Source organism: Triturus cristatus, chromosome 1_1 (genome assembly GCF_964204655.1).
Source record: "Triturus cristatus chromosome 1_1, aTriCri1.1, whole genome shotgun sequence".
In the NCBI taxonomy this organism is placed as follows: domain Eukaryota; kingdom Metazoa; phylum Chordata; class Amphibia; order Caudata; family Salamandridae; genus Triturus; species Triturus cristatus.
The window spans coordinates 924,437,851-924,509,939 of record NC_140579.1 but is presented as its reverse complement, the minus strand read 5'-3'; positions in this window follow the sequence as shown (position 1 = coordinate 924,509,939).

Sequence of the window (72,089 nt, the reverse complement as noted above, 5' to 3'; positions counted from 1 at the left end):
CTGAAAAGAGGAGACCCGTGGAGGCACCGAGACACGTGGAGCCAGCCATCTTGGAACGACTACGACAAGCTGACAAGTGCAACAACCGAGGCTCCCTCCAAGTTGTGCTTTGGGATCTGAGAAGCCCCACCCCCGAGCAGCATCTGCACCAAAGGTGAGCCCTCCAGCATCTCCACGATCTGCGTGGGGCCCTTCTGCATTTTGCCACTCGACGCGCCTAACCGGTTGCTGGCCCGCTGGCTAGTAGCCATCTTGGCGACGAACTTCAAGAAATACACCGCTGGTCTGGTTGCTCCAGACTAGCCCTTGCTCCCCTCCAAAGGAGCAGTCCTTCTGACCTTGCTGGTCAGAACCATCAGCTTATTTCCTTTTCCTACAACAATTGCTTTTGCCAAGGCTTGTTTACTTCGATCAAGTCGCCGACACCGCCGACAGCGAGAGCCTGCGTGGGACAGCTCGTGACTCAACTCCTGGACGTCGTCGACCTCCAGGGACCACGTGGCTGCAGAGACAAGCTACACCTTTCTTCCTGTTTGCACCCGACATTGCCTGGTACCCACCTGGTGCCACACTGGTCACTGGCTAGTGACTGTGAACACTGTCCCCTCTGCTTACAGGTCTTCAACATCTCCGATCCACTCTTGGATCCACTGCATCTCTCCCGGACCGACCGCCTGCAGCATCTTTGTCTTCAAGCTCCACGGAACAGATAGAAGAAACCCGACGCACTTCGAGGCCTATGCACCCGCTTCCTGTGGGTGAGGTAAAGCTGGCACATCTGTGTCCAAGTGTAGTATTACATCTCTAGTGCCTGTGTTCCAAATCTTGAGTTCCTAGTCCATCCGGAAGATCCTCTTTGCAGTAACTTTGTACTTTTTACGCACCCATTGAAACCTATGGGAGCACGCGTGTGACTATTTGCTCTGCACACGCCACCCGTGGACCTCCTGGTCACTAACTGACGTTATCTCCTTGTAGGCCCAGCGATTCTAGAGGCCCTAGGCCTTTTCCCTTTTCTGTTCGTGGTACTTATACCACTATTTTAGTATATGGTTCGAGTGGCCACCAGGGCCTATCCATATAACGTGCAACTTCTGTGTATTCTGTGATAATCTTGTTTGACGATTTGTGCTCCTGTGCTCATAAAGAGACTAGGGGTTACTTTGAGAAATAAATACATATATATTTTGAATATATATCTGTGTGGTGTCCTTTCATTGGTATAAAAGGGGGTTGCATTTGGTAAAACAGCTGGCTTAACACGCTTCACGAGTTTAGCCTCAAAGACTGCTTAGCCTACGCTACCACTAGGGCAGCTAGTCCGAAAAGGTTGACTTACAACCACGCCATAAGGGTTGCTTGGCATGGTACAAGGTGATCACTTTAACTAGTGAGCATCATATACCAGGCCAACTTCTCACACTACCCCTCTTACGAAGAAATCACCGCCGCGACCCGCGTCGCGCTCTAAATCCCTTCCGGGCCGCTGCCCAGCGCGACCCGGAAGGCAGGCAAAGCTGTTCCTTTGTGGGCGGGGCTTCCGGGACGGAAGGGAAGCCCCACGAGAGCGGAGTTCAGCACCAGGAGTTCGGCGGAGCTCCCAAGAGCGAGGGAGAGCCCCGCGTTGCCGGCAGAAGGGAGGTGAAGAGAGGAGTGTTGATGGCAGGAGCCCACCCCGCGGTGAGAGGCCCGGTCCCGAGACGGGGACCGGGCGAAGCCAGCCTACGAGCAAGAGAGAGCCCGGTGAGTGGGATGGCTGAGGGGAGGTGAGATCGGTGCCGACCCTCTGAGCGGCCCCACCTGACAGCGGGCCGCTCCATCGGGAGCAGGTTTGTTTAAAGTGCCCCAGGGGTGCCCGCACCTTACCCTGACGGCCGTACGGAGTCAGAGCGGCCCCGACTGGCAGCGGGCCGCTCCAAGATTGGGCCTCACTATTCTTAGAGCCCCAGCTGGCTCTATCGTCGGGGGCATTATTTTCTCTGAGCCCACGAGGCTCCAACGTTACTTGGGGGCATTTGTCGTTAAGAGCCAGGAAAGGCTCCAACGCTAGGGGGCATGATTTGTTTATTAGAGCCTCTGTGGCTCCCACGCTATGGGGACATGTTGTCTTAGAGCCTAGGTGGCTCCAACGTTTTGACATTGGTTCCAGGGCCCTTGAGAGCCCAGGCCCCTAGTTGCCTTCCACAGCTGCACAGCACTTAGTGCCAGCTGCAGTGTTTAGGCCCTGCTTTGTCCCCAGCTGCCCAGCAAGTAGTGGGCAGCTGCTACGTTTAGGTTCTGGTGCGACCTGGGCCCTAATGTGATTGAGGTATTATTGCGACTCTCTGATGTGATTTTGGTGCTAGGAAATGTACGGTGTAGTATGTTTTGCACCCCCTGTCTTCATGCTTTTGGTGCTAGGAAATGTACTGTATATAGCATGTTTTGCGCACCCTGTGTCTTATACCTCTAAATGTGGTTATTTCTGCCTAGAAGGTTGTTTTACCTGCGTAGGTTGATGGTAGGGAGAATGTACTCCCCTGTGCGATGTGCGCCCCTAGTATAGTTATACTTAGGTGGTTAGGTCTAATGCGTTAGACCAATGAGAATTGCATAATGTGATTTATGCCCCTGTGATAGATGCAGGATAGGTTTGATACCTGATGCGAGTGTGATGACGCTGAGGTCATTATTGCGCCAGTAGAGACTGGTTGTGCTCTACAGTTACTTTGTGTTATGTTCTACGTTTACTATTGGTGATTTGTGCTATGTTCTAAGTGCTAATTCCTGACAGTGGTCCATGTGGCCCTGTCCCCTGTATATATAATCCCTTGTAAATTCTGCCCGTGCCTGTTGGCACATTGTAAAGTGTGTGTTTTTATCTAATGTGTTTGGTATAATACGAAGGCTATTTTCATATAATACCTTGTGTGGAGTTTCCTTTGTGGTGGGCCTTGGGTGTTGTTGCTGGGTGCGCGCGCAAACGCTTTACACATTGCCCCAGAGATAAGCCTGACTGCTCGTGCCAAGCTACCAAGGGGGGTGAGCAGGGGTTATCTTTGGCGTGTAACTCCCCAGCCCTGACTAGAGTGGTGGTTTCTGCCTGGCTTTGGCGCAAGCCTCAGCCAACCAGAAATCCCATTTCTAACACCCCACATTCCCAAAAGTCGTCAGAGAAAAATGGTACCTCACTTGCGTGGGTAGGCCAAGTACCCGTGACATGAAATGGCGCAAAATGCAACGTGGACACACCACAATTTCACACTGAAAAATGACCCTTTTTTGGCAAAGTGCCTAGCTGTAGTTTTTGAACCCTAGCTCTGCTGGCACATAGGGAAACCTAGCAAACCTATACATTTTTGAAAACTACACACCCAGGGGAATCTAGGATGGGGTGAGTTGATTTCCTCCCTCCAGGTTCTGTCACCCAGATTCCCTTGCAAACCAAAAAAATTGTACAAAAAAATAAAGTTTCCTCACATTTCTGTGGTGGAAAGTTCTGAAATCTGCGTGGATCCACAAATTTCCACTCACCCCACATTCCCAAAAGTCATCAGAGAAAAATGGTACCTCACTTGCGTGGGTAGGCCAAGTACCCGTGACATGAAATGGCGCAAAATGCAACGTGGACACACCACAATTTCGCACTGAAAAATGACCCTTTTTTGGCAAAGTGCCTAGCTGTAGTTTTTGAACCCTAGCTCTGCTGGCAACTAGGGAAACCTAGCAAACCTATACATTTTTGAAAACTAGACATCCAGGGGAATCCAGGATGGGGTGACTTGACTGCCTCCTTCCAGGTTCTGTTACCCAGAATCCCTTGCAAACCAAAATTGTCAAAAAAACCCACATTTTCTTCACATTTTTGTGGTGGAAAGTTCTGGAATCTGCGTGGATCCACAAATATCCACTCACCCCGCGTTCCCCAAAGTCATCAGAGAAAAATGGTACGTCACTTGCGTGGGTAGGCCAAGTACCCGTGACATGAAATGGCGCAAAATGCAACGTGGACACACCACAATTTCACACTGAAAAATGACCCTTTTTTGGCAAAGTGCCTAGCTGTAGTTTTTTAACCCTAGCTCTGCTGACATCTAGGGAAACCTAGCAAACCTATATATTTTTGAAAACTAGACACCCAGGGAAATCCAGGATGGGGTGAGTTGATTTCCTCCCTCCAGGGTCTGTTACCCAGATTCCCTTCCAAACCAAAAAAATTGTCCAAAAAAATAAATTTCTGGAATCTGGGTGGATCCATAAAATTCCACTCACCCCGCATTCCCCAAAGTCATCAGAGAAAAATGGTACCTCACTTGCGTGGGTAGGCCAAGTACCCGTGACATGAAATGGCGTAAAATTCAACGTGGACACACCACAATTTCACACTGAAAAATGACCCTTTTTTGGCAAAGTGCCTAGCTGTAGTTTTTGAACCCTAGCTCTGCTGGCAACTAGGGAAACCTAGCAAGCATATACATTTTTAAAACCTAGACATCCAGGGGAATCCAGGATGGGGTGACTTGACTGCCTTCCTCCAGGTTCTGTTACCCAGAATCCCTTGCAAACCAGAATTGTAAAAAAAAAACATTTTCCTCACATTTCTGTGGTGGAAAGTTCTGGAATCTGCGTGGATCCACAAATATCCACTCACCCCGCGTTCCCCAAAGTCATCAGAGAAAAATGGTACGTCACTTGCGTGGGTAGGCCAAGTACCCGTGACATGAAATGGCGCAAAATGCAACGTGGACACACCACAATTTCACACTGAAAAATGACCCTTTTTTGGCAAAGTGCCTAGCTGTAGTTTTTTAACCCTAGCTCTGCTGACATCTAGGGAAACCTAGCAAACCTATATATTTTTGAAAACTAGACACCCAGGGAAATCCAGGATGGGGTGAGTTGATTTCCTCCCTCCAGGGTCTGTTACCCAGATTCCCTTCCAAACCAAAAAAATTGTCCAAAAAAATAAATTTTCCTCACATTTCTGTGGTGGAAAGTTCTGAAATCTGCATGGAGCCACAAATTTCCACTCACCCCACATTCCCAAAAGTCATCAGAGAAAAATGGTACCTCACTTGCGTGGGTAGGTCAAGTACCCATGACATGAAATGGCGCAAAATGTAACGTGGACACACCACAATTTCACACTGAAAAATGACCCTTTTTTGGCAAAGTGTCTAGCTGTAGTTTTTGAACCCTAGCTCTGCTGACATCTAGGGAAACCTAGCAAACCTATACATTTTTGAAAACTAGACACCCAGGGAAATCCAGGATGGGGTGAGTTGATTTCCTCCCTCCAGGTTCTGTTACCCAGATTCCCTTGCAAACCAAAAAAATTGTCCAAAAAAACAAATTTTCCTTACATTTCTGTGGTGGAAAGTTCAGAAATCTGCGTGGATCCACAAATTTCCACTCACCCCACATTCCCAAAAGTCATCAGAGAAAAATGGTACCTCACTTGCGTGGGTAGGCCAAGTACCCGTGACATGAAATGGCGCATAATGTAACGTGGACACACCACAATTTCACACTGAAAAATGACCCTTTTTTGGCAAAGTGCCTAGCTGTAGTTTTTGAACCCTAGCTCTGCTGGCACCTAGGGAAAGCTAGCAAACCTATACATTTTTCAAAACTAGACACCCTGGGGAATCCATGAGAGGGTGTCTTGACTGTCTTCCTCCATGTACTGTTACCCAGAATCCCGTGCAAACCAAAAAAATAGTCAAAAAACCCATATTTTCCTCACATTTCTGTGGTGGAAAGTTCTGGAATCTGCGTGGATCCACCAATGTCCACTCACCCCGCTTTCCCCAAAGTCTTCAGAGAAAAACGGTACCTCACTTGCGTAGGTAGGTCTAGTGCCCGCAGGATGAAACGGCGCAAAATGCAACGTGGACACACCACAATTTCACAATGAAAAATGACCCTCTTTTTGCAAAGTGCCTAGCTGTAGTTTTTGAACCCTAGCTCTGCTGGCAACTATGGAAACCTAGCAAACCTATACATTTTTGAAAACTAGACATCCAGGGGAATCCAGGATGGGGTGACTTGACTGCCTCCTTCCAGGTTCTGTTACCCAGAATCCCTTGCAAACCAAAATTGTCAAAAAAACCCACATTTTCTTCACATTTCTGTGGTGGAAAGTTATGGAATCTGGGTGGATCCATAAAATTCCACTCACCCCGCATTCCCCAAAGTCTTCCGAGAAAAATGGTACCTCACTTGCATGGGTAGGCCAAGTACCCATGACATGAAATGGCGCAAAATGCAACGTGGATACACCACAATTTCACAGTGAAAAATGACCCTTTTTTGGCAAAGTGCCTAGCTGTAGTTTTTGAACCCTAGCTCTGCTGACATCTAGGGAAACCTAGCAAACCTATATATTTTTGAAAACTAGACACCCAGGGAAATCCAGGATGGGGTGAGTCGATTTCCTCCCTCCAGGTTCTGTTACCCAGATTCCCTTGCAAACCAAAAAAATTGTCCAAAAAAATAAATTTTCCTCACATTTCTGTGGTGGAAAGTTCTGAAATCTGCGTGGAGCCACAAATTTCCACTCACCCCACATTCCCAAAAGTCATCAGAGAAAAATGGTACCTCACTTGCGTGGGTAGGTCAAGTACCCGTGATATGAAATGGCGCAAAATGTAACGTGGACACACCACAATTTCACACTGCCAAAAAAGGGTCATTTTTCAAAGTGCCTAGCTGTAGGTTTTTTAACCCTAGCTCTGCTGGCAACTAGGGAAACCTAGCAAACCTATACATTTTTGAAAACTAGACATCCAGGGGAATCCAGGATGGGGTGACTTGACTGCCTCCCTCCAGGTTCTGTTACCCAGTATCCCTTGCAAATCAAAATTGTAAAAAAAAAACATTTTCCTCACATTTCTGTGGTGGAAAGTTCTGGAATCTGCATGGATCCACAAATTTCCACTCACTCCACGTTCCCAAAAGTCGTCAGAGAAAAATGGTACCTCACTTGCGTGGGTAGGCCAAGCACCCGTGACATGAAATGGCGCAAAATGCAACGTGGACACACCACAATTTCACACTGAAAAATGACCCTTTTTTGGCAAAGTGCCTAGCTGTAGTTTTTGAACCCTAGCTCTGCTGGCAACAAGGGAAACCTAGCAAACCTATACATTTTTGAAAACTAGACATCAAGGGGAATCCAGGATGGGGTGACTTGACTGCCTCCCTCCAGGTTCTGTTACCCAGAATCCCTTGCAAACCAAAATTGTCAAAAAAAACACATTTTCTTCACATTTCTGTGGTGGAAAGTTCAGGAATCTGCGTGGATCCACAAATTTCCACTCACTCCGCGTTCCCCAAAGTCTTCCGAGAAAAATGGTACCTCACTTGCATGGGTAGGCCAAGTACCCGTGACATGAAATGGCGCAAAATGCAACGTGGACACACCACAATTTCACACTGAAAAATGACCCTTTTTTGGCAAAGTGCCTAGCTGTAGTTTTTGAACCCTAGCTCTGCTGACATCTAGGGAAACCTAGCAAACCTATACATTTTTGAAAACTAGACACCCAGGGAAATCCAGGATGGGGTGAGTTGATTTCCTCCCTCCAGGTTCTGTTACCCAGATTCCCTTGCAAACCAAAAAAATTGTCCAAAAAAATAAATTTTCCTCACATTTCTGTGGTGGAAAGTTCTGAAATCTGCGTGGATCCACAAATTTCCACTCACCCCACATTCCCAAAAGTCATCAGAGAAAAATGGTACCTCACTTGCGTGGGTAGGCCAAGTACCCGTGACATGAAATGGCGCAAAATGTAATGTGGACACACCACAATTTCACACTGAAAAATGACCCTTTTTTGTCAAAGTGCCTAGCTGTAGTTTTTGAACCCTAGCTCTGCCGGCACCTAGGGAAAGCTAGCAAACCTATACATTTTTCAAAACTAGACAACCTGGGGAATCCATGATAGGGTGTCTTGACTGCCTTCCTCCATGTACTGTTACCCAGAATCCCGGGCAAACCAAAAAAATAGTCAAAAAACCCATATTTTCCTCACATTTCTGTGGTGGAAAGTTCTGGAATCTGCGTGGATCCACCAATGTCCACTCACCCCGCTTTCCCCAAAGTCTTCTGAGAAAAATGGTACCTCACTTGCGTAGGTAGGCCTAGTGCCCGCAGGATGAAACGGCGCAAAATGCAACATGGACACACCACAATTTCACAGTGAAAAATGACCCTCTTTTTGCAAAGTGCCTAGCTGTAGTTTTTGAACCCTAGCTCTGCTGGCACCCAGGGAAACATAGCAACCCTATACATTTTTGAAAACTAGACACGCAGGGGAATCCAGGATGGGGTGACTTGACTGCCTCCCTCCAGGTTCTGTTACCCAGAATCCCTTGCAAACCAAAATTGTCAAAAAAAACACATTTTCCTTACATTTCTGTGGTGCAAAGTTCTGGAATCTGCGTGGATCCACAAATTTCCACTCACCCCACATTCCCAAAAGTCGTCAGAGAAAAATGGTACCTCACTTGCGTGGGTAGGCCAAGTACCCGTGACATGAAATGGCGCAAAATGCAACGTGGACACACCACAATTTCGCACTGAAAAATGACCCTTTTTTGGCAAAGTGCCTAGCTGTAGTTTTTGAATCCTAGCTCTGCTGGCAACTAGGGTAACCTAGCAAACCTATACATTTTTGAAAACTAGACATCCAGGGGAATCCAGGATGGGGTGACTTGACTGCCTCCCTCCAGATTCTGTTACCCAGTATCCCTTGCAAACCAAAATTGTAAAAAAAAAACATTTTCCTCACATTTCTGTGGTGGAAAGTTCTGGAATCTGCATGGATCCACAAATTTCCACTCACCGCACGTTCCCAAAAGTCGTCAGAGAAAAATGGTACCTCACTTGCGTGGGTAGGCCAAGTACCCGTGATATGAAATGGCGCAAAATGCAACGTGGACACACCACAATTTCACACTGAAAAATGACCCTTTTTTGGCAAAGTGCCTAGCTGTAGTTTTTGAACCCTAGCTCTGCTGACATCTAGGGAAACCTAGCAAACCTATACATTTTTGAAAACTAGACACCCAGGGAAATCCAGGATGGGGTGAGTTGATTTCCTCCCTCCAGGTTCTGTTACCCAGATTCCCTTGCAAACCAAAAAAATTGTCCAAAAAAATAAATTTTCCTCACATTTCTGTGGTGGAAAGTTCTGAAATCTGCGTGGATCCACAAATTTCCACTCACCCCACATTCCCAAAAGTCATCAGAGAAAAATGGTACCTCACTTGCGTGGGTAGGCCAAGTACCCGTGACATGAAATGGCGCAAAATGTAATGTGGACACACCACAATTTCACACTGAAAAATGACCCTTTTTTGTCAAAGTGCCTAGCTGTAGTTTTTGAACCCTAGCTCTGCCGGCACCTAGGGAAAGCTAGCAAACCTATACATTTTTCAAAACTAGACAACCTGGGGAATCCATGATAGGGTGTCTTGACTGCCTTCCTCCATGTACTGTTACCCAGAATCCCGGGCAAACCAAAAAAATAGTCAAAAAACCCATATTTTCCTCACATTTCTGTGGTGGAAAGTTCTGGAATCTGCGTGGATCCACCAATGTCCACTCACCCCGCTTTCCCCAAAGTCTTCTGAGAAAAATGGTACCTCACTTGCGTAGGTAGGCCTAGTGCCCGCAGGATGAAACGGCGCAAAATGCAACATGGACACACCACAATTTCACAGTGAAAAATGACCCTCTTTTTGCAAAGTGCCTAGCTGTAGTTTTTGAACCCTAGCTCTGCTGGCACCCAGGGAAACATAGCAACCCTATACATTTTTGAAAACTAGACACGCAGGGGAATCCAGGATGGGGTGACTTGACTGCCTCCCTCCAGGTTCTGTTACCCAGAATCCCTTGCAAACCAAAATTGTCAAAAAAAACACATTTTCCTTACATTTCTGTGGTGCAAAGTTCTGGAATCTGCGTGGATCCACAAATTTCCACTCACCCCACATTCCCAAAAGTCGTCAGAGAAAAATGGTACCTCACTTGCGTGGGTAGGCCAAGTACCCGTGACATGAAATGGCGCAAAATGCAACGTGGACACACCACAATTTCGCACTGAAAAATGACCCTTTTTTGGCAAAGTGCCTAGCTGTAGTTTTTGAATCCTAGCTCTGCTGGCAACTAGGGTAACCTAGCAAACCTATACATTTTTGAAAACTAGACATCCAGGGGAATCCAGGATGGGGTGACTTGACTGCCTCCCTCCAGATTCTGTTACCCAGTATCCCTTGCAAACCAAAATTGTAAAAAAAAAACATTTTCCTCACATTTCTGTGGTGGAAAGTTCTGGAATCTGCATGGATCCACAAATTTCCACTCACCGCACGTTCCCAAAAGTCGTCAGAGAAAAATGGTACCTCACTTGCGTGGGTAGGCCAAGTACCCGTGATATGAAATGGCGCAAAATGCAACGTGGACACACCACAATTTCACACTGAAAAATGACCCTTTTTTGGCAAAGTGCCTAGCTGTAGTTTTTGAACCCTAGCTCTGCTGACATCTAGGGAAACCTAGCAAACCTATACATTTTTGAAAACTAGACACCCAGGGAAATCCAGGATGGGGTGAGTTGATTTCCTCCCTCCAGGTTCTGTTACCCAGATTCCCTTGCAAACCAAAAAAATTGTCCAAAAAAATAAATTTTCCTCACATTTCTGTGGTGGAAAGTTCTGAAATCTGCGTGGATCCACGAATTTCCACTCACCCCACATTCCCAAAAGTCATCAGAGAAAAATGGTTCCTCACTTGCGTGGGTAGGCCAAGTACCCGTGACATGAAATGGCGCAAAATGTAACGTGGACACACCACAATTTCACACTGAAAAATGACCCTTTTTTGGCAAAGTGCCTAGCTGTAGTTTTTGAACCCTAGCTCTGCTGGCACCTAGGGAAAGCTAGCAAACCTATATATTTTTGAAAACTAGACACCCAGGGAAATCCAGGATGGGGTGAGTTGGTTTCCTCCCTCCAGGTTCTGTTTCCCAGATTCCCTTGCAAACCCAAAAAATTGCCAAAAAAAATAAATTTTCCTCACATTTCTGTGGTGGAAAGTTCTGAAATCTGCGTGGAGCCACAAATTTCCACTCACCCCACATTCCCAAAAGTCATCAGAGAAAAATGGTACCTCACTTGCTTGGGTAGGTCAAGTACCCGTGACATGAAATGGCGCAAAATGTAACGTGGACACACCACAATTTCACACTGAAAAATGACCCTTTTTTGGCAAAGTGCCTAGCTGTAGTTTTTGAACCCTAGCTCTGCTGACATCTAGGGAAACCTAGCAAACCTATACATTTTTGAAAACTAGACACCCAGGGAAATCCAGGATGGGGTGAGTTGATTTCCTCCCTCCAGGTTCTGTTACCCAGATTCCCTTGCAAACCCCAAAAATTGTCCAAAAAAATAAATTTTCCTCACATTTCTGTGGTGGAAAGTTCTGAAATCTGCGTGGAGCCACAAATTTCCACTCACCCCACATTCCCAAAAGTCATCAGAGAAAAATGGTACCTCACTTGCGTAGGTAGGCCTAGTGCCCGCAGGATGAAACGGCGCAAAATGCAACGTGGACACACCACAATTTCACAGTGAAAAATGACCCTCTTTTTGCAAAGTGCCTAGCTGTAGTTTTTGAACCCTAGCTCTGCTGGCACCCAGGGAAACATAGCAACCCTATACATTTTTGAAAACTAGACACGCAGGGGAATCCAGGATGGGGTGACTTGACTGCCTCCCTCCAGGTTCGGTTACCCAGAATCCCTTGCAAACCAAAATTGTCAAAAAGAACACATTTTCCTTACATTTCTGTGGTGCAAAGTTCTGGAATCTGCGTGGATCCACAAATTTCCACTCACCCCACATTCCCAAAAGTCGTCAGAGAAAAATGGTACCTCACTTGCGTGGGTAGGCCAAGTACCCGTGACATGAAATGGCGCAAAATGCAACGTGGACACACCACAATTTCACACTGAAAAATTACCCTTTTTTGGCAAAGTGCCTAGCTGTAGTTTTTTAACCCTAGCTCTGCTGGCACATATGGAAACCTAGCAAACCTATACATTTTTGAAAACTAGACACCCAGGGGAATCTAGGATGGGGTGAGTTGATTTCCTCCCTCCAGGTTCTGTGACCCAGATTTCCTTGCAAACCAAAAAAATTGTACAAAAAAATAAATTTTCGTCACATTTCTGTGGTGGAAAGTTCTGGAATCTGCGTGGAGCCACAAATTTCCACTCACCCCGCGTTCCCCAAAGTCATCAGAGAAAAATGGTACCTCATTTGCGTGGGTAGGCCAAGTACCCGTGACATGAAATGGCGCAAAATGCAACGTTGACACACCACAATTTCGCACTGAAAAATGACCCTTTTTTGGCAAAGTGCCTAGCTGTAGTTTTTGAACCCTAGCTCTGCTGGCAACTAGGGAAACCTAGCAAACCTATACATTTTTGAAAACTAGACATCCAGGGGAATCCAGGATGGGGTGACTTGACTGCCTCCTTCCAGGTTCTGTTACCCAGAATCCCTTGCAAACCAAAATTGTCAAAAAACCCCACATTTTCTTCACATTTCTGTGGTGGAAAGTTCTGGAATCTGGGTGGATCCACAAAATTCCACTCACCCCGCATTCCCCAAAGTCTTCCGAGAAAAATGGTACCTCACTTGCGTGGGTAGGCCTAGTGCCCACGACACGAAACGGCGCAAAATGCAATCTGACACACCACAATTTCACTGTAAAAAATGACCCTTTTTTGGCAAAGTGCCTAGCTGTAGTTTTTTAACCCTAGCTCTGCTGGCACCTAGGGAAACCTAGCAAACCTATACATTTTTTAAAACTAGACACCCAGGGGAATCTAGGATGGGGTGAGTTGATTTCCTCCCTCCAAGTTCTGTCACCCAGATTACCTTGCAAACCAAAAAAATTGTACAAAAAAATAAATTTTCCTCACATTTCTGTGGTGGAAAGTTCTGAAATCAGCGTGGATCCACAAATTTCCACTCACCCCACATTCCCAAAAGTCATCAGAGAAAAATGGTACCTCACTTGCGTGGGTAGGCCAAGTACCCGTGACATGAAATGGCGTAAAATTCAACGTGGACACACCACAATTTCACACTGAAAAATGACCCTTTTTTGGCAAAGTGCCTAGCTGTAGTTTTTGAACCCTAGCTCTGCTGGCAACTAGGGAAACCTAGCAAGCATATACATTTTTAAAAACTAGACATCCAGGGGAATCCAGGATGGGGTGACTTGACTGCCTCCCTCCAGGTTCTGTTACCCAGAATCCCTTGCAAACCAAAATTGTAAAAAAAAAACATTTTCCTCACATTTCTGTGGTGGAAAGTTCTGGAATCTGCGTGGATCCACAAATATCCACTCACCCCGCGTTCCCCAAAGTCATCAGAGAAAAATGGTACGTCACTTGCGTGGGTAGGCCAAGTACCCGTGACATGAAATGGCGCAAAATGCAACGTGGACACACCACAATTTCACACTGAAAAATGACCCTTTTTTGGCAAAGTGCCTAGCTGTAGTTTTTTAACCCTAGCTCTGCTGACATCTAGGGAAACCTAGCAAACCTATATATTTTTGAAAACTAGACACCCAGGGAAATCCAGGATGGGGTGAGTTGATTTCCTCCCTCCAGGTTCTGTTACCCAGATTCCCTTGCAAACCAAAACAATTGTCCAAAAAAATAAATTTTCCTCACATTTCTGTGGTGGAAAGTTCTGAAATCTGCATGGAGCCACACATTTCCACTCACCCCACATTCCCAAAAGTCATCAGAGAAAAATGGTACCTCACTTGCGTGGGTAGGTCAAGTACCCGTGACATGAAATGGCGCAAAATGTAACGTGGACACACCACAATTTCACACTGAAAAATGACCCTTTTTTGGCAAAGTGCCTAGCTGTAGTTTTTGAACCCTAGCTCTGCTGACATCTAGGGAAACCTAGCAAACCTATACATTTTTGAAAACTAGACACCCAGGGAAATCCAGGATGGGGTGAGTTGATTTCCTCCCTCCAGGTTCTGTTACCCAGATTCCCTTGCAAACCAAAAAAATTGTCCAAAAAAACAAATTTTCCTTACATTTCTGTGGTGGAAAGTTCAGAAATCTGCGTGGATCCACAAATTTCCACTCACCCCACATTCCCAAAAGTCATCAGAGAAAAATGGTACCTCACTTGCGTGGGTAGGCCAAGTACCCGTGACATGAAATGGCGCATAATGTAACGTGGACACACCACAATTTCACACTGAAAAATGACCCTTTTTTGGCAAAGTGCCTAGCTGTAGTTTTTGAACCCTAGCTCTGCTGGCACCTAGGGAGAGCTAGCAAACCTATACATTTTTCAAACTAGACAACCTGGGGAATCCATGATAGGGTGTCTTGACTGTCTTCCTCCATGTACTGTTACCCAGAATCCCGTGCAAACCAAAAAAATAGTCAAAAAACCCATATTTTCCTCACATTTCTGTGGTGGAAAGTTCTGGAATCTGCGTGGATCCACCAATGTCCACTCACCCCGCTTTCCCCAAAGTCTTCTGAGAAAAATGGTACCTCACTTGCGTAGGTAGGTCTAGTGCCCGCAGGATGAAACGGCGCAAAATGCAACGTGGACACACCACAATTTCACAGTGAAAAATGACCCTCTTTTTGCAAAGTGCCTAGCTGTAGTTTTTGAACCCTAGCTCTGCTGGTAACTACGGAAACCTAGCAAACCTATACATTTTTGAAAACTAGACATCCAGGGGAATCCAGGATGGGGTGACTTGACTGCCTCCCTCCAGGTTCTGTTACCCAGAATCCCTTGCAAACCAAAATTGTAAAAAAAAAAACATTTTCCTCACATTTCTGTGGTGGAAAGTTCTGGAATCTGCGTGGATCCACCAATGACCACTCACCCCGCTTTCCCCAAAGTCTTCTGAGAAAAATGGTACCTCACTTGCGTAGGTAGGAGTAGTGCCCGCGAGATGAAAAGGCGCAAAATACAACGTGGACACACCACAATTTCACAGTGAAAAATGACCCTCTTTTTGCAAAGTGCCTAGCTGTAGTTTTTGATCCCTAGCTCTGCTGGCACCCAGGGAAACATAGCAACCCTATACATTTTTGAAAACTAGACACGCAGGGGAATCCAGGATGGGGTGACTTGACTGCCTCCCTCCAGGTTCTGTTACCCAGTATCCCTTGCAAACCAAAATTGTAAAAAAAAAACATTATCCTCACATTTCTGTGGTGGAAAGTTCTGGAATCTGCGTGGATCCACAAATTTCCACTCACCCCACGTTCCCAAAAGTCGTCAGAGAAAAATGGTACCTCACTTGCGTGGGTAGGTCAAGTACCCGTGACATGAAATGGTGCAAAATGCAACGTGGACACACCACAATTTCACACTGAAAAATGACCCTTTTTTGGCAAAGTGCCTAGCTGTAGTTTTTGAACCCTAGCTCTGCTGGCAACAAGGGAAATGTTAGAAATGGCGATTTCTGGTTGGCTAAGGCTTGCGCCAAAGTCAGGCAGAAACCACCACTCTAGTCAGGGCAAGGAAGTTACACGCCAAAGATAACCCCTGCTAACCCCCTTGGTAGCTTGGCACGAGCAGTCAGGCTTATCTCTGAGGCAATGTGTAAATCGTTTGCGCGCGCACCCAGCAACAACACCCAAGGCCCACCACAAAGGAAACTCCACACAAGGTATTCTATAAAAATAACCTTTGTATTACCAAAACATATTAGATAAAACACACACTTTATAATGTGCCAACAGGCACGGGCAGAATTTACAAGGGATTATATGTACAGGGGACAGGGCCACATGGACCTCTGTCGGGAATTAGCACTTTTTAGAAATAACACTTTAGAACATAGCACAAAATAACATATATAGCACACAACCAGTACTTACTGGTATCAGGTAAGTACCACCTACGCAACCCTAACCACCTTAGGAGAATGTCACGCAGGGAACTAGGACCTCACTAGCACCACCTGTACTAGGAGAAAACAAACAACCACCTAAGTATCAAAATACCTGTAGGGGTAAACGCACATTACACATGATGCCTAACACATTCAGAGGTGTAGGGAAGGAAAACTCATGATGCATAAAATACATTCAGCGGTGTAAAGCAATGGCACATGACGCATAAAAACACATTCAGAGATGCAGGTTAGGAAAACACATGATGCATAAAAACATTCAGAGGTGCAGGTTAGGAAAACACATGATGCATAAAAACATTCAGAGGTGTAAGGAAGGAAAACACATGATGCATAGAAATACATTCAGCGGTGTAAAGCAAGGCACATGACGCATAAAGTACATTCAGAGGTGCAGGGTAGGAACCTTAGCGAGAAACTCACATACGCCACCACCTGTGGCAGTCCCTGGGCCAACTGGCCTTGTCGGGGCTAGGACGCTCTGTCCCAGTCAAGCTGCGCCTGCTGCGCAAGCCAAAAGCGTAAGGATCCCAACCTAAACGTTGCAGCTGCCCACTAAGTGCTGGGCAGCTGTAGGAATGAGCGTGGGCACCACTGTGCCCTTTAAAACTAATCCGCCTCTCTCGTGGAGCCTCTCCTGGGCTCTCCTCGCAAAATGCCCCCAAGAGCCTTCGTGGCTCAAGATCAATGTGCCCCCGTCGTTGGAGCCTTCTCGGGGCTCGTGAACACTGTCCCCGTCATCGGAGTCCCTCTGGACTCTGGGGAACCTTTAAGGACGCTGATGCCCCTTAACGTGGGAGTCCTGCCGGACTCATGAATACTACTGCCCCCTTACGTTGGAGCCCCTCTGGGCTCTGAGACACGAGGAGCCCAGACGTTGGAGCGGCCCGCTGTCAGGTGCGGGGCCGCTCAGAGAGCACGACGAGGAGCCCTGCTCAAGGTACCAAGGAGTCCCCACTCACCGGTCTCCGTCGGGACCCAGGCTGCACGCGTTGATCTCCTGGCTTCTCCCGGCGGGGTAGGCTCCCGCCTACCGGTCGATCTCTGCTGGGCCAGCGAAGGAGCCTACAATGCTCCGTTTCCTCTGTGGTGGGCGGGGCTCTCTCACTTCACGAGAGCTCCGCCGGGGGATCGACGCACCTTTCTCAGTGCCGGCTTCCTTCTCCTGCACTTCCGGAGCCCGGGGTAGGCTCCCACCGGCTTCCGGATCTTGAGGCGAGGCCCCGCCCACGTCCCTTGAAGGTTTGCCTGACTTCCTGCTGGCCGCGGCTCGGGCCGCTGCGGTGATTTCTCCTGCCGTAAGAGGGGTGGGCTCCCTCGAGATAACAAAAACAATATCCCGTGGGGTGGGCACCCGCTTACAGCCACAGCAATGTCCCTGGCAGGGTGGGCACCTGCCAGGGGACTTAGGAATCGCCAAGGACGGGGCAAACGCCGGGTGGGCACCGGTTTTGAGAAATAAAGCGCTCCTGGCCCCAAGGGCGCAGGGAAGAGCGCTCTCTGCGCCGAAGGCAATTCCAGCGCTCTCAGGCACTGGGGGCTTCAGCGAAGCACCCAGGGAGGCGCTCCTCTACGCTGGTGTCCCAACACAAAGCGCTCCTAGCGCTATCAATGAAAAAAACGCTCCCAGGCGCTGCCAGTAAAAGTCCAGCAACAAAGTCTTCAAAAGGCAGAGGGGGCAAAGACTGGGCCCAGGGGCCAGCTCACAGGGCCCTCCAGCAGGGAGGCGGTCCCCAGTGGAGGTCTCTCCTGGCGCCCAGCAGCAGCAAGCCCCCCTCAAGTTGATCCTGCAAGAGAACAAATTGTAAGGGGACACAGCCCCTTTTCATACAGTAAAAGTCTTTGTCTGAAGGTGCAGGGAAGGGGCGAACCAGTTACAACAGGTTCCTGAGCACTTTGTTTTGCTCAGCCCCTCTCCCTATTCACTGGCAGGGCTAGGGTCATTAGACGCACCACAGGGGCCGGAGCCAACATTGTGTGGGGAAAGCCCTGTCCTATTCAGGACCCAGGTGTACTCCTCCCCAGCCATCAATATGCTAAACTCCCCATTCACCACTGGGTGACTCCTCCTGACCCTGGGGATTTCCCTAGTCCGTCACATGACCTCCTCCAGCCAATCGCCAGACAAGTCACACATTTCACACTGCACACAGAAGTGCCCACTTCTAGAAGTGGTACTTCCACACTAGGTACATGCACGTCGCACACATCATCGCGCAGCATTCAATCACACGAGTCCGCACATACCAAACTTGGGCCTGCACACCCCACGCATCAGGAACTACCAGGACACATACATTCCCCCATGCATTCCTATGGGAGGGCAGGCCAACCTCACAACACGCACGCACTTTACCCTGGGACACAGTGGTAAAGTGCGCAGAAACCAAAAATCACTACACCAAGTCACCAATAAAAAGCAAAAAGTTTCGGGGTGAACCTGCCAGAAGGGCCGGGTCCAACAGGAAACCTAGCAAACCTATACATTTTTGAAAACTAGACATCCAGGGGAATCCAGGATGGGGTGACTTGACTGCCTCCCTCCAGGTTCTGTTACCCAGAATCCCTTGCAAACCAAAATTGTCAAAAAAAACCCACATTTTATTCACATTTCTGTGGTTGAAAGTTTTGGAATCTGCGTGGATCCACAAATTTCCACTCACCCCGCGTTCCCCAAAGTCTTCGGACAAAAATGGTACCTCACTTGCATGGGTAGGCCAAGTACCCATGACATGAAATGGCGCAAAATGCAACGTGGATACACCACAATTTCACAGTGAAAAATGACCCTTTTTTGGCAAAGTGCCTGGCTGTAGTTTTTGAACCCTAGCTCTGCTGGCACCTAGGGAAACCTAGCAAACCTATACATTTTTGAAAACTAGACACCCAGGGGAATCTAGGATGGGGTGAGTTGATTTCCTCCCTCCAGGTTCTGTTACCCAGATTCCCTTGCAAACCCAAAAAATTGTACAAAAAAATAAATTGTCCTCACATTTCTGTGGTGGAAAGTTCTGAAATCTACGTGGATCCACAAATTTCCACTCACCCCACATTCCCAAAAGTCATCAGAGAAAAATGGTACCTCACTTGCGTGGGTAGGCCAAGTACCCGTGACATGAAATGGCGCAAAATGCAACGTGGACACACCACAATTTCACACTGAAAAATGACCCTTTTTTGGCAAAGTGCCTAGCTGTAGTTTTGAACCCTAGCTCTGCTGGCAACTAGGGAAACCTAGCAAACCTATACATTTTTGAAAACTAGACATCCAGGGGAATCCAGGATGGGGTGACTTGACTGCCTCCCTCCAGGTTCTGTTACCCAGAATCCCTTGCAAACCAAAATTGTAAAAAAAAAACATTTTCCTCACATTTCTGTGGTGGAAAGTTCTGGAATCTGCGTGGATCCACCAATGTCCACTCACCCCGCTTTCCCCAAAGTCTTCTGAGAAAAATGGTACCTCACTTGCGTAGGTAGGAGTAGTGCCCGCGAGATGAAAAGGCGCAAAATACAACGTGGACACACCACAATTTCACAGTGAAAAATGACCCTCTTTTTGCAAAGTGCCTAGCTGTAGTTTTTGATCCCTAGCTCTGCTGGCACCCAGGGAAACATAGCAACCCTATACATTTTTGAAAACTAGACACGCAGGGGAATCCAGGATGGGGTGACTTGACTGCCTCCCTCCAGGTTCCGTTACCCAGTATCACTTGCAAACCAAAATTGTAAAAAAAAAACATTATCCTCACATTTCTGTGGTGGAAAGTTCTGGAATCTGCGTGGATCCACAAATTTCCACTCACCCCACGTTCCCAAAAGTCGTCAGAGAAAAATGGTACCTCACTTGCGTGGGTAGGCCAAGTACCCGTGACATGAAATGGTGCAAAATGCAACGTGGACACACCACAATTTCACACTGAAAAATGACCCTTTTTTGGCAAAGTGCCTAGCTGTAGTTTTTGAACCCTAGCTCTGCTGGCAACAAGGGAAATGTTAGAAATGGCGATTTCTGGTTGGCTAAGGCTTGCGCCAAAGTCAGGCACAAACCACCACTCTAGTCAGGGCAAGGAAGTTACACGCCAAAGATAACCCCTGCTCACCCCCTTGGTAGCTTGGCACGAGCAGTCAGGCTTATCTCTGAGGCGATGTGCAAAGCGTTTGCGCGCGCACCCAGCAACAACACCCAAGGCCCACCACAAAGGAAACTCCACACAAGGTATTCTATAAAAATAACCTTTGTATTACCAAAACATATTAGATAAAACACACACTTTACAATGTGCCAACAGGCACGGGCAGAATTTACAAGGGATTATATGTACAGGGGACAGGGCCACATGGACCACTGTCGGGAATTAGCACTTTTTAGAAATAACACTTTAGAACATAGCACAAAATAACATATGTAGCACACAACCAGTACTTACTGGTATCAGGTAAGTACCACCTACGCAACCCTAACCACCTTAGGAGAATGTCACGCAGGGAACTAGGACCTCATTAGCACCACCTGTACTAGGAGAAAACAAACAACCACCTAAGTATCACAATATCTGTAGGGGTAAACGCACATTACACATGATGCCTAACACATTCAGAGGTGTAGGGAAGGAAAACACATGATGCATAAAATACATTCAGCGGTGTAAAGCAATGGCACATGACGCATAAAAACACATTCAGAGGTGCAGGTTAGGAAAACACATGATGCATAAAAACATTCAGAGGTGCAGGTTAGGAAAACACATGATGCATAAAAACATTCAGAGGTGTAAGGAAGGAAAACACATGATGCATAGAAATACATTCAGCGGTGTAAAGCAAGGCACATGACGCATAAAGTACATTCAGAGGTGCAGGGTAGGAACCTTGGCGAGAAACTCACATACGCCACCACCTGTGGCAGTCCCTGGGCCAACTGGCCTTGTCGGGGCTAGGACGCTCTGTCCCAGTCAAGCTGCGCCTGCTGCGCAAGCCAAAAGCGTAAGGATCCCAACCTAAACGTTGCAGCTGCCCACTAAGTGCTGGGCAGCTGTAGGAATGAGCGTGGGCACCACTGTGCCCTTTAAAACTAATCCGCCTCTCTCGTGGAGCCTCTCCTGGGCTCTCCTCGCAAAATGCCCCCAAGAGCCTTCGTGGCTCAAGATCAATGTGCCCCCGTCGTTGGAGCCTTCTCGGGGCTCGTGAACACTGTCCCCGTCATCGGAGTCCCTCTGGACTCTGGGGAACCTTTAAGGACGCTGATGCCCCTTAACGTGGGAGTCCTGCCGGACTCATGAATACTACTGCCCCCTTACGTTGGAGCCCCTCTGGGCTCTGAGACACGAGGAGCCCAGACGTTGGAGCGGCCCGCTGTCAGGTGCGGGGCCGCTCAGAGAGCACGACGAGGAGCCCTGCTCAAGGTACCAAGGAGCCCCCACTCACCGGTCTCCGTCGGGACCCAGGCTGCACGCGTTGATCTCCTGGCTTCTCCCGGCAGGGTAGGCTCCCGCCTACCGGTCGATCTCTGCTGGGCCAGCGAAGGAGCCTACAATGCTCCGTTTCCTCTGTGGTGGGCGGGGCTCTCTCACTTCACGAGAGCTCCGCCGGGGGATCGACGCACCTTTCTCAGTGCCGGCTTCCTTCTCCTGCACTTCCGGAGCCCGGGGTAGGCTCCCACCGGCTTCCGGATCTTGAGGCGAGGCCCCGCCCACGTCCCTTGAAGGTTTGCCTGACTTCCTGCTGGCCGCGGCTCGGGCCGCTGCGGTGATTTCTCCTGCCGTAAGAGGGGTGGGCTCCCTCGAGATAACAAAAACAATATCCCGTGGGGTGGGCACCCGCTTACAGCCACAGCAATGTCCCTGGCAGGGTGGGCACCTGCCAGGGGACTTAGGAATCGCCAAGGACGGGGCAAACGCCGGGTGGGCACCGGTTTTGAGAAATAAAGCGCTCCTGGCCCCAAGGGCGCAGGGAAGAGCGCTCTCTGCGCCGAAGGCAATTCCAGCACTCTCAGGCACTGGGGGCTTCAGCGAAGCACCCAGGGAGGCGCTCCTCTACGCTGGTGTCCCAACACAAAGCGCTCCTAGCGCTATCAATGAAAAAAACGCTCCCAGGCGCTGCCAGTAAAAGTCCAGCAACAAAGTCTTCAAAAGGCAGAGGGGGCAAAGACTGGGCCCAGGGGCCAGCTCACAGGGCCCTCCAGCAGGGAGGCGGTCCCCAGTGGCGGTCTCTCCTGGCGCCCAGCAGCAGCAAGCCCCCCTCAAGTTGATCCTGCAAGAGAACAAATTGTAAGGGGACACAGCCCCTTTTCATACAGTAAAAGTCTTTGTCTGAAGGTGCAGGGAAGGGGCGAACCAGTTACAACAGGTTCCTGAGCACTTTGTTTTGCTCAGCCCCTCTCCCTATTCACTGGCAGGGCTAGGGTCATTAGACGCACCACAGGGGCCGGAGCCAGCATTGTGTGGGGAAAGCCCTGTCCTATTCAGGACCCAGGTGTACTCCTCCCCAGCCATCAGTATGCTAAACTCCCCATTCACCACTGGGTGACTCCTCCTGACCCTGGGGATTTCCCTAGTCCGTCACATGACCTCCTCCAGCCAATCGCCAGACAAGCCACACATTTCACACTGCACACAGAAGTGCCCACTTCTAGAAGTGGTACTTCCACACTAGGTACATGCACGCCGCACACATCATCGCGCAGCATTCAATCACACGAGTCCGCACATACCAAACTTGGACCTGCACACCCCACGCATCAGGAACTACCAGGACACATACATTCCCCCATGCATTCCTATGGGAGGGCAGGCCAACCTCACAACACGCACGCACTTTACCCTGGGACACAGTGGTAAAGTGCGCAGAAACCAAAAATCACTACACCAAGTCACCAATAAAAAGCAAAAAGTTTCGGGGTGAACCTGCCAGAAGGGCCGGGTCCAACAGGAAACCTAGCAAACCTATACATTTTTGAAAACTAGACATCCAGGGGAATCCAGGATGGGGTGACTTGACTGCCTCCCTCCAGGTTCTGTTACCCAGAATCCCTTGCAAACCAAAATTGTCAAAAAAAAACACATTTTATTCACATTTCTGTGATGGAAAGTTTTGGAATCTGCGTGGATCCACAAATTTCCACTCACCCCGCGTTCCCCAAAATCTTCTGAGATAAATGGTACCTCACTTGCATGGGTAGGCCAAGTACCCATGACATGAAATGGCGCAAAATGCAACGTGGATACACCACAATTTCACAGTGAAAAATGACCCTTTTTTGGCAAAGTGCCTAGCTGTAGTTTTTGAACCCTAGCTCTGCTGGCACCTAGGGAAACCTATCAAACCTATACATTTTTTAAAACTAGACACCCAGGGGAATCTAGGATGGGGTGAGTTGATTTCCTCCCTCCAGGTTCTGTCACCCAGATTCCCTTGCAAACCAAAAAAATTGTACAAAAAAATAAATTTTCCTCACATTTCTGTGGTGGAAAGTTCTGAAATCTGCGTGGATCCACAAATTTCCACTCACCCCACATTCCCAAAAGTCATCAGAGAAAAATGGTACCTCACTTGCGTGGGTAGGCCAAGTACCCGTGACATGAAATGGCGTAAAATGCAACGTGGACACACCACAATTTCACACTGAAAAATGACCCTTTTTTGGCAAAGTGCCTAGCTGTAGTTTTTGAACCCTAGCTCTGCTGGCAACTAGGAAAACCTAGCAAACCTATACATTTTTAAAAACTAGACATCCAGGGGAATCCAGGATGGGGTGACTTGACTGCCTCCCTCCAGGTTCTGTTACCCAGAATCCCTTGCAAACCAAAATTGTAAAAAACAATTGTAAAAAAAAAAACATTTTCCTCACATTTCTGTGGTGGAAAGTTCTGGAATCTGCGTGGATCCACAAATTTCCACTCACCCCGCGTTCCCCAAAGTCATCAGAGAAAAATGGTACCTCACTTGCGTGGGTAGGCCAAGTACCCGTGACATGAAATGGTGCAAAATGCAACGTGGACACACCACAATTTCACACTGAAAAATGACCCTTTTTTGGCAAAGTGCCTAGCTGTAGTTTTTGAACCCTAGCTCTGCTGACATCTAGGGAAACCTAGCAAACCTATATATTTTTGAAAACTGGACACCCAGGGAAATCCAGGATGGGGTGAGTGAATTTCCTCCCTCCAGGTTCTGTTACCCAGTTTTCCTTGCAAACCAAAAAAATTGTCCAAAAAAATAAATTTTCCTCACATTTCTGTGGTGGAAAGTTCTGAAATTCTCGTGGATCCACAAATTTCCACTCACCCCACATTCCCAAAAGTCATCGGAGAAAAATGGCACCTCACTTGCGTGGGTAGGTCAAGTACCCGTGACATGAAATGGCGCAAAATGTAACGTGGACACACCACAATTTCACACTGAAAAATGACCCTTTTTTGGCAAAGTGCCTAGCTGTAGTTTTTGAACCCTAGCTCTGCTGGCAACTAGGGAAACCTAGCAAACCTATACATTTTTGAAAACTAGACATCCAGGGTAATCCAGGATGGGGTGAATTGACTGCCTCCCTCCAGGTTCTGTTACCCAGTATCCCTTGCAAACCAAAATTGTAAAAAAAAAACATTATCCTCACATTTCTGTGGTGGAAAGTTCTGGAATCTGCGTGGATCCACAAATGTCCACTCACCCCACGTTCCCAAAAGTCATCAGAGAAAAATGGTACCTCACTTGCGTGGGTAGGCCAAGTACCCGTGACATGAAATGGCGCAAAATGCAACGTGGACACACCACAATTTCACACTGAAAAATGACCCTTTTTTGGCAAAGTGCCTAGCTGTAGTTTTTGAACCCTAGCTCTGCTGGCAACAAGGGAAACCTAGCAAACCCATACATTTTTGAAAACTAGACATCCAGGGGAATCCAGGATGGGGTGACTTGACTGCCTCCCTCCAGGTTCTGTTACCCAGAATCCCTTGCAAACCAAAATTGTCAAAAAAAAACACATTTTCTTCACATTTCTGTGGTGGAAAGTTCTGGAATCTGCGTGGATCCACAAATTTCCACTCACCCCGCGTTCCCCAAAGTCTTCCGAGAAAAATGGTACCTCACTTGCATGGGTAGGCCAAGTACCCGTGACATGAAATGGCGCAAAATGCAACGTGGACACACCACAATTTCACACTGAAAAATGACCCTTTTTTGGCAAAGTGCCTAGCTGTAGTTTTTGAACCCTAGCTCTGCTGGCAACAAGGGAAACCTAGCAAACCTATACATTTTTGAAAACTAGACATCCAGGGGAATCCAGGATGGGGTGACTTGACTGCCTCCCTCCAGGTTCTGTTACCCAGATTCCCTTGCAAACCAAAAAAATTGTCCAAAAAAATAAATTTTCCTCACATTTCTGTGGTGGAAAGTTCTGAAATCTGCGTGGTTCCACAAATTTCCACTCACCTCACATTCCCAAAAGTCTTCAGAGAAAAATGGTACCTCACTTGCGTGGGTAGGCCAAGTACCCGTGACATGAAATGGCGCAAAATGTAACGTGGACACACCACAATTTCACACTGAAAAATTACCCTTTTTTGGCAAAGTGCCTAGCTGTAGTTTTTGAACCCTAGCTCTGCTGGCACCTAGGGAAAGCTAGCAAACCTATACATTTTTCAAAACTAGACAACCTGGGGAATCCATGATAGGGTGTCTTGACTGCCTTCCTCCAGGTACTGTTACCCAGAATCCCGTGCAAACCAAAAAAATTGTCAAAAAACCCACATTTTCCTCACATTTCTGTGGTGGAAAGTTCTGGAATCTGCGTGGATCCACAAATGTCCACTCACCCCGCTTTCCCCAAAGTCTTCTGAGAAAAATGGTACCTCACTTGCGTAGGTAGGCCTAGTGCCCGCGAGATGAAACGGCACAAAATGCAACGTGGCCACACCACAATTTCACAGTGAAAAATGACCCTCTTTTTACAAAGTGCCTAGCTGTAGTTTTTGAACCCTAGCTCTGCTGGCATCCAGGGAAACATAGCAACCCTATACATTTTTTAAAACTAGACATACAGGGGAATCTAGGATGGGGTGACTTGACTGTCTCCCTCCAGGTTCTGTTAACCAGATTCCCTTGCAAACCAAAAAAATTGTCCAAAAAAATACATTTTCCTCACATTTCTGTGGTGGAAAGTTCTGAAATCTGCGTGGATCCACAAATTTCCACTCACCCCACATTCCCAAAAGTCATCAGAGAAAAACGGTACCTCACTTGCGTGGGTAGGTCAAGTACCCGTGACATGAAATGGCGCAAAATGTAACGTGGACACACCACAATTTCACACTGAAAAATGACCCTTTTTTGGCAAAGTGCCTAGCTGTAGTTTTTGAACCCTAGCTCTGCTGGCAACTAGGGAAACCTAGCAAACCTATACATTTTTGAAAACTAGACATCCAGGGGAATCCAGGATGGGGTGACTTGACTGCCTCCCTCCAGGTTCTGTTACCCAGAATCCCTTGCAAACGTAAACAATTGTCAAAAAACACACATATTTCTCACATTTCTGTGGTGGAAAGTTCTGGAATCTGCGTGGATCTACAAATTTCCGCTCACCCCGCATTCCCCAAAGTCTTCTGAGAAAAATGGTACTCCACTTGTTTGGGTAGGCCTAGTTCCCGCGCCATTTAACGGCGTAAAATGCAATGTGGACACGCCACAGTTTCACCGTGAAAAATGACCCTTTTTTGGCAAAGTGCCTAGCTGTAGTTTGTTAACCCTAGCTATGCTGGCACATAGGGAAAACCAGAAAACCTATACATTTTTGAAAACTAGAAACCCAGGGGAATCCAGGATGGGGTGACTTGACTGCCTCCCTCCAGGTTCTGTTACCCAGAATCCCTTGCAAACCTAAAAAATATTACAAAAAAAAATTTTCCTCACATTTCTGTGGTGGAAAGTTCTGGAATTAGCATGTATCCACAAATTTCCACTCACCCCGCGTTCCCCAAAGTCTTCAGAGAAACATAGTACCCCACTTGCATAGGTAGGCCTAGTCCCCGCTACAATAAACGGCGCAAAACGCAACGTAAACACACCATAATTTCACAGTGAAAAATGACCCTTTTTTTAGCAAAGTGCCTAGCTGTAGTTTTTGAACCCTAGCTCTGCTGGCAACTAGGGAAACCTAGCAAACCTATACATTTTTTAAAACTAGACACCCAGAGGAATACAGGATGGGGTGACTTGACTGCGTCCCTCCAGGTTCTGTTACCCAGAATCCCTAGCACACCAAAAAAATTGTCAAAAAAACACATTTTCCTCACATTTCTGTGGTGGAAAGTTCTGGAATCTGCGTGGATCCACAAATTTCGACTCACCCCGCGCTCGCCAAAGTCGTCCAAGAAAAATGGTACCTCACTTGCGGGTAGGCCTAGTGCCCGTGACATGAAACGGCGCAAAATGCAATGAGGACTGTCCACCATTTCACAGTGAAAAATGACCCTTTTTTGCAAAGTGCGTAGCTGTAGTTTTTGAACTCTAGCTCTGCTGGCACCTAGGGAAACCTAGGAAACCGATACATTTTTGAAATCTAGACACCCAGGGGAATCCAGGATGGGGTTACTTGACTGCCTCCCTCCAGGTTCTGTTACCCAGAATCCCTTGCAAACCGAAAAAATTGTCAAAAAAGCACATTTTCCTCACATTTCTGTGGTGGAAAGTTCTGGAATCTGCGTGGATCCACAAAGTTTCACTCACCCCGCACTCCCCAAACTCTTCCGGGAAAAAGGGTACCTCAATTGCATAGGTAGTCCTTGTGCCCGCGACATGAAACGGCACAAAATGCAACGTGGACACACCACAATTTCACAGTGAAAAATGACCCTTTTTTGGCAAAGTGCCTAGCTGTAGTTTTTGAACCCTAGCTCTGCTGGCACCTAGGGAAACCTAGCAAGCCTACACATTTTTGAAAACTAGACACCCAGGGGAATCCATGATGGGGTGACTTGACTGCCTCCCGTCTAGGTTCTGTTACCCAGAATCCCTTGCAAACGTAAAACAGTATAAAAAAAACACATTTCTGTAGTGCAAAGTTCTGGAATCTGCGTGGATCCACAAATTTCCACTCACCCCACGTTCCTCAAAGACTTCCGAGAAAAATGGTACCTCACTTGCGTGGGTAAACCTAGTGCCCGAGACATGAAACGGCGCAAAATGCAACGTGGACACACCACAATTTCACAGTGAAAAATGACCCTTTTTTGGCAAAGTGCCTAGCTGTAGTTTTTGAACCGTAGCTCTGCTAGCACCTAGGGAAACCTAGCAAACCTATGCATTTTTGAAAACTAGACACCCAGGGGAATCCAGGATGGGGTGACTTGACTGCCTTCCTCCAGGTTCTGTTACCCAGAATTCCTTGCAAACCTAAACAATTGTCAAAAAACACACATCTTTCTCACATTTCTGTGGTGGAAAGTTCTGGAATCTGCATGGATCCACAAATTTCCACTCAGCGCGCATTCCCCAAAGTCTGCTGAGAAAAATGGTACCTCACTTACATAGCTAGGCCTAGTGCCCACAACATAAAGTGGCGCAAAATGCAACATGGACACACCACAATTTCACAGTGAGAAATGACCCTTTTTTGGAAAAGTGCCTAGCTGTAGTTTTTGAACTCTAGCTCTGCTGGCACCTAGGGAAAAATAGCAAACCTACACATTTTTGAAAACTAGACACCCAGGGGAATCCAGGATGGGGTGACTTGACTGCCTCCCTCCAGGATCTGTTACCCAGAATCCCTTGCAAACCTAAAAAAGTGTCAAAAAAAGCACATTTTCCTCACATTTCTGTGGTGTAAAGATCTGGAATCTGCGTGGATCCACAAATTTCCACTCACACCGCGTTCCCCAAAGTCTTCTGAGAAAAATGGTACTCCACTTGTTTGGGTAGGCTTAGTTCCCGTGACATGAAAAGGCACAAAATGCAACGTGGACACGCCACAATTTCACAGTGAAAAATGACCCTTTTTTGGCAAAGTGCCTAGCTGTAGTTTTAGAACCCTAGCTCTGCTGGCACCTAGGGAAACCTAGCAAACCTATGCATTTTTGAAAACTAGACTCCCAGGGGAATCCAGGATGAGGTGACTTGACTGCCTCCCTCCAGGTTCTGTTACCCAGAATCCCTTGTAAACCTGTAAAATTGTCAAAAGAAACACATTTTCCTGACATTTCTGTGGTGCAAAGTTCTGGAATCAGCGTGGATCCACAAATTTCCACTCACCCCGCTTTCCCCAAAGTCTTCCGAGAAAAATGGTACCTCACTTACGTAGCTAGGCCTAGTGCCCACGACATGAAATGGCGCACAACGCAATATAAACACCACAATTTCACCGTGAAAAATGACCCTTTTTTGGCAAGGTGCCTAGCTATAGTTTTTGAACCCTAGCTCGGCTGGCACCTAGGGAAACCTAGCAAACCTATACATTTTTGAAAACTAGACACCCAGGGGAATCCAGGATGGGGTGACTTGACTGCCTCCCTCCAGGTACTGTTACCCAGAATCCCTTGCAAACATAAAAAAGTATCAAAAAAACACATTTCCCTCACATTTCCGTGGTGGAAAGTTCTGGAATCTGCGTGGATCCACGAATTTCCACTCACCCCGCATTCCTCAAAGTCTTCTGAGAAAAATGGTACCCCACTTACGTGGGTAGCTCTAGTTCCCGCGACATGAAGCGGCGCAAAAGAGAACGTGGACACACCACATTATCACAGTGAAAAATGACCCTTTTTTGACAAAGTGCCTAGCTGTAGTTTTTGAACCCTAGACCTGCTGGCACCTAGGGAAACCTAGCAAACCTATAAATTTTTGAAAACTACACACCAAGGGGAATCCAGGATGGCGTGCCTTGACTGCCTCCCTTCAGGTTCTGTTAAGCAGAATCCCTTGCAAACCTAAAAAAAATGTTTAAAAAACACATTTTCCTCACATTTCAGTGGAGGAAAGTTCTGGAATCTGCGTGGATACACCAATTTCCACTCACTCCGCATTTCCCAAAGTCTTCCGAGAAAAATGGTACCCCAGTGAAAAATGACCCCTTTTTGGCAAAGTGCCTAGCTGTAGTTTTTGAACCCTAGCTCTGCTGGCACCTAGGGAAACCTAGTAAACCAATACATTTTTTAAAACTAGACACCCAGGGGAATCCAGGATGGGGTGACTTGACTGCATCCCTCCAGGTTCTGTTACCCAGAATCCCTTGTAAATCAAAAAATTGTCAAAAAAACAAATTTTCCTCACATTTCTGTGGTGGAAAGTTCTGGAATCTACGTGGATCCACAAATTTCCACTCATCCCGCATTTCCCAAAGTCTTCCGAGAAAAAAGGTACCTCACTTGCGTGGGTAGGCCTAGTTCCCGCGAAATGAAACGGCGCGGAACGCAATGTGGACACACCACAATTTAAGAGAGAAAAATGAACCTTTTTTGGCAAAGTGCCTAGCTGTAGTTTTTGAACACTAGCTCTGCTGGCACCTAGAGAAACATAGTAAACCTAAACATTTTTGAAAACTAGACACCCAGGGGACCCCAGGATGGGGTGACTTGACTGCCTCCCTCTAGGTTCTGTTACCCAGAATCCCTTGTAAATCAAAAAATTGTCAAAAAAACACATTTTCCTCATTTTTCTGTGGTGGAAAGTTCTAGCATCTGCGTGGATCCACAAATTTCCACTCACCCCGCGTCTCCCAAAGTCTTCCGAGAGAAATGGTACCTCACTTGCATGGGTAAGCCAAGTGCCCGTCACATGAAATGGGGAAAAATGCAACGTGGACACCCAACAATATCACAGTGAAAAATGACCCTTTTTTGGCAAAGTGCCTAGCTGTAGTTTTTGAACCCTAGCTCTGCTGTCCCCTAGGGAAACCTAGCAAACCAATACATTTTTGAAAACTAGACACCCAGGGGAATCCAGGATGGGGTGACTTGACTGCATCCCTCCAGGTTCTGTTACCCAGAATCCCTTGTAAATCAAAAAAAATAGTCAAAAAACCCACATTTTCCTCACATTTCTGTGGTGGAAAGTTCTGGAATCTGCGTGGATCCACAAATTTCCACTCACCCCTCGTTCCCCAAAGTCTTACGAGAAACATAGTACCCCACTTGCATGGGTAGGCCTAGTTCCCGCGACAATAAACGGTGCAAAACGCAACGTGAACACACCATAATTTCACAGTGAAAAATGACCCTTTTTTTAGCAAAGTGCCTAGCTGTAGTTTTTGAACCCTGCTCTGCTGGCACCTAGGGCAACCTAGCAAACCTATACATTTTTCCAAACTAGACAACCAGGGGAATCCAGGATGGGGTGACTTGACTGCCTCCCTCCAGGTTCTGTTACCCAGAATTCCTTGCAAACCTAAACAATTGTCAAAAAACACACATATTTCCCACATTTCTGTGGTGGAAAGTTTTGGAATCTGCGTGGATCCACAAATTTCCACTCACCCCGCATTCCTCAAAGTCTGCCAAGAAAAATGGTACCTCACTTGCGTGGGTAACCCTAGTGCCCGCTACATGAAACGGCGCAAAATGCAACGTGGACACACCACAATTTCACAGTGAAAAATGACCCTTTTTTGGCAAAGTGCCTAGCTGCAGTTTTTGAACCCTAGCTCTGCTGGCACCTAGGGAAACCTAGCAAGCCTATACATTTTTGAAAACTAGACACCCAGGGAATCCAGGGTGGGGTGTCGTGACTGCCTCCCTCCAGGTTCTGTTACCCAGAATCCCTTGCAAACCTAAAAAAGTGTCAAAAAAGCACATTTACCTCACATTTCTGTGGTGCAAAGTTCTGGAATCTGCGTCAATCCACATATTTCCACTCACCCCGCATTCCCCAAAGTCTTCTGAGAAAAATGGTACCCCACTTGTGTGGGTCGGCCTAGTTCCCGCGACAGGAAACGGCGCAAAACGCAACGCGGAAGCACCACAATTTCACAGTGAAAAATGACCTTTTTTGGAAAAGTGCCTATCTGGAGTTTTTTAGCCCTAACTCTGCTGACTTCTAGGGAAACCTAGCAAACCTATACATTTTTGAAAACTAGACACCCAGGGGAATCCAGGATGGGGTGACTTGACTGCCTCCCTCCAGGTTCTGTTACCCAGAATAACTTGCAAACCTAAAAAAGTGTCAAAAAAAGCATATTTTCCTCACATTTCTGTGGTGTAAAGTTCTGGAATCTGCGTGGATCCACAAATTTCCACTCACCCCGCGTTCCCCAAAGTCTTCTGAGAAAAATGGTACTCAACTTGTTTGGGTAGGCCTAGTTCCCGTGACATGATACGGCGCAAAATGCAACGTGGACACGCCACAATTTCACCGTGAAAAATGACCCTTTTTTGGCAAAGTGCCTTGCTGTAGTTTTTCAACCCTCGCTCTGCTGGCACCTAGGGAAACCTAGCAAACCAATAAATTTTTGAAAACTAGACACCCAGGGGAATCCAGGATGGGGTGACTTGACTGCATCCCTCCAGGTTCTGTTACCCAGAATCCCTTGCAAACGTAAACAATTGTCAAAAAACACACATATTTCTCATATTTCTGTGGTGGAAAGTTCTGGATTCTGCGTGGATCCACAAATGTCCACTCACCCCACATTCCCCAAAGTCTGCTGAGAAAAATGGTACCTCACTTGCGTGGGTAGGCCTAGTTCCCGCGACATGAAACAGCAAAAAACGCAAGGTGGACACACTACAATTTCACAGTGAATAATGACCCTTTTTTGGCAAAGTGCCTAGCTGTAGTTTGTTAACCCTAGCTATGCTGGCTGTAGGACAGTAGGGTCTGCTATCCTATGGTCACCCCAAATTTTTTGCTTTTTGCTTCACTGGTTTTTGACATATTGAGGCTGTGGGCCTGCTAATCAGACCCCCAGCCTGCTGTTCTCTCTAACTAAATTGACACTATGCACCCTAGGTGCATAACCAATAGGAATTGGATCACCCTGTGAGCCCCTGTACCAGTGTACACTAGGTACCCAGGGCATTGGTGTATCTAAGGCCTACCAGGGGCTGAAGCATGTATTGTGCCACCCCTGGCCTGGCCTAACAAATTTGACACAACTGGCTGATCACTCAGCTGGGGTAAGTTGGTGTAACCACCTCTTACTTAGGTGTAGTGTACCTATAACTAACCTTAAATGGGACACATGTTAACCTATAAGTCACTCCTATGGCAGGCCTTAACAATCCTGAAGGCAGAGTGCTTGGTTCCATGTGAGATGGTGCTCTGGCATGAGCTGAGCCTGTCTGCAGTGGTCGGAACAACTTCCTTCTACCGTTTCCAGATATCGTCATACCATATACTCTTAAGTGCATTATGAACCTCGCGGTTAAATGCTATCTTTGGTTTGGCTTTATCAAAACATGTAGAGTAAGGTGTCATACGAATTGGAATACTAACCCCTCACCAATTCTGGCGACGGGGTTAGCATTCCACCCTTCTAGAGGGACACGACATGTACAGTACCCGAAACCCGGGTAAAATCAGACATAGCCTCAGCTCCACAAAATGGATGCTGCCACCACAGACACAAGTCTGCCCTCCTGCTGCTGGGAGTCCTTCCAGCTTGGGAGACGTGGACAAAGGGTTTCCTGCCAGGGGAGGTGCGAGCACCACCCCAGACAGGAGTTTGTGTATTGGTCAGGTAGGGCTTGAAAGGAGTCAGACATGCCTGAGGCTCACAAGGAGCCTCGGTGCATATGCCAGTTCAAACCGGTCCTGGGGCACACCAGCCCCGGACCTGGGGCGAGCTGGACAAAGGATTGGGGGTGTAACCACCCCCCTTCCTGGTCCCACCCTTAGGGAGGGACCTAGCAGGTAGTCCGGCCCCTAGAATCCGCTTAAAGGTAGGAGCTGTGTCCTAAGACTTCAGACATCCTGGAATCAACTTAACCACAAGAAGAAGACGGGAACTTCGACGCTCTGCTGCACAGAGGACTGAAGGAAATCTCCCCTATGGTCAGGGAGTGACCATCTTGCTAACGCAAGCACCAACCAGCTATTCAATGTCCGCTTTGCCGCCGCCTCCCGCCGGAGCCCGAGCCCAGAGCCCGACAAGACCTGGACCTCCGGACCTCTCACAGCCCGATCCACAGTCCCTGCAAAGAAGGAACCCGTGGAGGCACTGAGACACGTGGAGCCAGCCATCTTGGAAGACCGACGACAAGCTGCAAGCGCAACGACAGAGGCTCCCTCCAAGTTGTGCTTTGGGTCCTGAGAAGCCCAACCACCGAGCAGCATCTGCACCAAAGGTGAGCCCTCCAGCATCTCCACGATCTGCGTGGGGCCCCTCTGCACTTTGCATCTTGACGCGCCTGCCCGGTCCCTGGCCCGTTGGCTAGTGGCCATTTTGGCGACCTATTTTGAAATCAACTATGCTGGTCTGGTTGCTCCAGACTTGCCCTAGCTGCTCTCCAAAAGAGAAGCCCCTCTGACCTTGCTGGTCAGAACAATCAGCTTTCCTCTCCTTCCACGACTCCTGCCTTTGCCAAGGCTTGTTTGCTTTTTTTGAGTCGCCAACACCGCCGAAAGCGAGAGCCTGCGTGGGATAGCTCGTGACTCGACTCCTGGACGTCGTTGACCTTCAGGGACCACGTGGCTGCGGAGACAAGCTACACCTAATCACCTGTTTGCACCCGACATCGCCTGGTACCTACCTAGTGCCACGCCGGTCACTGGCTAGTGACTGTGAACACTGTCCCCTCTGCTTTCAGGTCTTCTACAACTCCGATCCACTCTTGGATCCACCGCATCTCTTCTGGACCGACCGCCTGCAGCATCTTTGTCATCAGGCTCCATTGAATCGATAGAAGAAACCCGACGCACTTCGAGACCTATGCACCCGCTTCCTGTGGGTGAGGTAAAGCTGGCACTCCGGTGCCCAAGTGTAGAGAAACATCTCTAGTGTCTGTGTTTTGAATCTTAAGATCGTAGTCCATCCAGAAGACCCTTTCTGCAGTAACTTTTAAACTTTTACGCACCCATTGAAAACCTATGGGAGCACGCGTGTAACTTTCCTCACTGCACACGCGACCCGTGGACCTCCTGGTCACTAACTGAAGTTAGCTCCTTGTAGGCCCAGCGATTCTAGAGGCCCTAGGCCTTTTCCCTTTCCTGTTCGTGGTACTTATACCACTATTTTAGTATATGGTTTGAGTGGCCACCAGGGCCCATCCATATAAAGTGCAACTTCTGTATATTATAACGTTGTCTTGTTTAACGATTTGTGCTCCTGTGCTCATAAAGAGTCTAGGGGATACTTTGAGAAATAAATACATATATATTTTGAATATATATCTGTGTGGTGTCCTTTCATTGGTATAAAGGGGGGTTGCAATTGGTAAAACAGCCTGCTTAACACGCTTTAACGAGTTTAGCCTCAAAGACTGCTTAGCCTACGCTACCACTAGGGCAGCTAGTCCGAAAAGGTTGACTTACAACCACACCATAAGGGTTGCTTGGCATGGTACAAGGTGGTCACTTTAACTAGTGAACATCATATACCAGGCCAACTTCTCACAGTAACCTTTAATTAGGGAAACCTTCAGAGCAGAGCATTAGAACATAGCGCCACTCGTAACCAGCACGCAGTGCATACTTCAGAGCAGAGCCTTAGAACATAGCACCACTCGTAACCAGTAAGCAGTGAATACTTCAGCACTGAGCATTAGAACATAACGCTACTCGTAATCAGTAAGCAGTGAATACTTCAGCGCAGAGCATTAGAACATAACGCTTCTCTTAATCAATAGCAAGGTACACTTCAGAACGGAGCATTTAGAACATAGCGCTACTCGTAATCAATAGCAATGAATACTTCAGAACGGAGCATTTAGAACCTAGCGCTACTCGTAATCCATAGCAATGTATACTTCAGAACGGAGCATTTAGAACATAGCGCTACTCGTAATCCATAGCAATGTATACTTCAGAACGGAGCAGTTCATGGAGCACAACGATTCCTATGGAGCAAGCCTCTCGCACTCCGGTGCAGTTCGTGGGGCACAGCGCTCCTTGACAGTCTGCAGAAAAGGGGCAATCCCTCGGAGGGGTCACAGTTCTGGGTTAACGGGGGACTCCCACGGAGGGGGAACCAGAGTCGCAGGGTGCGGTGCGGCTCCCGGTCGATAGGGGGCGCACCGGGGTCCTTCCCAAGCCTCCCGGCTTACCTTGATCACGACGTCTTGAGGCGTCTAACCCAGCTCCGGCCTCCGCAGTTGATCCTTCCACGACGAGGCAGGCCATGGCCTCACGCACCTCTCTCAGCAGCTGCGACGGCAGCGACGGGGCCCCGGGCTTCTCCGCGGGCCTCGCCTCGATGAGGGGGCACACTTCAGGCTTCCGGGCCGCGACGGTGAGCGCGCTCTAGCCCCCGCGACAGGAGGGGGGTCAAATTAAGCGGAGAGTTCCGCGCTCAACGGGGCTTGCTGCAGGGGATCCCAGGCCAGGACATGGAGCGCAGGGGTCACAGCGCTAATACCTGGTCGATCCCCAGCAATTCCACAATCAGCTTAGCATCTGGTTTCAGGGTTCAGTCTTGACACGAAGTCACAGCATTCAGTTTCAGTATTCAGTTGTTCTATAAAGTCTTAATGGCGCAGATGTCTCTGGCGCCCTTGGGGGTTCTGTTCCTGGGGGGTAGGGAATGAGTTGGCGACTAGGTCCTTCCTAGTCAGGCTGGGCAGAGGTTCCCTGGGTCCTCCTACTGCTGGGCAAGATCAGTGGGTTTCACAGGATCCCTCACTCACTTAAGAGGCAGCACCTAAATCCTGTCACTCTCAGAGGCATAAGTCCCTGGCTAGGCCCTACCGCCTACACTCCTGCGTGGATTCTCCAGCTCTGCTTTACCCCACTGGCCAACTGACTGGAAAAAGTTCCCTCCCTCACTTAAGTAGCCCTAGGTCAGGTGACCTCTAGCCAAGGCGCTAAAAGTAAAACCACACCTCCCTTCTAGAAGGTTCCAGCACATCCCAGGAGCTTCCCCATTCTACCTATGGGACAAAAAAGGCAGGCTGGTGTCGCAACATTGTTGTGGGGTCCCAGCCAGCTCCTGGCAGCTAGGGTGCTACTAATAAAGACCACTCTGCAGTAGCAGGGGTCTGTGGCAGCCATCTTGGGAGAAGTAAAAAAAAACTAAAAAATTCAGGGAAAAGGGCCAAGTCCAACAGGAAACCTAGCAAACCTATGCATTTTTAAAAACTAGGCACCCAGGGGAATCCAGGATGGGGTGAGTTGATTTCCTCCCTCCAGGTTCTGTTACCCAGATTCCCTTGCAAACCAAAATTGTCAAAAAAAACACATTTTCCTCATATTTCTGTGGTGGAAAGTTCTGGAATCTGGGTGGATCCACACATTTCCACTCACCCCGCATTCCCCAAAGTCTTCAGAGAAAAATGGTACCTCACTTGCGTAGCTAGGCCTAGTGCCCACGACATGAAATGGCGAAAAATTCAACGTGGACACACCACAATTTCACAGTGGAAAATGACCCTATTTTGGCAAAGTGCCTAGCTGTAGTTTTTTAACTCTAGCTCATTTTTGAAAACTAGACACTCAGGGGAATCCAGGATGAGGTGACTTGACTGCCTCCCTCTAGGTTCTGTTACCCAGATTCCCTTGCAAACCAAAATAATTGTCCAAAAAATACATTTTCCTAATATTTCTGTGGTGGAAAGTTCTGAAATCTGCGTGGATCCACAAATTTCCACTCACTCCACGTTCCCAAAAGTCATCAGAGAAAAATGGTACCTCACTTGCGTGGGTAGGCCAAGTACCCGTGACATGAAATGGCGCAAAATGCAACGTGGACACACCACAATTTCACACTGAAAAATGACCCTTTTTTGGCAAAGTGCCTAGCTGTAGTTTTTGAACCCTAGCTCTGCTGGCAACTAGGGAAACCTAGCAAACCTATACATTTTTGAAAACTAGACATCCAGGGGAATCCAGGATGGGGTGTCTTGACTGCCTCTCTCCAGGTTCTGTTACCCAGAATCCCTTGCAAACCTATAAAATTGACAAAAAAACACATTTTCCTTACATTTCTGTGGTGCAAAGTTCTGGAATCTGCGTGGATCCACAAATTTCCACTCACCCCGCGTTCCCCAAAGTCTTCCGAGAAAAATGGTACCCCACTTTCATGGGTAGGCCTAGTTCCTGTGACATGAAACGGTGCAAAACACAACGTGCACACACCACAATTTCACAGTGAAAAATGACCCTTTTTTGGCAAAGTGCCTAGCTGTAGTTTTTGAACCCTAGCTCTGCTGGCACCTAGGGAAACCTAGCAAACCTATACATTTTTGGAAACTGGACACCCAGGGGAATCTAGGATGGGGTGAGTTGATTTCCTCCCTCCAGGTTCTGTCACCCAGATTCCCTTGCAAACCAAAATAATTGTCCAAAAAAATACATTTTCCTCACATTTCTGTGGTGGAAAGTTCTGAAATCTACGTGGATCAACAAATTTCCACTCACCCCACGTTCCCAAAAGTCATCAGAGAAAAATGGTACCTCACTTGCATGGGTAGGCCAAGTACCCGTGACATGAAATGGCGCAAAATGCAACGTGGACACACCACAATTTCACACTGAAAAATTACCCTTTTTTGGCAAAGTACCTAGCTGTAGTTTTTGAACCCTAGTTCTGCTGGCAACTAGGGAAACCTAGCAAACCTATACATTTTTTAAAACTAGACAACCTAGGGGAATCCATGATAGGGTGTCTTGACTGCCTTCCTCCAGGTACTGTTACCCATAACCCAGTGCAAACCAAAAAAATAGTCAAAAAACCCACATTTTCCTCACATTTCTGTGGTGGAAAGTTCTGGAATCTGCGTGGATCCACAAATGTCCAGTCACCCCGCTTTCCCCAAAGTCTCCTGAGAAAAATGGTACCTCACTTGCGTAGGTAGGCCTAGTGCCCGCGAGATGGAACGGCGCAAAATGCAACGTGGACACACCACAATTTCACAGTGAAAAATGACCCTCTTTTTGCAAAGTGCCTAGCTGTAGTTTTTGAACCTTAGCTCTGCTGGCACCTAGGGAAACATAGCAACTCTATACATTTTTGAAAACTAGACATGCAGGGGAATCCAGGATGGGGTGACTTGACTGCCTCCCTCCAGGTTCTGTTACCCAGAATCCCTTGCAAACCTATAAAATTGTCAAAAAAACACATTTTCCTTACATTTCTGTGGTGCAAAGTTCTGGAATCTGCGTGGATCCACAAATTTCCACTCACCCCGCGTTCCCCAAAGTCTTCCGAGAAAAATGGTACCCCACTTGCGTGGGTAGGCCTAGTTCCCGTGACATGAAACGGTGCAAAACACAACGTGCACACACCACAATTTCACAGTGAAAAATGACCCTTTTTTGGCAAAGTGTCTAGCTGTAGTTTTTGAACCCTAGCTCTGCTGGCACCTAGTGAAACCTAGCAAACCTATACATTTTTGGAAACTGGACACACAGGGGAATCCAGGATGGGGTATCTTCACTGCCTTCTTCCAGGTTGTGTTACCCAGAATCCCTTGCAAACCTAAAGAAATTGTCACAAAAACACATTTTCCTCACATTTCTGTGGTGGAAAGTTCTGGAATCTGTGTGGATCCACAAATTTGCACTCACCCCGCATTCCCCAAAGTCTTACGAAAAAAATGCTACCTCACTTGCGTGGGTAGGCCTAGTGTCCGCGACATGAAACGGCGCAAAATGCAACGTGGACACACCACAATTTCACAGTGAAAATGATCCTTTTTTGGCAAAGTGCCTAGCTGTAGTTTTTGAACCCTAGCTCTGCTGGCACCTAGGGAAAGCTAGCAAACCTATACATTTTTGAAAACTAGACAACCTGGGGAATCCATGATAGGGTGTGTCGACTGCCTTCCTCCAGGTTCTGTTACCCAGAGTCCCTTTCAAACCTATAAAATTGTCAAAAAAACACATTTTCCTTACATTTCTGTGGTGCAAAGTTCTGGAATCTGCGTGGATCCACAAATTTCCACTCACCCCACGTTCCCAAAAGTCGTCAGAGAAAAATGGCACCTCACTTGCGTGGGTAGGCCAAGTACCCGTGACATGAAATGGTGCAAAATGCAACGTGGACACACCACAATTTCACGCTGAAAAATGACCCTTTTTTGGCAAAGTGCCTAGCTGTAGTTTTTGAACACTAGCTCTGCTGGCAACTAGGGAAACCTAGCAAACCTATAAATTTTTGAAAACTAGACATCCAGTGGAATCCAGGATGGGGTGACTTGACTGCCTCCCTCCAGGTTCTGTTACCCAGAATCCCTTGCAAACCAAAAGTGTCAAAAAACCCATATTTTCCTCATATTTCTGTGGTGGAAAGTTCTGGAATCTGCGTGGATCCACCAATGTCCACTCACCCCGCTTTCCCCAAAGTCTTCTGAGAAAAATGGTACCTCACTTGCGTAGGTAGGAGTAGTGCCCGCGAGATGAAACGGCGCAAAATGCAATGTGGACACACCACAATTTCACAGTGAAAAATGACCGTCTTTTTGCAAAGTGCCTAGCTGTAGTTTTTGAACCCTAGATCTTCTGGCACCCAGGGAAACATAGCAACCCTAAACATTTTTGAAAACTAGACACACAGGGGAATCCAGGATGGGGTGACTTGACTGCCTCCCTCCAGGTTCTGTTACCCAGAATCCCTTGCAAACCAAAATTGTCCAAAAAAACACATTTTCCTTACATTTCTGTGGTGCAAAGTTCTGGAATCTGCGTGGATCCACAAATATCCACTCACCCCACGTTCCCAAAAGTCGTCAGAGAAAAATGGTACCTCACTTGAGTGGGTAGGCCAAGTACCCGTGACATGAAATGGCGCAAAATGCAACGTGGACACACCACAATTTCACGCTGAAAAATGACCCTTTTTTGGCAAAGTACCTAGCTGTAGTTTTTGAACCCTAGCTCTGCTGGAACCTAGGGAAACCTAGCAAACCTATACATTTTTGAAAACTAGACACCCAGGGGAATCTAGGATGGGGTGAGTTGATTTCCTCCCTCCAGGTTCTGTCACCCAGATTCCCTTGCAAACCAAAAAAATTGTACAAAAAAATAAATTTTCCTCACATTTCTGTGGTGGAAAGTTCTGAAATCTGCGTGGATCCACACATTTCCACTCACCCCACATTCCCAAAAGTCATCAGAGAAAAATGATACCTCACTTGCGTGGGTAGGTCAAGTACCCGTGACATGAAATGGCGCAAAATGCAACGTGGACACACCACAATTTCACACTGAAAAATGACCCTTTTTCGGCAAAGTGCCTAGCTGTAGTTTTTGAACCCTAGCTCTGCTGGCAACTAGGGAAACCGAGCAAACCTATACAATTTTGAAAACTAGACATCCAGGGGAATCCAGGATGGGGTGACTTGACAGCCTCCCTCCAGGTTCTGTAACCCAGAATCCCTTGCAAATCAAAATTGTAAAAAAAAAAACATTTTCCTCACATTTCTGTGGTGGAAAGTTCTGGAATCTGCGTGGATCCACAAATTTCCACTCACCCCGCGTTCCCCAAAGTCATCAGAGAAAAATGATACCTCACTTGCGTGGGTAGGCCAAGTACCCGTGACATGAAATGGCGCAAAATGCAACGTGGACACACCACAATTTCACACTGAAAAATGACCCTTTTTTGGCAAAGTGCCTAGCTGTAGTTTTTGAACCCTAGCTCTGCTGACATCTAGGGAAACCTAGCAAACCTATATATTTTTGAAAACTAGACACCCAGGGAAATCCAGGATGGGGTGAGTTGATTTCCTCCCTCCAGGTTCTGTTACCCAGATTCCCTTGCAAACCCCAAAAATTGTCCAAAAAAATAAATTTTCCTCACATTTCTGTGGTGGAAAGTTCTGAAATCTGCGTGGATCCACAAATTTCCACTCACCCCACATTCCCAAAAGTCATCAGAGAAAAATGGTACCTCACTTGCGTGGGTAGGTCAAGTACCCGTTATATGAAATGGCGCAAAATGTAACGTGGACACACCACAATTTCACACTGAAAAATGACCCTTTTTTGGCAAAGTGCCTAACTGTAGTTTTTGAACCCTAGCTCTGCTGGCAACTAGGGAAAGCTAGCAAACCTATACATTTTTGAAAACTAGACATCCAGGGGAATCCAGGATGGGGTGACTTGACTGCCTCCCTCCAGGTTCTGTTACCCAGTATCCCTTGCAAACCAAAATTTTTAAAAAAAAACATTTTCCTCACATTTCTGTGGTGGAAAGTTCTGGAATCTGCGTGGATCCACAAATTTCCACTCACCCCACATCCCCAAAAGTCGTCAGAGAAAACTGGTACCTCACTTGCGTGGGTAGGCCAAGTACCCGTGACATGAAATGGCGCAAAATGCAACGGGGACACACCACAAATTCACACTGAAAAATGGCCCTTTTTTGGAAAAGTGCCTAGCTGTAGTTTTTGAACCCTAGCTCTGCTGGCACCTAGGGAAAGCTAGCAAACCTATACATTTTTCAAAACTAGACAACCTGGGGAATCCATGATAGGGTGTCTTGACTGCCTTCCTCCATGTACTGTTACCCATAATCCCGTGCAAACCAAAAAAATAGTCAAAAAACCCATATTTTCCTCACATTTCTGTGGGGGAAAGTTCTGGAATCTGCGTGGATCCACCAATGTCCACTCACCCCGCTTTCCCCAAAGTCTTCTGAGAAAAATAGTACCTCACTTGCGTAGGTAGGAGTAGTGCCCGCGAGATGAAACGGCGCAAAATGCAACGTGGACACACCACAATTTCACAGTGAAAAATGACTCTCTTTTTGCAAAGTGCCTAGCTGTAGTTTTTGAACCCTAGCTCTGCTGGCACCCAGCGAAACATAGCAACCCTATACATTTTTGAAAACTAGACACGCAGGGTAATCCAGGATGGGGTGACTTGACTGCCTCCCTCCAGGTTCTGTTACCCAGAGTCCCTTGCAAACTTATAAAATTGTCAAAAAAACACATTTTCCTCACATTTCTGTGGTGCAAAGTTCTGGAATCTGCGTGGATCCACAAATTTCCACTCACCCCGCATTCCACAAAGTCTTCCGAGAAAAATGGTACCTCACTTGCGTGGGTAGGCCAAATACCCGTGACATGAAATGGCGCAAAATGCAACGTGTACACACCACAATTTCACACTGAAAAATGACCCTTTTTGGCAAAGTGCCTAGCTGTAGTTTTTGAACCCTAGCTCTGCTGACATCTAGGGAAACCTAGCAAACCTATACATTTTTGAAAACTAGACACCCAGGGGAATCTAGGATGGGGTGAGTTGATTTCCTCCCTCCAGGTTCTGTCACCCAGATTCCCTTGCAAACCAAAAAAATTGTACAAAAAAATAAATTTTCCTCACATTTCTGTGGTGGAAAGTTCTGAAATCTGCGTGGATCCACAAATTTCCACTCACCCCACATTCCCAAAAGTCGTCAGAGAAAAATGGCACCTCACTTGCGTGGGTAGGCCAAGTACCCGTGACATGAAATGGTGCAAAATGCAACGTGGACACACCACAATTTCACGCTGAAAAATGACCCTTTTTTGGCAAAGTGCCTAGCTGTAGTTTTTTAACCCTAGCTCTGCTGGCAACTAGGGAAACCTAGCAAACCTATACATTTTTGAAAACTAGACATCCAGTGGAATCCAGGATGGGGTGACTTGACTGCCTCCCTCCAGGTTCTGTTACCCAGAATCCCTTGCAAACCAAAAGTGTCAAAAAACCCATATTTTCCTCATATTTCTGTGGTGGAAAGTTCTGGAATCTGCGTGGATCCACCAATGTCCACTCACCCCGCTTTCCCCAAAGTCTTCTGAGAAAAATGGTACCTCACTTGCGTAGGTAGGAGTAGTGCCCGCGAGATGAAACGGCGCAAAATGCAATGTGGACACACCACAATTTCACAGTGAAAAATGACCGTCTTTTTGCAAAGTGCCTAGCTGTAGTTTTTGAACCCTAGCTCTTCTGGCACCCAGGGAAACATAGCAACCCTAAACATTTTTGAAAACTAGACACACAGGGGAATCCAGGATGGGGTGACTTGACTGCCTCCCTCCAGGTTCTGTTACCCAGAATCCCTTGCAAACCAAAATTGTCCAAAAAAACACATTTTCCTTACATTTCTGTGGTGCAAAGTTCTGGAATCTGCGTGGATCCACAAATATCCACTCACCCCACATTCCCAAAAGTCGTCAGAGAAAAATGGTACCTCACTTGAGTGGGTAGGCCAAGTACCCGTGACATGAAATGGCGCAAAATGCAACGTGGACACACCACAATTTCACGCTGAAAAATGACCCTTTTTTGGCAAAGTACCTAGCTGTAGTTTTTGAACCCTAGCTCTGCTGGAACCTAGGGAAACCTAGCAAACCTATACATTTTTGAAAACTAGACACCCAGGGGAATCTAGGATGGGGTGAGTTGATTTCCTCCCTCCAGGTTCTGTCACCCAGATTCCCTTGCAAACCAAAAAAATTGTACAAAAAAATAAATTTTCCTCACATTTCTGTGGTGGAAAGTTCTGAAATCTGCGTGGATCCACAAATTTCCACTCACCCCACATTCCCAAAAGTCATCAGAGAAAAATGATACCTCACTTGCGTGGGTAGGCCAAGTACCCGTGACATGAAATGGCGCAAAATGCAACGTGGACACACCACAATTTCACACTGAAAAATGACCCTTTTTCGGCAAAGTGCCTAGCTGTAGTTTTTGAACCCTAGCTCTGCTGGCACCTAGGGAAACCTAGCAAACCTATACAATTTTGAAAACTAGACATCCAGGGGAATCCAGGATGGGGTGACTTGACAGCCTCCCTCTAGGTTCTGTTACCCAGAATCCCTTGCAAACCAAAATTGTCAAAAAAAACCACATTTTCTTCACATTTCTGTGGTGGAAAGTTCTGGAATCTGGGTGGATCCACAAAATTCCACTCACCCCTCATTCCCCAAAGTCTTCCGAGAAAAATGGTACCTCACTTGCGTGGGTAGGCCTAGTGCCCGTGACACAAAACGGCGCAAAATGCAATGTGACACACCACAATTTCACTGTGAAAAATGACCCTTTTTTGGCAAAGTGCCTAACTGTAGTTTTTGAACCCTAGCTCTGCTGGCACCTAGGGAAATGTGAGAAGTTGGCCTGGTATATGATGTTCACTAGTTAAAGTGACCACCTTGTACCATGCCAAGCAACCCTTATGGTGTGGTTGTAAGTCAACCTTTTCGGACCAGCTGCCCTAGTGGTAGCGTAGGCTAAGCAGTCTTTGAGGCTAAACTCGTGAAGCGTGTTAAGCAAGCTGTTTTACCAAATGCAACCCCCTTTTATACCAATGAAAGGACACCACACAGATATATATTCAAAATATATATGTATTTATTTCTCAGAGTAACCCCTAGTCTCTTTATGAGCACAGGAGCACAAATCGTTAAACAAGACAACGTTATAATATACAGAAGTTGCACTTTATATGGATGGGCCCTGGTGGCCGCTCAAACCATATACTAAAATAGTGGTATAAGTACCACGAACAGAAAAGGGAAAAGGCCTAGGGCCTCTAGAATCGCTGGGCCTACAAGGAGCTAACTTCAGTTAGTGACCAGGAGGTCCACGGGTGGCGTGTGCAGAGCAAATAGTCACACGCGTGCGCCCATAGGTTTTCAATGGGTGCGTAAAAGTTACAAAGTTACTGCAAAAAGGATCTTCCGGATGGACTATGAACTCAAGATTGGAAACACAGACACTAGAGATGATTCTCTACACTTGGGCACCAGAGTGCCAGCTTTACCTCACCCACAGGAAGCGGGTGCATAGGTCTCGAAGTGCGTCGGGTTTCTTCTCTCTGTTCAATGGAGCCTGGAGACAAAGATGCTGCAGGCGGTCGGTCCAGAAGAGATGCGGTGGATCCAAGAGTGGATCGGAGTTGTAGAAGACCTGTAAGCAGAGGGGACAGTGTTCACAGTCACTAGCCAGTGACCAGCGTGGCACCAGGTGGGTACCAGGCGATGTCGGGTGCAAACAGGAAGAAAGGTGAAGCTTGTCTCTGCAGCCACGTGGTCCCTGAAGGTCGACGACGTCCAGGAGTCGGTTCACGAGCTGTCCCACGCAGGCTCTCGCTGTCGGCGGTGTAGGCGACTTGATCGAAGCAAACAAGCCTTGGCAAAAGCAATTGTTGTGGAAAATGAAATAAGCTGATGGTTCTGACCAGCAAGGTCAGAGGGACTGCTCCTTTGGAGGGGAGCAAGGGCCAGTCTGGAGCAACCAGACCAGCGGTGTATTTCTTGAACTTCGTCGCCAAGATGGCCACTAGCCAGCGGGCCAGCAACCGGTTAGGCGCGTCGAGTGGCAAAATGCAGAAGGGCCCCACGCAGATTGTGGAGATGCTGGAGGGCTCACCTTTGGTGCAGATGCTGCTCGAGGGTTGGGCTTCTCAGATCCCAAAGCACAACTTGGAGGGAGCCTCCGTTGTTGCGCTTGCAGCTTGTCGTCGTCGTTCCAAGATGGCTGGCTCCACGTGTCTCGGTGCCTCCACGGGTCTCCTCTTTTCAGGGACTGTGGATCGGGCGGTGAGAGGTCTGGAGGTCCAGGTCTTGTCAGTCTCTGGGCTCGGGCTCTGGCGGGAGGCCGCGGCAAAGCAGACGTTGATTCGCTGGATGGTGCTTGCGTTAGCAAGGTGGTCACTCCCTGACCACAGGGGAGATTTCCTTCAGTCTTCTGTGCAGCAGAATGTCGAAGTTCCCGTCTTCTTCTTAGTTTCAAGTTGATTCCAGGATGTCTGAAGTCTTAGGACACAGCTCCTACCTTTAAGCGGATTCTAGGGGCCGGACTACCTGCTAGGTCCCTCCCTATGGGTGGGACCAGGAAGGGGGGTGGTTACACCCCCAATCCTTTGTCCAGCTCGCCCCAGGCCCGGGACTGGTGTGCCCCAGGACCGGTTTGAACTGGCATATGCACCGAGGCTCCTTGTGAGCCACAGGCATGTCTGGTTTCTTTCAAGCCCTACCTGACCAATACACAAAATCCTGTCTGGGGTGGTGCATGCACCTCCCCTGGCAGGAAACCCTTTGTCCACACCTCCCAAGCTGGAAGGACTCCCAGCAGCAGGAGGGCAGACTTGTGTCTGTGGTGGCAGCATCCATTTTGTGGAGCTGAGGCTATGTCTGATTTTACCCGGGTTTCAGGTACTGTACATGTCGTGTCCCTCTAGAAGGGTGGAATGCTAACCCCGTCGCCAGAATTGGCGAGGGGTTAGTATTCCAATTCGTATGACACCTTACTCGACATGTTTTGATAAAGCCAAACCAAAGTTAGCATTTAACCGCGAGGTTCATAATGCACTTAAGAGTATATGGTATGACGATATCTGGAAACAGTAGAAGGAAGTTGTTCCGACCACTGCAGACAGGCTCAGCTCATGCCAGAGCACCATCTCACATGGAACCAAGCACTCTGCCTTCAGGATTGTCAAGGCCTGCCATAGGAGTGACTTATAGGTTAACATGTGTCCCATTTAAGGTTAGGTATAGGTATACAACACCTAAGTAAGAGGTGGTTACACCAACTTACCCCAGCTGAGTGATCAGCCAGTTGTGTCAAATTTGTTAGGCCAGGCCAGGGGTGGCACAATACATGCTTCAGCCCCTGGTAGGCCTTAGATACACCAATGCCCTGGGTACCTAGTGTACACTGGTACTAGGGCTCACAGGGTGATCTAGTTCCAATTGGTTATGCACCTAGAGTGCATAGTGTAAATTTAGTAGAGAGAACAGCAGGCTGGGGGTCTGATTGGCAGGCCCACAGCCTCAATTTGTCAAAAACCAGTGAAGCAAAAAGCAAAAATTTGGGGTGACCATAGGATAGCAGACCCTACTCTCCTACAGGAAACCTAGCAAACCTATACATTTTTGAAAACTAGACACCCAGGGGAATGTAGGATGGGGTGAGTTGATTTCCTCCCTCCAGGTTCTGTCACCCAGATTCCCTTGCAAACCAAAAAAATTGTACAAAAAAATAAATTGTCCTCACATTTCTGTGGTGGAAAGTTCTGAAATCTGCGTGGATCCACAAATTTCCACTCACCCCACATTCCCAAAAGTCATCAGAGAAAAATGGTACCTCACTTGCGTGGGTAGGCCAAGTACCCGTGACATGAAATGGCGTAAAATGCAACGTGGATACACCACAATTTCACACTGAAAAATGACCCTTTTTTGGCAAAGTGCCTAGCTGTAGTTTTTGAACCCTAGCTCTGCTGGCAACTAGGGAAACCGAGCAAACCTATACATTTTTTAAAACTAGACATCCAGGGGAATTCAGGATGGGGTGACTTGACTGCCTCCCTCCAGGTTCTGTCACCAAGAATCCCTTGCAAATCAAAATTGTAAAAAAAAAAACATTTTCCTCACATTTCTGTGGTGGAAAGTTCTGGAATCTGCGTGGATCCACAAATTTCCACTCACCCCGCGTTCCCCAAAGTCATCAGAGAAAAATGATACCTCACTTGCGTGGGTAGGCCAAGTACCCGTGACATGAAATGGCGCAAAATGCAACGTGGACACACCACAATTTCACACTGAAAAATGACCCTTTTTTGGCAAAGTGCCTAGCTGTAGTTTTTGAACCCTAGCTGTGCTGACATCTAGGGAAACCTAGCAAACCTATATATTTTTGAAAACTAGACACCCAGGGAAATCCAGGATGGGGTGAGTTGATTTCCTCCCTCCAGGTTCTGTTACCCAGATTCCCTTGCAAACCCCAAAAATTGTCCAAAAAAATAAATTTTCCTCACATTTCTGTGGTGGAAAGTTCTGAAATCTGCGTGGATCCACAAATTTCCACTCACCCCACATTCCCAAAAGTCATCAGAGAAAAATGGTACCTCACTTGCGTGGGTAGGTCAAGTACCCGTTATATGAAATGGCGCAAAATGTAACGTGGACACACCACAATTTCACACTGAAAAATGACCCTTTTTTGGCAAAGTGCCTAACTGTAGTTTTTGAACCCTAGCTCTGCTGGCAACTAGGGAAAGCTAGCAAACCTATACATTTTTGAAAACTAGACATCCAGGGGAATCCAGGATGGGGTGACTTGACTGCCTCCCTCCAGGTTCTGTTACCCAGTATCCCTTGCAAACCAAAATTTTTAAAAAAAAACATTTTCCTCACATTTCTGTGGTGGAAAGTTCTGGAATCTGCGTGGATCCACAAATTTCCACTCACCCCACATCCCCAAAAGTCGTCAGAGAAAAATGGTACCTCACTTGCGTGGGTAGGCCAAGTACCCGTGACATGAAATGGCGCAAAATGCAACGTGGACACACCACAATTTCACACTGAAAAATGGCCCTTTTTTGGCAAAGTGCCTAGCTGTAGTTTTTGAACCCTAGCTCTGCTGGCACCTAGGGAAAGCTAGCAAACCTATACATTTTTCAAAACTAGACAACCTGGGGAATCCATGATAGGGTGTCTTGACTGCCTTCCTCCATGTACTGTTACCCATAATCCCGTGCAAACCAAAAAAATAGTCAAAAAACCCATATTTTCCTCACATTTCTGTGGGGGAAAGTTCTGGAATCTGCGTGGATCCACCAATGTCCACTCACCCCGCTTTCCCCAAAGTCTTCTGAGAAAAATAGTACCTCACTTGCGTAGGTAGGAGTAGTGCCCGCGAGATGAAACGGCGCAAAATGCAACGTGGACACACCACAATTTCACAGTGAAAAATGACTCTCTTTTTGCAAAGTGCCTAGCTGTAGTTTTTGAACCCTAGCTCTGCTGGCACCCAGCGAAACATAGCAACCCTATACATTTTTGAAAACTAGACACGCAGGGTAATCCAGGATGGGGTGACTTGACTGCCTCCCTCCAGGTTCTGTTACCCAGAGTCCCTTGCAAACTTATAAAATTGTCAAAAAAACACATTTTCCTTACATTTCTGTGGTGCAAAGTTCTGGAATCTGCGTGGATCCACAAATTTCCACTCACCCCGCATTCCACAAAGTCTTCCGAGAAAAATGGTACCTCACTTGCGTGGGTAGGCCAAATACCCGTGACATGAAATGGCGCAAAATGCAACGTGTACACACCACAATTTCACACTGAAAAATGACCCTTTTTGGCAAAGTGCCTAGCTGTAGTTTTTGAACCCTAGCTCTGCTGACATCTAGGGAAACCTAGCAAACCTATACATTTTTGAAAACTAGAACACCCAGGGGAATGTAGGATGGGGTGAGTTGATTTCCTCTCTCCAGGTTCTGTCACCCAGATTCCCTTGCAAACCCAAAAAATTGTACAAAAAATAAATTTTCCTCACATTTCTGTGGTGGAAAGTTCTGAAATCTGCGTGGATCCACAAATTTCCACTCACCCCACGTTCCCAAAAGTCATCAGAGAAAAATGGTACCTCACTTGCATGGGTAGGCCAAGTACCCGTGACATGAAATGGCGCAAAATGCAACGTGGACACACCACAATTTCACACTGAAAAATTACCCTTTTTTGGCAAAGTACCTAGCTGTAGTTTTTGAACCCTAGTTCTGCTGGCAACTAGGGAAACCTAGCAAACCTATACATTTTTTAAAACTAGACAACCTAGGGGAATCCATGATAGGGTGTCTTGACTGCCTTCCTCCAGGTACTGTTACCCATAACCCCGTGCAAACCAAAAAAATGGTCAAAAAACCCACATTTTCCTCTAATTTCTGTGGTGGAAAGTTCTGGAATCTGCGTGGATCCACAAATGTCCAGTCACCCCGCTTTCCCCAAAGTCTCCTGAGAAAAATGGTACCTCACTTGCGTGGGTAGGCCAAGTACCCGCGAGATGAAACGGCGCAAAATGCAACGTGGACACACCACAATTTCACGCTGAAAAATGACCCTTTTTTGGCAAAGTGCCTAGCTGTAGTTTTTGAACCCTAGCTCTGCTGGCAACTAGGGAAACCTAGCAAACCTATAAATTTTTGAAAACTAGACATCCAGTGGAATCCAGGATGGGGTGACTTGACTGCCTCCCTCCAGGTTCTGTTACCCAGAATCCCTTGCAAACCAAAAGTGTAAAAAAAAACACATTTCCTGACATTTCTGTGGTGGAAAGTGCTAAGATCTGCGTGGATCCACAAATTTCCACTCACCCCACGTTCCCCAAAGTCTTCCGAGAAAAATGATACCTTACTTGCATGGGTAGGCCAAGTGCCCGCGACATGAAACGGCTCAAAATGCAACATGTACACACCACAATTTCACAGTGAAAAATGACCCTTTTATGGCAAAGTGCCTAGCTGTAGTTTTTTAACCCTAGCTCTGCTGGCACCTAGGGAAACCTAGCAAACCTATACATTTTTGAAAACTAGACACCCAGGGGAATCCAGCATGGGGTGTCTTGACTGCCTCCCTCCAGGTTCGGTTACCCAGAATCCCTTGCAAACCTAAAGAAATTGAAAAAAAAAACACATTTTCCTCACATTTCTGTGGTGGAAAGTTCTGGAATCTGTGTGGATCCACAAATTTGCACTCATCCCGCATTCCCCAAAGTCTTACGAGAAAAATGCTACCTCACTTGCGTGGGTAGACCTAGTGTCCGCGACATGAAATGGCGCAATATGCAACGTGGACACACCATAAATTCACTGTGAAAAATGACCCTTTTTTGGCAAAGTTCCTAGCTGTAGTTTTTGAACCCTAGCTCTGCTGGCACCTAGGGAAACCTAGCAAACCTATACATTTTCTGAAACTAGACATGCAGAGGAATCCAGGATGGGGTGACTTGACTGCCTCCCTCCAGGTTCTGTTACCCAGAATCCCTTGCAAACCTATAAAATTGTCAAAAAAACACATTTTCCTTATATTTCTGTGGTGCAAAGTTCTGGAATCTGCGTGGATCCACAAATTTCCACTCACCCCGTGTTCCCCAAAGTCTTCAGAGAAAAATGGTACCCCACTTTCATGGGTAGGCCTAGTTCCCGCGAGATGAAATGGCGCAAAATGCAACGTGGACACACCACAATTTCACACTGAAAAATGACCCTTTTTCGGCAAAATGCCTAGCTGTAGTTTTTGAACCCTAGCTCTGCTGGCAACTAGGGAAACCTAGCAAACCTATAAATTTTTGAAAACTAGGCATCCAGGGGAATCCAGGATGGGGTGACTGGACTGCCTCCCTCCAGGTTCTGTTACCCAGAATCCCTTGCAAACCAAAAGTGTAAAAAAAAACACAGTTTCCTCACATTTCTGTGGTGGAAAGTTCTAAGATCTGCGTGGATCCACAAATTTCCACTCACCCTGCGTTCCCCAAAGTCTTCCGAGAAAAATGATACCTCACTTGCATGGGTAGGCCAAGTGCCCGCGACATGAAACGGCTCAAAATGCAACGTGCACACACCACAATTTCACAGTGAAAAATGACCCTTTTTTGGCAAAGTGCCTAGCTGTAGTTTTTGAACCATAGCTCTGCTGGCACCGAGGGATACCTAGCAAACCTATACATTTTTGAAAACTAGACACCCAGGGAAATCCAGGATGGGGTGAGTTGATTTCCTCCCTCCAGGTTCTGTTACCCAGATTCCCTTGCAAACCAAAAAACTTGTCCAAAAAAACACATTTTCCTCACATTTCTGTGGTGGAAAGTTCTGAAATCTGCGTGGATTCACAAATTTCCATTCACCCCGCGTTCCCCAAAGTCTTCTGAGAAAAATGATACCTCACTTGCATGGGTAGGCCAAGTGCCCGCGACATGAAACGGCTCAAAATGCAACATGCACACACCACAATTTCACAGTGAAATATGACCCTTTTTTGGCAAAGTGCCTAGCTGTAGTTTTTGAACCCTAGCTCTGCTGGCACCTAGGGAAAGCTAGCAAACCTATACATTTTTTAAAACTAGACACCCAGGGGAATCCAGAATGGGGTGACTTGACTGCCTCCCTCCAGGTTCTGTTACACAGAATCCCTTGCAAACCTATAAAATTGTCAAAAAACCCACATTTTCCTCCCATTTCTGTGGTGCAAAGTTCTGGAAACATTGTGGATCCACAAATTTCCACTCACCCCGCGTTCCCCAAAGTCTTCAGAGAATAATGGTACCCCACTTGCATGGGTAGGCCTAGTTTCCGCGACATGAAATGGCGCAAAACACAACGTGCACACATCACAATTTCACAGTGAAAAATGACCCTTTTTTGGCAAAGTGCCTGTAAGACCTGGGGTCTCCAGGCCCTAAGGGGGTAACGTGACACGAGCGGCTGGGCACCCAAAGGCCTGTGTGTTAAGCGACCATACAACACACGCATCCTCTGAAGCAGTAAACGCACACAATAATGGACGCCACACAATAAGGTGAATGCAAATTAATCAGAAATATCTAATCAAAGGAGCACACACGGTAATCTTGGAGGGCAATGTATCTTAACTTGTACACAAGCGGTGGGGCCGCTTTCGGCACCAACACCACTGGACTAGCCCACGGGCTGCTGGAAGGTTCTATCACCCCCAGCTCCAGCATCTTTGCCACCTCACGCTGGATGCTATCTTTCACTCGGTCGGAGAGCCGGTAAGACTTGTTCTTCACCGGGGGGCTGTCCCCTGTGTCCACATCATGGGTACACAGATGAGTGATTCCAGGCGTGAGGGAGAACAACGAGGCGAACTGTCCCAGGACATGACGGCAGTCCCTCTGTTGCTCTGGGGTCAAGGATGGGGAGAGCATTACACCTTCCACCGAACAATCCTTCTCTTGTACCGCTAGAAGGTCAGGAAGAGCTTCACTCTCTTCCTCCTCGCTCCCATCCGTCACCATCAGGAGAGCAAGCTCTGATCGCTCATGGTGCGGCTTCATGCGGTTGACATGGAGCACCCTGAGGGGCTGACGGGGGGTCTTCAAGTCTACTATGTATGTGGTCTGGCCTAGTCGCTCCACAATGTCGTACGGACCAGTCCACCGGTCCTGGAGGGCGCAAAGCTCCCCAGGCTCCATGACCCACACCTTCTGTCCCACGTCCAACTCGACCATCCGAGCGTTGCGGTCATACCATTCCTTCATCACGGTCTGGCTAGCCTCCAGGTTCTCTGAGGCCGCCTTCCACAGCTTGGCCATCTGGCTGCGGAACGCCAGCATGTAGCTGACAATGTCACGGGGAAGCTTCTGTGAAGTCTTCTCCCACCCCTCTTTCACTAAACTGAGGGGACCCCTAACGGGATGGCCATAGAGCAACTCAAACGGGCTGAACCCGACTCCCTTCTGCGGTACCTCCCGGTAGGTGAATAACAAGCAGGGGAGGAGGACGTCCCATTTACGCCTCAAGCCCTCTGGCAGGCTCCGGATCATACCCTTCAATGTCTTATTGAAGCGCTCTACAAGTCCGTTAGTCTGGGGGTGGTAAGGAGTGGAGAACCGGTAGGTCACCCCACACTCCTTCCACATGGCCTGCATGTAGGCCGACATGAAATTTGTGCCCCTGTCCGACACCACGACCTTGGGGAATCCCACTCGGGTAAAAATCCCCAATAGTGCCCGCGCCACCACCGGTGCAGTGATGGTCCTCAGAGGAATAGCCTCTGGGTACCTTGTGGCGTGGTCCACCAAAACCAGAATGAACCGGTGTCCCGCTGCGGTCGGAGGGTCCAATGGACCAACAATATCAATACCGACCCTCTCAAAAGGGGTCCCGACCACGGGGAGCGGTTCCAAAGGGACCTTCAATTTAGTCCCAGTCTTGCCACTTGCCTGACAAGACTTACAGGTCTTGCAAAAGGTGTCTGAGGCAATCCTCATCCTGGGCCAATAAAAATGAGGGACCAACCGTGCAAAGGTTTTGTCCTGGCCCAGGTGTCCGGCTATTGGAATCTCGTGCGCTAACTCCAGCAGGAAGGCCTGGTAACATTGGGGGACCACTATGGCCCTCGAAGATCCATGTACCGGCACCCTGGGCTCACTGTATAGGAGACCATCCTCCCAATACACATGATATCCTCCCATCTCCTGACTGGCCACTTGGGCTTCGGCCTGTCGCCGCATGGCTTCAAGCGTGGGGCAAGCCCTTTGTGCCTGACAAAATTCCTCCCGGGTAGGGCCTCCTCCCACATGCCAGTCAGCAAGGGTCGGCAAGTCCTCCACGGGAACGACAACCACCTCCACGGACTCCGGGGGCACCTCTGCGGCCTCCCCATCCATCTCACGGGGCGTGTCCTTTACCACCTTCTTCTTTCCTCTTCTGGTGTTGGGTTGGGCCATGATTCCAGGCTCCAACCCAGGGAGAGTTTCATGCTGGGCAGCCATGGACCGCGTGACTACGCAAGTCCACCCTGGTAATCCCAGCATCTCGGTGTGAGCTCGAAACTCGACATCTTTCCACTTGGTGTGCTCCAGGTCGTTCCCTAGCAAGCACCCCACAGGCAAGGCAGGGCTCACCGCAACTCTTAGTAGGCCTTTGACTCCTCCCCACTCAAATGGAACACGAGCCACTGGATAGTGACTCACACTGCCGTCAGCCAATACGGCCGGATGGAACTCCTCAGGGACTACTTGGTCTGGGGACACCAGCCGCCTCACTACAGTGGTCATGCTGGCACCTGTGCCCCTCAGAGCCTCCACCTCCTCCCCGTTAATTCTCACCCTCTGCTGATATTTAGCAGTGTTCGGGGGCAGGGACACTACGGGGACCACCTCTCTATCCCCGAGTGAAACCAGGGTCAGGCCTGTCCACTCCCCTTCCCTATCTAAGGGCAGCTCCACCCCAAGCGCTATACTACTCACCCCGGGACTTTTCCCGCCCGTTGGGGCTGGGGGTCGCTTGCGACACTTGGGATCTCCCTTGTAGTTTCCAATCTCCCCACATTCGTAGCACCGCACAATCCTAGGCTGCTGACTCCCGTCAGGGTAAGTGGGTCTTGTGGAATTGGACGGGGGTGGGGTTCCTACTCCCTTCCCAAACCTATTTTGGGGGCCTTTAGAGAACTCCACCTTTTTATCTCCCCCCTCCTGGGGGAAACCCTGTCCGCCTTTCGAGCCATCTCCCCCGGGGCCCTTGTGAGACACCCGGGTGCTCACCCAAATATCTGCCTCCTCCGCAAGCTTACGGGGATCCATCAACTTGCGGTCCACCAGATGTTGGCGCAGCTCCGGAAAGCACTTATCCAAGAGGTGCTCCCGTAAAAAAAGATTGTACACCCCTTGATAGTCCTGCACCTCGCTGCCACGCACCCAACCATCTAGTGCCTTTCTCGCATAATCAAAAAAATCCACCCATGACTGTGTGGACAGCTTATGGCTGCCACGGAACTTCTGCCTGTAACTCTCGGGGTTAAGACCAAACTTTTTCAGTAAAGCCTCTTTCATGGGGGCATACCTGACCTGATCAGCCTTGGCCAAATATAGCAGGGTGTCCCTGACATTGGGAGGTATATACCGATACAAACCACCTCCCCAATTACTCTTGGGTACCCCATGGGCAGTCAAGGCTACCTCGTATGCCTCCAACCATTTAGCAATGTCGTCCCCCACGGTGTAATTGGCAATGACTTCCTTAGGTAGGAAGAATTTTGACTCGTGAGACTCTTTAGGTATGCTGCCACCATTGTCCTTATTGGACGCATTCAATTGGAGGGCGCGCAGCTCCAACTCTTTCAGCTGAAGCTCGTGCGCCAGCTTCTTTTCCTCCATTGCCCATCTCTTGTTTTCTCTCTCTTGTTCCAATTTGGCCAATTCCCTTTCTCTCTCTTGTTCCAACTTGGCCAGCTCCCACTTTAACTGCCTCTCCTCCCTCCTGTCCTCATACTCCTCTGGTGACGCGCTCCTCCTCGACCCTGCCCTACTACATTTGCATTACAGCTTCTCATTACCTGTACACTTTAACAGGTGTATTCCAGTATCTCATTACCTGTACACTTTAACATGTGCATTACAGCATCTCATTACGGTTACCTCAGCAATCCCTGCAGTATGAACTTCCCTAATGCTGCGTGCCGGGGCCTGCACACGTGGTGCTACTGGTGTCTACGAAGAAACAAAGGCACATGAGCATAACTTGCGGTCGTATAATGTTTGCCTAGCACCCTGAGCATAATCGTTGTGGATACAGGAAGCGCCTTGCACTTGGGACCTCCACTGGCGCATGGAGCGCTTGAGACCACAAACTGAGGTTACCCACTACTTGGACTTAGCACGCTCTGAGCGCTGGTGAATGCAACACATGGGATCAGCGCTCCTTAGACTTAGAACGCATTGCGTACTGGTGAATACACAGGAATGATCAGCGCTACTGAGACATAGAACGCATTGAGCACTGGCGTATGCCAATGGATGATCAGCGCTATTTAGGCATAGAACGCACTGAGCACTGGTGAATACAAAGGAATGATCAGCGCTACTGAGACATAGAACGCATTGAGCACTGGTAAATACAATTGGACGATCAGCGCTACTCCAACATAGAACGCATTGAGCACTGGTAAATACAATTGGACGATCAGCACTACTCCAACATAGAACGCATTGAGCACTGTTGAATACAAAGGAATGATCAGCGCTACTGAGACATAGAACGCATTGAGCACTGGTCAATACAATTGGACGATCATCGCTACTCCAACATAGAACGCATTGAGCACTGTTGAATACAAAGGAATGATCAGCGCTACTGAGACATAGAACGCATTGAGCACTGTTGAGTCCTGCGAACGGCAGTCCCCAGGAGAGGGTAATCCCACGGAGGGGAGACTCACAATTACGGCGGGAAATCCCGCGGAGGGGGGAAAGTCACAGTCTCTGCATGCGGTGTCGTTCCCACTTGGTAGGGGGCGCACCGGGCCTTCCCACGACTCCCGGGGAGCAGGGGGGGGGCAAGTCTCAGGCCGCCACACGGCCACGCTACCTCCCAGCCCCCGGGGGTTACCTTGGTCTCGTCGCTCGGTTCCACTCCGGGCCCTTCTTCCGATGCGCGCAACGGCGCGGGACACTCCCGGACACTCGCTCTTCCTTCTGATGCTGCGACGGCAGCGGCGGGGCCCCGGGCTTCTCCACAGGCCCCGACTTGCACTGACACTTCCCTGAGACCTACGGGCCGCGGCGGTGATCGCGTTGTGGGTCCTCGCACCAGGGGGGGTCACGAATTAAGCGGGAACTCGGCCAGCACCGCGCTCGACAGCAGATCCGCACAGGGGGTCACAGTTCAGGTCTGGCAGCGCAGGAAACACAGCGCCAGTACCTGGTCGATCCCCAGCAGTCAGGCAATCAGTTGTTTCATGAAGTTACAATATTCGCTTTGGCATGAAGTTTCAGGATGTTGCTTCTGCAGTGTCAATATTCAGTCTTTGTGGCGCAGATGATACTGGCGCCCTTGGGGTTCTGTTCCTTGGGGGGTGTGGGATGAGTTGGCGACTAGGTCCTTCCTAGTCAGGCTGGGCAGAGGTTCCCTGGGTCCTCCTACTGCTGGGCAAGATCAGTGGGTTTCACAGGATCCCTCACTCACTTAAGAGGCAGCACCTAAGCCCTGTCACTCTCACAGGCATAAGTCCCTGGCTAGGCCCTACCGCCTACACTCCGGCATGGATTCTCCAGCTCTGCTTCACCCCAACTGGCCAACTGACTGTAAAAAGTTCCCTCCCTTACTTATGTATCCCTAGGTCAGGTGACCTCTAGCCAAGGCGGCAAAAGAAAAAACCACACCTCCCTTCTAGAAGGTTCCAGCACATTCCAGGAGCTTCCCCATTCTACCTATGGGACAAAAAAGGCGGGCTGGTGTCGCAACATTGTTGTGGGGTTCCAGCCAGCTCCTGGCAGCTAGGGTGCTACTATGAAAGACCACTCTGCAGTAGCAAGGGTCTGTGGCAGCCATCTTGGGAGAAGGGAGCACCTGCACCTTAACACTGGTTGGCGATGAAAAGGCGCCCGGAGACCTAAGTCCAACATCAAAAATGAGGGTGGAAAAAATGAGGCACGATCAAAAATAGATGGGGAGACTACCCTAGGGGTGACAGGTCCAACAGTGCCTAGCTGTAGTTTTTGAACCCTAGCTCTGCTGGCACCTAGGCAAACCTAGCAAACCTATACATTTTTTAAAACTAGACAACCTGGGGAATCCATGATAGGGTGTCTTGACTGCCTCCCTCCAGGCTCTGTTACCCAGATTCCCTTGCAAACCAAAAAAATTGTCCAAAAAAATAAATTTTCCTCACATTTCTGTGGTGGACAGTTCTGAAATCTGCGTGGATCCACAAATTACCACTCACCCCACATTCCCAAAAGTCATCATAGAAAAATGGTACCTCACTTGCGTGGGTAGGCCAAGTAACCGTGACATGAAATAGCGCAAAATGCAACGTGGACACACCACAATTTCACACTGAAAAATTACCCTTTTTTGGCAAAGTGCCTAGCTGTAGTCTTTGAACCCTAGCTCTGCTGGCAACTAGGGAAACCTAGCAAACCTATAAATTTTTGAAAACTAGACATCCAGGGGAATCCAGGATGGGGTGACTTGACTGCCTCCCTCCAGGTTCTGTTACCCAGAATCCCTTGCAAACCAAAATTGTCAAAAAAAACACATTTTCCTCACATTTCTGTGGTGGAAAGTTCTGGAATCTGCGTGGATCCACAAATTTCCACTCACCCCGCGTTCCCCAAAGTCATCAGAGAAAAATGGTACCTCACTTGCGTGGGTAGGCCAAGTACCCGTGACATGAAATGGCGCCAAATGCAACGTGGACACCACAATTTCACACTGAAAAATTACCCTTTTTTGGCAAAGTGCCTAGCTGTAGTTTTTGAACCCTAGCTCTGCTGACATCTAGGGAAACCTAGCAAACCTATACATTTTTGAAAACTAGACACCCAGGGAAATCCAGGATGGGGTGAGTTGATTTCTTCCCTCCAGGTTCTGTTACCCAGATTCCCTTGCAAACCAAAAAACTTGTCCAAAAAAATTAAATTTTCCTCACATTTCTGTGGTGGAAAGTTCTGAAATCTGCGTGGATCCACAAATTTCCACTCACCCCACGTTCCCAAAAGTCATCAGAGAAAAATGGTACCTCACTTGCATGGGTAGGTCAAGTACCCGTGACATGAAATGGCGCAAAATGTAATGTGGACACACCACAATTTCACACTGGAAAATGACCCTTTTTTGGCAAAGTGCCTAGCTGTAGTTTTTGAACCCTAGCTCTGCTGGCAACTAGGGAAACCTAGCAAACCTATACATTTTTTAAAGCTAGACATCCAGGGGAATCCAGGATGGGGTGACTTGACTGCCTCCCTCCAGGTTCTGTTACCCAGAATCCCTTGCAAACAAAATTGTAAAAAAAAAACATTTTCCTCACATTTCTGTGGTGGAAAGTTCTGGAATTAGCGTAGATCCACAAATTTCCACTCACCCCACATTCCCAAAAGTCATCAGAGAAAAATGGTACATCACTTGCGTAGATAGGCCAAGTACCCGTGACATGAAATGGCGCAAAATGCAACGTGGACACACCACAATTTCACACTGAAAAATTACCCTTTTTTGGCAAAGTGCCTAGCTGTAGTTTTTGAACCCTAGCTCTGCTGGCACCTAGGGAAAGCTAGCAAACCTATATATTTTTGAAAACTAGACAACCAGGGGAATCCATGATAGGGTGTCTTGACTGCCTTCCTCCATGTACTGTTACCCAGAATCCCGTGCAAACCAAAAAAATAGTCAAAAAACCCACATTTTCCTCACATTTCTGTGGTGGAAAGTTCTGGAATCTGCGTTGATCCACCAATGTCCACTCACCCCGCTTTCCCCAAAGTCTTCTGAGAAAAATGGTACCTCACTTGCGTAGGTAGGCCTACTGCCCGCGAGATGAAACGGCGCAAAATGCAACGTGGACACACCACAATTTCACAGTGAAAAATGACCCTCTTTTTGCAAAGTGCCTAGCTGTAGTTTTTGAACCCTAGCTCTGCTGGCACCCAGGGAAACATAGCAACCCTATACATTTTTGAAAACTAGACACGCAGGGGAATCCAGGATGGGTTGACTTGACTGCCTCCCTCCAGGTTCTGTTACCCAGAGTCCCTTGCAAACCTATTAAATTGTCAAAAAAACACATTTTCCTTACATTTCTGTGGTGCAAAGTTCTGGAATCTGCGTGGATCCACAAATTTTCACTCACCCCACGTTCCCAAAAGTCATCAGAGAAAAATGGTACCTCACTTGCGTGGGTAGGCCAAGTACCCGTTACTTGAAATAGCGCAAAATGCAACGTGGACACAACACAATTCCACACTGAAAAATGACCCTTTTTTGGCAAAGTGCCTAGCTGTAGTTTTTGAACCCTAGCTCTGCTGGCAACAAGGGAAACCTAGCAAACCTATACATTTTTGAAAACTAGACATCCAGGGGAATCCAGGATGGGGTGACTTGACTGCCTCCCTCCAGGTTCTGTTACCCAAAATCCCTTGCAAACCCAAATTGTAAAAAAAACAAAACATTTTCTTCACATTTCTGTGGTGGAAAGTTCTGGAATCTGGGTGGATCCACAAATTTCCACTCACCCCGCATTCCCCAAAGTCTTCCGAGAAAAATGGTACCTCACTTGCGTGGGTAGGCCCAATGCCCGCGACACGAAACGGCGCAAAATGCAATGTGGACACACCACAATTTCACAGTGAAAAATGACCCTTTTTTGGCAAAGTGCCTAGCTGTAGTTTTTGAACCCTAGCTCTGCTGGCACCTAGGGAAAGCTAGCAAACCTATACATTTTTGAAAACTAGACAACCAGGGGAATCAATGATAGGGTGTCTTGACTGCCTTCCACCATGTACTGTTACCCAGAATCCCATGCAAACCAAAAAAATAGTCAAAAAACCCACATTTTCCTCACATTTCTGTGGTGGAAAGTTCAGGAATCTGTGTGGATCCACCAATGTCCACTCACCCCGCTTTCCCCAAAGTCTTCTGAGAAAAATGGTACCTCACTTGCGTAGGTAGGCCTAGTGCCCGCAAGATGAAACGGCGCAAAATGCAACGTGGACACACCACAATTTCACAGTGAAAAATGACCCTCTTTTTGCAAAGTGCCTAGCTGTAGTTTTTGAACCCTAGCTCTGCTGGCACCCAGGGAAACATAGCAACCCTATACATTTTTGAAAACTAGACATGCAGGGGAATCCAGGATGGGGTGTCTTGACTGCCTCCCTCCAGGTTCTGTTACCCAGAGTCCCTTGCAAACCTATAAAATTGTCAAAAAAACACATTTTCCTTACATTTCTGTGGTGCAAAGTTCTGGAATCTGCGTGGATCCACAAATTTCCACTCAGCCCACGTTCCCAAAAGTCATCAGAGAAAAATGGTACCTCACTTGCGTGGGTAGGCCAAGTACCCGTGACTTGAAATGGCGCAAAATGCAACGTGGACACACCACAATTCCACACTGACAAATGACCCTTTTTTGGCAAAGTGCCTAGCTGTAGTTTTTGAACCCTAGCTCTGCTGGCACCCAGGGAAACATAGCAACCCTATACATTTTTGAAAACTAGTCATCCAGGGGAATCCAGGATGGGGTAACTTGACTGCCTCCCTCCAGGTTCTGTTACCCAGAATCCCTTGCAAACCAAAATTGTAAAAAAAAAACACATTTTCTTCACATTTCTGTGGTGGAAAGTTCTGGAATCTGGGCGGATCCACAAATTTCCACTCACCCCGCATTCCCCAAAGTCTTCCGAGAAAAATATTACCTCACTTGCGTGGGTAGGCCCAGTGCCCGCGACACGAAACGGCGCAAAATGCAATGTGGACACACCACAATTTCACAGTGAAAAATGACCCTTTTTTGGCAAAGTGCCTAGCTGTAGTTTTTGAACCCTAGCTCTGCTGGCACCTAGGGAAACCTAGCAAACCTATACATTTTTGAAAACTAGACACCCAGGGAAATCCAGGATGGGGTGAGTTGATTTCTTCCCTCCAGGTTCTGTTACCCAGATTCCCTTGCAAACCAAAAAACTTGTCCAAAAAAATTAAATTTTCCTCACATTTCTGTGGTGGAAAGTTCTGAAATCTGCGTGGATCCACAAATTTCCACTCACCCCACGTTCCCAAAAGTCATCAGAGAAAAATGGTACCTCACTTGCGTGGGTAGGTCAAGTACCCGTGACATGAAATGGTGCAAAATGTAACGTGGACACACCACAATTTCACACTGAAAAATGACCCTTTTTTGGCAAAGTGCCTAGCTGTAGTTTTTGAACCCTAGCTCTGCTGGCAACTAGGGAAACCTAGCAAACCTATACATTTTTTAAAGCTAGACATCCAGGGGAATCCAGGATGGGGTGACTTGACTGCCTCCCTCCAGGTTCTGTTACCCAGAATCCCTTGCAAACAAAATTGTAAAAAAAAAAAACATTTTCCTCACATTTCTGTGGTGGAAAGTTCTGGAATTAGCGTAGATCCACAAATTTCCACTCACCCCACATTCCCAAAAGTCATCAGAGAAAAATGGTACATCACTTGCGTGGATAGGCCAAGTACCCGTGACATGAAATGGCGCAAAATGCAACGTGGACACACCACAATTTCACACTGAAAAATTACCCTTTTTTGTCAAAGTGCCTAGCTGTAGTTTTTGAACCCTAGCTCTGCTGCCACCTAGGGAAAGCTAGCAAACCTATACATTTTTTAAAACTAGACAACCAGGGGAATCCATGATAGGGTGTCTTGACTGCCTTCCTCCATGTACTGTTACCCAGAATCCCGTGCAAACCAAAGAAATAGTCAAAAAACCCACATTTTCCTCACATTTCTGTGGTGGAAAGTTCTGGAATCTGCGTTGATCCACCAATGTCCACTCACCCCGCTTTCCCCAAAGTCTTCTGAGATAAATGGTACCTCACTTGCATAGGTAGGCCTACTGCCCGCGAGATGAAACGGCGCAAAATGCAACGTGGACACACCACAATTTCACAGTGAAAAATGACCCTCTTTTTGCAAAGTGCCTAGCTGTAGTTTTTGAACCCTAGCTCTGCTTGCACCCAGGGAAACATAGCAACCCTATACATTTTTTAAAACTAGACACGCAGGGGAATCCAGGATGGGTTGACTTGACTGCCTCCCTCCAGGTTCTGTTACCCAGAGTCCCTTGCAAACCTATTAAATTCTCAAAAAAACACATTTTCCTTACATTTCTGTGGTGCAAAGTTCTGGAATCTGCGTGGATCCACAAATTTCCACTCACCCCACGTTCCCAAAAGTCATCAGAGAAAAATGGTACCTCACTTGCGTGGGTCGGCCAAGTACCCGTTACTTGAAATGGCGCAAAATGCAACATGGACACACCACAATTCCACGATGAAAAATGACCATTTTTTGGCAAAGTGCCTAGCTGTAGTTTTTGAACCCTAGCTCTGCTGGCAACAAGGGAAACCTAGCAAACCTATACATTTTTGAAAACTAGACATCCAGGGGAATCCAGGATGGGGTGACTTGACTGCCTCCCTCCAGGTTCTGTTACCCAAAATCCCTTGCAAACCAAAATTGTAAAAAAAAAAAAACATTTTCTTCACATTTCTGTGGTGGAAAGTTCTGGAATCTGGGTGGATCCACAAATTTCCACTCACCCCGCATTCCCCAAAGTCTTCCGAGAAAAATGGTACCTCACTTGCGTGGGTAGGCCCAGTGCCCGCGACACGAAACGGCGCAAAATGCAATGTGGACACACCACAATTTCACAGTGAAAAATGACCCTTTTTTGGCAAAGTGCCTAGCTGTAGTTTTTTAACCCTAGCTCTGCTGGCACCTAGGGAAAGCTAGCAAACCTATACATTTTTGAAAACTAGACAACCAGGTGAATCAATGATAGGGTGTCTTGACTGCCTTCCACCATGTACTGTTACCCAGAATCCCGTGCAAACCAAACAAATAGTCAAAAAACCCACATTTTCCTCACATTTCTGTGGTGGAAAGTTCAGGAATCTGTGTGGATCCACCAATGTCCACTCACCCCGCTTTCCCCAAAGTCTTCTGAGAAAAATGGTACCTCACTTGCGTAGGTAGGCCTAGTGCCCGCAAGATGAAACGGCGCAAAATGCAACGTGGACACACCACAATTTCACAGTGAAAAATGACCCTTTTTTGCAAAGTGCCTAGCTGTAGTTTTTGAACCCTAGCTCTGCTGGCACCTAGGGAAACCTAGCAAACCTATACATTTTTGAAAACTAGACACCCAGGGGAATCTAGGATGGGGTGAGTTGATTTCCTCCCTCCAGGTTCTGTCACCCAGATTCCCTTGCAAACCCAAAAAATTGTACAAAAAAATAAATTTTCCTCACATTTCTGTGGTGGAAAGTTCTGAAATCTGCGTGGATCCACAAATTTCCACTCACCCCACATTCCCAAAAGTCATCAGAGAAAAATGGTACCTCACTTGCATGGGTAGGCCAAGTACCCGTGACATGAAATGGCGCAAAATGCAACGTGGACACACCACAATTTAACAATGAAAAATGACCCTTTTTTGGCAAAGTGCCTAGCTGTAGTTTTTGAACCCTAGCTCTGCTGGCAACTAGGGAAACCTAGCAAACCTATACATTTTTGAAAACTAGACATCCAGGGGAATCCAGGATGGGGTGACTTTACTGCCTCCCTCCAGGTTCTGTTACCCAGAATCCCTTGCAAACCAAAATTGTAAAAAAAAAGTATTTTCCTCACATTTCTGTGGTGGAAAGTTCTGGAATCTGCGTGGATCCACAAATTTCCACTCACCCCGCGTTCCCCAATGTCTTCCGAGAAAAATTATACCTCACTTGCATGGGTAGGACACGTGCCCGCGACATGAAACGGCGCAAAATGCAATGTGGACACACCACAATTTCACAGTGAAAAATGACCCTTTTTTGGCAAACTGCCTAGCTGTAGTTTTTGAACCCTAGCTCTGCTGGCACCTAGGGAAACCTAGCAAACCTATACATTTTTGAAAGCTAGACATCCAGGGGAATCCAGGATGGGGTGACTTGACTGCCTCCCTCCAGGTTCTGTTACCCAGAATCCCTTGCAAACAAAATTGTAGAAAAAAAAAACATTTTCCTCACATTTCTGTGGTGGAAAGTTCTGGAATTAGCGTAGATCCACAAATTTCCACTCACCCCACATTCCCAAAAGTCATCAGAGAAAAATGGTACATCACTTGCGTGGATAGGCCAAGTACCCGTGACATGAAATGGCGCAAAATGCAACGTGGACACACCACAATTTCACACTGAAAAATTACCCTTTTTTGGCAAAGTGCCTAGCTGTAGTTTTTGAACCCTAGCTCTGCTGCCACCTAGGGAAAGCTAGCAAACCTATACATTTTTGAAAACTAGACAACCAGGGGAATCCATGATAGGGTGTCTTGACTGCCTTCCTCCATGTACTGTTACCCAGAATCCCGTGCAAACCAAAGAAATAGTCAAAAAACCCACATTTTCCTCACATTTCTGTGGTGGAAAGTTCTGGAATCTGCGTTGATCCACCAATGTCCACTCACCCCGCTTTCCCCAAAGTCTTCTGAGAAAAATGGTACCTCACTTGCATAGGTAGGCCTACTGCCCGCGAGATGAAACGGCGCAAAATGCAACGTGGACACACCACAATTTCACAGTGAAAAATGACCCTCTTTTTGCAAAGTGCCTAGCTGTAGTTTTTGAACCCTAGCTCTGCTGGCACCCAGGGAAACATAGCAACCCTATACATTTTTTAAAACTAGACACGCAGGGGAATCCAGGATGGGTTGACTTGACTGCCTCCCTCCAGGTTCTGTTACCCAGAGTCCCTTGCAAACCTATTAAATTCTCAAAAAAACACATTTTCCTTACATTTCTGTGGTGCAAAGTTCTGGAATCTGCGTGGATCCACAAATTTCCACTCACCCCACGTTCCCAAAAGTCATCAGAGAAAAATGGTACCTCACTTGCGTGGGTCGGCCAAGTACCCGTTACTTGAAATGGCGCAAAATGCAACGTGGACACACCACAATTCCACAATGAAAAATGACCCTTTTTTGGCAAAGTGCCTAGCTGTAGTTTTTGAACCCTAGCTCTGCTGGCAACAAGGGAAACCTAGCAAACCTATACATTTTTGAAAACTAGATATCCAGGGGAATCCAGGATGGGGTGACTTGACTGCCTCCCTCCAGGTTCTGTTACCCAAAATCCCTTGCAAACCAAAATTGTAAAAAAAAAACATTTTCTTCACATTTCTGTGGTGGAAAGTTCTGGAATCTGGGTGGATCCACAAATTTCCACTCACCCCACATTCCCCAAAGTCTTCCGAGAAAAATGGTACCTCACTTGCGTGGGTAGGCCCAGTGCCCGCGACACGAAACGGCGCAAAATGCAATGTGGACACACCACAATTTCACAGTGAAAAATGACCCTTTTTTGGCAAAGTGCCTAGCTGTAGTTTTTGAACCCTAGCTCTGCTGGCACCTAGGGAAAGCTAGCAAACCTATACATTTTTGAAAACTAGACAACCAGGTGAATCAATGATAGGGTGTCTTGACTGCCTTCCACCATGTACTGTTACCCAGAATCCCGTGCAAACCAAAAAAATAGTCAAAAAACCCACATTTTCCTCACATTTCTGTGGTGGAAAGTTCAGGAATCTGTGTGGATCCACCAATGTCCACTCACCCCGCTTTCCCCAAAGTCTTCTGAGAAAAATGGTACCTCACTTGCGTAGGTAGGCCTAGTGCCCGCAAGATGAAACGGCGCAAAATGCAACGTGGACACACCACAATTTCACAGTGAAAAATTACCCTTTTTTGCAAAGTGCCTAGCTGTAGTTTTTGAACCCTAGCTCTGCTGGCACCTAGGGAAACCGAGCAAACCTATACATTTTTGAAAACTAGACACCCAGGGGAATCTAGGATGGGGTGAGTTGATTTCCTCCCTCCAGGTTCTGTCACCCAGATTCCCTTGCAAACCCAAAAAATTGTACAAAAAAAAAAGTTTTCCTCACATTTCTGTGGTGGAAAGTTCTGAAATCTGCGTGGATCCACAAATTTCCACTCACCCCACATTCCCAAAAGTCATCAGAGAAAAATGGTACCTCACTTGCATGGGTAGGCCAAGTACCCGTGACATGAAATGGCGCAAAATGCAACGTGGACACACCACAATTTAACAATGAAAAATGACCCTTTTTTGGCAAAGTGCCTAGCTGTAGTTTTTGAACCCTAGCTCTGCTGGCAACTAGGGAAACCTAGCAAACCTATACATTTTTGAAAACTAGACATCCAGGGGAATCCAGGATGGGGTGACTTTACTGCCTCCCTCCAGGTTCTGTTACCCAGAATCCCTTGCAAACCAAAATTGTAAAAAAAAAGTATTTTCCTCACATTTCTGTGGTGGAAAGTTCTGGAATCTGCGTGGATCCACAAATTTCCACTCACCCCGCGTTCCCCAATGTCTTCCGAGAAAAATTATACCTCACTTGCATGGGTAGGACACGTGCCCGCGACATGAAACGGCGCAAAATGCAATGTGGACACACCACAATTTCACAGTGAAAAATGACCCTTTTTTGGCAAACTGCCTAGCTGTAGTTTTTGAACCCTAGCTCTGCTGGCACCTAGGGAAACCTAGTAAACCTATACATTTTTGAAAGCTAGACATCCAGGGGAATCCAGGATGGGGTGACTTGACTGCCTCCCTCCAGGTTCTGTTACCCAGAATCCCTTGCAAACAAAATTGTAAAAAAAAAAACATTTTCCTCACATTTCTGTGGTGGAAAGTTCTGGAATTAGCGTAGATCCACAAATTTCCACTCACCCCACATTCCCAAAAGTCATCAGAGAAAAATGGTACATCACTTGCGTGGATAGGCCAAGTACCCGTGACATGAAATGGCGCAAAATGCAACGTGGACACACCACAATTTCACACTGAAAAATTACCCTTTTTTGGCAAAGTGCCTAGCTGTAGTTTTTGAACCCTAGCTCTGCTGCCACCTAGGGAAAGCGAGCAAACCTATACATTTTTTAAAACTAGACAACCAGGGGAATCCATGATAGGGTGTCTTGACTGCCTTCCTCCATGTACTGTTACCCAGAATCCCGTGCAAACCAAAAAAATAGTCAAAAAACCCACATTTTCCTCACATTTCTGTGGTGGAAAGTTCTGGAATCTGCGTTGATCCACCAATGTCCACTCACCCCGCTTTCCCCAAAGTCTTCTGAGAAAAATGGTACCTCACTTGCATAGGTAGGCCTACTGCCCGCGAGATGAAACGGCGCAAAATGCAACGTGGACACACCACAATTTCACAGTGAAAAATGACCCTCTTTTTGCAAAGTGCCTAGCTGTAGTTTTTGAACCCTAGCTCTGCTGGCACCCAGGGAAACATAGCAACCCTATACATTTTTGAAAACTAGACACGCAGGGGAATCCAGGATGGGTTGACTTGACTGCCTCACTCCAGGTTCTGTTACCCAGAGTCCCTTGCAAACCTATTAAATTCTCAAAAAAACACATTTTCCTTACATTTCTGTGGTGCAAAGTTCTGGAATCTGCGTGGATCCACAAATTTCCACTCACCCCACGTTCCCAAAAGTCATCAGAGAAAAATGGTACCTCACTTGCGTGGGTCGGCCAAGTACCCGTTACTTGAAATGGCGCAAAATGCAACGTGGACACACCACAATTCCACACTGAAAAATGACCCTTTTTTGGCAAAGTGCCTAGCTGTAGTTTTTGAACCCTAGCTCTGCTGGCAACAAGGGAAACCTACCAAACCTATACATTTTTGAAAACTAGACATCCAGGGGAATCCAGGATGGGGTGACTTGACTGCCTCCCTCCAGGTTCTGTTACCCAAAATCCCTTGCAAACCAAAATTGTAAAAAAAAAAAAACATTTTCTTCACATTTCTGTGGTGGAAAGTTCTGGAATCTGGGTGGATCCACAAATTTCCACTCACCCCGCATTCCCCAAAGTCTTCCGAGAAAAATGGTACCTCACTTGCGTGGGTAGGCCCAGTGCCCGCGACACGAAACGGCGCAAAATGCAATGTGGACACACCACAATTTCACAGTGAAAAATGACCCTTTTTTGGCAAAGTGCCTAGCTGTAGTTTTTGAACCCTAGCTCTGCTGGCACCTAGGGAAAGCTAGCAAACCTATACATTTTTGAAAACTAGACAACCAGGGGAATCAATGATAGGGTGTCTTGACTGCCTTCCACCATGTACTGATACCCAGAATCCCGTGCAAACCAAAAAAATAGTCAAAAAACCCACATTTTCCTCACATTTCTGTGGTGGAAAGTTCAGGAATCTGTGTGGATCCACCAATGTCCACTCACCCCGCTTTCCCCAAAGTCTTCTGAGAAAAACGGTACCTCACTTGCGTAGGTAGGCCTAGTGCCCGCAAGATGAAACGGCGCAAAATGCAACGTGGACACACCACAATTTCACAGTGAAAAATGACCCTCTTTTTGCAAAGTGCCTAGCTGTAGTTTTTGAACCCTAGCTCTGCTGGCACCCAGGGAAACATAGCAACCCTATACATTTTTGAAAACTAGACACGCAGGGGAATCCAGGATGGGGTGTCTTGACTGCCTCCCTCCAGGTTCTGTTACCCAGAGTCCCTTGCAAACCTATAAAATTGTCAAAAAAACACATTTTCCTTACATTTCTGTGGTGCAAAGTTCTGGAATCTGCGTGGATCCACACATTTCCACTCACCCCACGTTCCCAAAAGTCATCAGAGAAAAATGGTACCTCACTTGTGTGGGTAGGCCAAGTACCCGTGACTTGAAATGGCGCAAAATGCAACGTGGACACACCACAATTCCACACTGAAAAATGACCCTTTTTTGGCAAAGTGCCTAGCTGTAGTTTTTGAACCCTAGCTCTGCTGGCAACAAGGGAAACCTAGCAAACCTATACATTTTTGAAAACTAGACATCCAGGGGAATCCAGGATGGGGTAACTTGACTGCCTCCCTCCAGGTTCTGTTACCCAGAATCCCTTGCAAACCAAAATTGTAAAAAAAAAAACAAATTTTCTTCACATTTCTGTGGTGGAAAGTTCTGGAATCTGGGCGGATCCACAAATTTCCACTCACCCCGCATTCCCCAAAGTCTTCCGAGAAAAATATTACCTCACTTGCGTGGGTAGGCCCAGTGCCCACGACACGAAACGGCGCAAAATGCAATGTGGACACACCACAATTTCACAGTGAAAAATGACCCTTTTTTGGCAAAGTGCCTAGCTGTAGTTTTTGAACCCCAGCTCTGCTGGCACCTAGGGAAACCTAGCAAACCTATACATTTTTGAAAACTAGACACCCAGGGGAATCTGGGATGGGGTGAGTTGATTTCCTCCCTCCAGGTTCTGTCACCCAGATTCCCTTGCAAACCCAAAAAATTGTACACAAAAATAAATTTTCCTCACATTTCTGTGGTGGAAAGTTCTGAAATCTGCGTGGATCCACAAATTTCCACTCACCCCACATTCCCAAAAGTCATCAGAGAAAAATGGTACCTCACTTGCATGGGTAGGCCAAGTACCCGTGACATGAAATGGCGCAAAATGCAACGTGGACACACCACAATTTCACACTGAAAAATGACCCTTTTTTGGCAAAGTGCCTAGCTGTAGTTTTTGAACCCTAGCTCTGCTGGCAACTAGGGAAACCTAGCAAACCTATACATTTTTGAAAACTAGACATCCAGGGGAATCCAGGATGGGATGACTTGACTGCCTCCCTCCAGGTTCTGTTACCCAGAATCCCTTGCAAACCAAAATTGTAAAAAAAATGTATTTTCCTCACATTTCTGTGGTGGAAAGTTCTGGAATCTGCGTGGATCCACAAATTTCCACTCACCCCGCGTTCCCCAATGTCTTCCGAGAAAAATTATACCTCACTTGCATGGGTAGGACACGTGCCCGCGACATGAAACGGCGCAAAATGCAATGTGGACACACCACAATTTCACAGTGAAAAATGACCCTTTTTTGGCAAACTGCCTAGCTGTAGTTTTTGAACCCTAGCTCTGCTGGCACCTAGGGAAACCTAGCAAACCTATACATTTTTGAAAACTAGACACCCAGGGGAATCTAGGATGGGGTGAGTTGATTTCCTCTATCCAGGTT